General features: G+C 56.1%; 1 protein-coding gene and 2 long non-coding RNA genes across 6 annotated transcripts; all 3 read left to right on the top strand.

The window, feature by feature from the left end:
- The first annotated feature begins 1,277 nt into the window (after positions 1–1,277).
- Positions 1,278–58,142, top strand: NUDCD3 (NudC domain containing 3). 4 transcript variants are annotated; one of them, XR_014300918.1, is made up of 7 exons: positions 1,325–1,625; positions 5,964–6,256; positions 36,595–36,727; positions 48,938–49,081; positions 54,328–54,516; positions 56,613–57,753; positions 58,027–58,142. XR_014300918.1 is itself a non-coding variant. In XM_082692090.1 (6 exons), exons 1-6 carry the CDS (start codon positions 1,434–1,436, stop codon positions 56,721–56,723), a joined length of 1,062 nt encoding a protein of 353 aa, XP_082548216.1. In that variant the 5' UTR covers positions 1,278–1,433; the 3' UTR covers positions 56,724–58,142. The 4 variants fall into 4 exon arrangements, 3 of the variants coding, with proteins under 3 accessions (XP_082548216.1, XP_082548218.1, XP_082548217.1); XM_082692090.1 differs by having other exon boundaries at positions 1,278–1,625; positions 56,613–58,142; XM_082692091.1 differs by having other exon boundaries at positions 1,322–1,625; positions 54,328–54,523; positions 56,613–58,142.
- LOC309844815 lies at positions 24,053–25,889 on the top strand. Its single transcript, XR_014300919.1, has 4 exons — positions 24,053–24,156; positions 24,846–24,959; positions 25,075–25,406; positions 25,697–25,889. It is a non-coding gene; the product is annotated as an uncharacterized lncRNA (long non-coding RNA).
- LOC309844816 lies at positions 42,839–48,422 on the top strand. Its single transcript, XR_014300920.1, has 3 exons — positions 42,839–46,039; positions 46,156–46,223; positions 48,284–48,422. It is a non-coding gene; the product is annotated as an uncharacterized lncRNA (long non-coding RNA).
- Positions 58,143–59,275: the final 1,133 nt, after the last annotated feature.

Here is a 59,275-nt window from a genome sequence, read left to right as displayed (position 1 = left end):
TTCGATGAAGCCTGAGATTAAAGGGATTTGTGAAAATGTAAAACCATGCTACACTTCTCAGTAATCCTAATTGTTTGAAGAATATTATTTCTTCATAAAAATGTTAGCATGTCATGTGCTTTTTGTGGTTATTTAAAAACGAATAAATATTGGGGCGCCTGGGTGGCTCAGTGGGTTAAGCCGCTGCCTTCGGCTCAGGTCATGATCTCAGGGTCCTGGGATCGAGTCCCGCATCGGGCTCTCTGCTCAGCAGGGAGCCTGCTTCCTTCTCTCTCTCTCTCTGCCTGCCTCTCACTGTACTTGTAATTTCTCTGTCAAATAAATAAATAAAATCTTTAAAAAAAATAAAAACGAATAAATATTTAAAATTTGTCAGTTTTAATATCTGAGATGGTACCTATCTATAAGAATGAGACACAAACAAGGTCTTTGGGGTCTTCAATAAATGTTAAGAGTGTAAATGACTGGAGAAGTTTCAGAATCACTGCCCGAGGACAATTCTCCTGGTTCTGGCTGCATTTGCAATTAATTAGAGCCCGCAGGCTATGAAGATGCATGTTCATTTGGAGATTTTAGTCCAGCGGAGATGCAAAGCGTTTCTGCCCGCTGGAGTAGCTAAGCCACGGTCGCGTCCTCCGGCGGGCCACGGCCAGCTCTGCGCCCAAGCTGACGATCTCGCTGTTTCTCAAAACGCTCATAAACGCCCAGCTCCTGCGCACGCTCCTGGAACCAGTCCTACCCTGCGCTGTTTCCCGCAGGGTTCGGCTGTCGGAGGGCATTCCCGGCAGGTGCTCGTCCCGCGTCTGACCGGCGTCGCGGTCGGAGCTCGCCGAGGCCGCTCTCAGGCGGACCCTGAGGACTCGCCGTCCGGCGCAGACGACGCGCCGTACGGGCATCGCACGACGAGAGCACTGCAGTGTGCGTCCCGCTCCGAGCTCCCTCCACGGCGCACTCGCGCACGCTCGTCTCCGCGCGCTCACTCCCGAGGCCGCTAACGCCACGCGCCCCCGGCGGGGACTCGGGCAACCCGGGACCAGCTCTCTCCCGAGACAGTGGCGGTGCCCCGCCCACCACGTGACAACACCGGGCTCACGTGACGCGGCCCGAGCCACACCCCTTCCGCCCGTTTTCAGCATGGCCGCTAGGCGCTCTCGGTCCCGCCGTCCCGGGCGTTCTCGCGCCTAGGAGCCACTTCGGGGCTCGCGTGTGGTTCTCCGCGAGGCTGCCCCGGAAGGCCGGCCGGGCTGCGGGGGCGGGGCTCGCGGCGGGGACGCCCGGTGCGCCGCGGCCCGGCCCGACCAGCGGGGGCCGGGCGGGCGCGGACCGGAAGTGGCGCGGGCGGCGGAGCCGTTACCGCAGAGTGCCGGAAGTGGCTGTGGGCCGGCGTCCGGGCCGCGCCCGCAGTGAGCAGCGTCTCCGCGGCCGGCGACGCCATGGAGCCCGGGGCGGCCGAGCTGTACGACCAGGCCCTGCTGGGCATCCTGCAGCACGTGGGCAATGTCCAGGACTTCCTGCGCGTGCTCTTCGGCTTCCTCTACCGCAAGACCGACTTCTACCGGTTGCTGCGCCACCCGTCCGACCGCATGGGCTTCCCGCCCGGCGCGGCGCAGGCCCTGGTGCTGCAGGTAGCGCGCGGCGGGCGGCCTGGCGGGGGGAGGCCCCCGCTCCCGGCCTCGGTTCCTCTCGGGTGCTTCCCCGGCCCCGCCCCCAGCGGCAGCGCCCGCGAGCTTGCCGGGACGCCGCTGGGCACGGGAGCCGAGCGGCCGGCGCTCGCGGGTCGGGTGTGGGCGGGAGCCGTCGCGGGGCTGGGAGGCCGGGCGTCCCGGTGCGGCGCGGGCCGGGGTCTCGTCCGGCTGCGGCGCGGGCCCGGGTCTCCTCCGCGCTGGGCGCGGGGGCCGGGGCGGGGCTGGCGCCCGACCAGGTGTTACCGATCGAGCGTGCGTCGTCCGCGGAGCACCTGGCCGGGCGGGGCCGGGCTCTGACTGGGACGCGCTCGCCGCCGTCCGGGCGCTGACAGAGCCGTGCGGCGCGGCGCGGGGCCAGACCCCTTGTCGGGCACGGGGCAGGCGGCTGTTCGGAAGTCAGAGGACTGTCTTGCGTGGCAGGCGGGGTGCAGGTGCCGGCGGGCCCGGAGAGGGGGGAGCTGCTGCCGCGCCTCCCATATCTCCCGCGGCACTTTGCGGTTTGCGGGGCGCTGGCAGATGGTGTCTCCTGGAGTCCCGCAAGCCGCGCGGCCGGCTGTCCTGCTCCGCGGTGCCCGTGTGGAGAAGCAGAAGCTGGGTGTCGCGGGGCCCGCCAGAAAGGCAGAAAGGCCCCTCCGTCCTGGGGCCAGCGCCAGCCGAGTGGCGGGAAGGCTGCGGGATGGCTTCTCAAAGGCTACGAGGGAGGTGCGGGTGGAAGAGCCGCGGTCAGGCGAGGGTGGCTGCCCAGGGGTCTGTTCAGCAGGCGTAGGTGATCTCACCGCACTCCTGGAGCTGGCCCCCGGGCTCTGCGGTCGGCGGTCGCCTTCGGGCTCTTTCCGCTGCAGAGTGGGAGAGCCTCCGGGGCTTGCAGGAAGGGGGTTTGCTGAGTACCTGGGGGGCAGCCCTTGCCGTCTTAGCTGTTCCTCTGTTTAATCCCAGGGAGCCGGAAGGTTGGTCTTTGCCCTTGTTTGACGGGTGATGTGGTCGCAGTGTAGGATAGACCAGTTTGGGCGCCGCAGACAGGGAGGGGTGGGTGGGAGACCGCCAGTGGTTTCAAACCTGGGTCACGGGAATAAGGATAGTGCCGTCCCTGAACTGGCCCTGCGTTGAGGGCGAGAAGCTTAGTTTTAGGCAAGCCCGAATTGCAGACGAGTCCCCGCTCTGGCGCTGTTGGAAGCGCGGGACAGGTTGTTGCAGAGATGAGGAGCCAGAGCGCTGTGAGGGGAGGAAGAGCTGACAGTGGAGGGCAGCACCTTGCAGGACGACCCCAGTGGAGGGACGGGAGAGGGGGGGTGCTGCACGTGCGGTTGGGGGTGAAGGGAGTGGGCAGAGTGGAAGGTTTCATAGAAACCCAGGGGCCGCTTCCCAGCGTTTCTGCAGTTGGCTCCCAGCAGTCGGCGGTGCGGGAGGACCTTTGAGAAAGCAGGTGTTCCCGGGGTCTTTTGTCGGGCCGCTGAGGGCGGGTCCTGAGCTGCTGTTCTCTGCCAGGGACCCTGTGCTCGTCCTGGGTCCAGTCTCAGAAGCCGGTCAGGCCTGTTGCCCGAGCATCAGGAAGGCCGGCTCCTCCTGGGCCTCGCTGAACCTGCCAGGAGAGTCTCCTCCGTGTCAGCAGAGGGGCTGGCAGGAGATCACGACGTCTCCGCCCTCCCCACATGCTGCGGTTGCAGAGCGAGGGCTGGGTGGGCGGAGCAGTGGCATGTGTGGAGGGGGCAGTGTTGGCAGAGGCTGTGGACTCTGCGAGGAACGTTGGGCCCTGCATCTGGGAGCTCCTGGGGCTGAGAGGACAGAGTCCTTGCTGTCGATTTTTTATGTGGAGTCAGGATGAAGGGCTGGGACGTCAGGAGGATGAGTGGCTCTGAGGACACAGTAAGGTGTCCTCAACACCAGCGTGAGAGGTGCGGCCAGGGGCTCGGGTTCCCGGAGGGAGTAGAAATGGGAATAGAAAAGAGTTCCGACTTAGCGCGGCCTGTGTCTTCCTCTGTGTGCGTGGCCGCTTCCAAGCGGAGCGCCGCTTGGACGACCGCTCGCTTGCCTCTTCGCGGGCAGGACCGCAGGCGAGTCCCTTAGCTTCTCTGGGCGTAGTTCTTCCTCATCTTTGAAGTGCCAGTGCTGCCTTCCTCCCAGCATCTCCTGAAGGTTGTGAGAGTGTGAAAGCACGTGGTGTAGTTCAGTAGTTAGCGACCTTCCTGTTTGTTGTCCTGCTCCGTGCAGGGAACTGGATGGTTTGATAGACACGTGTATTCTGGCTGCTTGGAACAGGGCTGCTCCCGACCTGCCAGCACTTTCTGAAAGCAGCTTTACGTTCAGGGCCCAGCGGAGGGGCAGGTCCAGGGTTCCTGAGCGCCTTCTGTCTTGCCGGCCCTTCCTGCTGGCAGCATCTCCACAGAGGGGCCCTTTGCTGTGTCCACGAACCCGTCCACATTCCACCCCAGACACCCGCACCTTAGTTGGTATTAGGGTTCAGTGTTAGTGGTGCTCATTTTCCGGGGTTTGGACAAACACCTAAAGACAGGTGTCTACCACGAGGAGTCTGTTCGCTGCTGGAGAAATCTCCCGTGCTCCCCTGCTCATTCCACACTCCCGCTCCGCCCCGGCAACCACCGATCTTCAGCGTGTCTGTAGTTTTGCCTTTTTCAGAATATCCTGGAATTGGAATCATGCAGAACATGTATAGGCTTTTCTGTGGGCTTCTTTGACTTTGTGGCATGATTTCAGTTTCCTTTAGGTCTTTTCATGGCGTGATCGCTCGTTTCTTTTCGGTGCCGAGTGATAAGGATGCTGTGGTCTGGATGGATGGTTCACCCGCTGGCAGACAGCTCGGTTGCTTCCGTGGCATTTCCGAGCAGTGCTGCTGCGGTACCCGGGGGCAGGTTTCTGTACGGATGCGTCTTCAATTCCTCTGGGTGGATAGCAGGGAGCAGCCTTGCTGAATGGACTGTGACAGCCCCCGTCCCCCCACGCAGCCCTCAGGGAGGCTCTCCCAGTCTTCCCTCTCCAGCTCCTGCAGGCGGCCCTACTTCTCAGCGCCGCAGCCTTCCCCCCGGTGGTCTGCTGGCCAGCGTGAGCTTTCCTTTGGGGTCTGCCACAGAGCCCTTCCTCACAAGGAACTTCCTTAGATTTCCGGGACTGGAGCGAGTGTCTGCGTGCTCTTCCTCCTCACGGCCCCTCCCGTTGGTGCTTCTGTGAGAGGGTCTGTGCCCGTGAAAAGTGCACACAGGACGCGTGTTTCCCATTTCCTTGTGGGTGGAGAGTCCCAGGGTGTGTATGGGTGTCACTGTGTCCCGGGGAGGGCTGGTCCTCACACCGCAATGTCGAGTTCTTAGAGGGTGGGATTTTTTTGTGTTCCTCACTCATCGTAGGGATATGCAGAGGTTTGTGGAATTGATTGCCACGTTCTCTTTCTTTCTTTTTTTTTTTTTTAAAGATTTATTTATCTATTTATTTGACAGAGATCACGAGTAGGCAGAGAGGCAGGCAGAGAGAGAGGAGGAAGCAGGCTCCCCGCTGAGCAGAGAGCCCGATGCGGGGCTCGATCCCAGGACCCTGGGATCATGACCTGAGCCGAAGGCAGAGGCTTTAACCCACTGAGCCACCCAGGCGCCCCTTTTTCTTTTTTAAAGATTACATATTTATTTGTTAGACACAGTGAGCACCAGCAGGGGGAGGGGTAAAAGCAGAGGGAGAAGCAGGCTCTGAGCAGGGAGCCCAACGCAGGGCTTGAGCCCAGGACCCCGGGATCCTGACCTGAGCCGAAGGTAGAGGCTTTGCCGGCTGAGCCCCCAGGCGCCCCCACTGCCAGGTTTTCTGAGAGCCACACCTGTGCCGTGTAGGAAGGCAGCGGCAGCTTGGTTATGCTGCTTACACTTTGTGTTCAACTCAATTCCCATCTTCTCTTCTCGAGTTTGAATTGCTGGCACCTTTGCAGCTCTTGGTACCAGGACAGTGTGTTCTTTCCCTGGCAGACGAGTCTTGCTGGGCACTATGACAGAAAGGAGAGGGAGGCCACGTGGTGACGCCTCCTTTAGACCCCAGTGTCCGGCTCGTGGGCGTGTGGATACCGTGGCTACAGGGTTTCGCTTCTGTTGCTCTCAGAACGCCTGTCAGAGATTGCTTTGTGGTGGCTCCTGGTCAAGTTGAAGCGTCTGTGTTTTGCTCGTGGGAACGCGTCACAGTTTCCTGTTCAGTCGCTCTGCTCTGAGCCAGAGTTTGGGACCTTCCTGTGGCGCGCGTGGTTTCATCCTGGGCAAGCAGACTCACTGTTGGGTTGCTGTTTGGTTTTAGGTGTTCACAGCCTTCGAGCACATGGCCCGGCAGGACGACGAGAAGAGGAGGAAGGAGCTGGAGGAGAAGGCCAGGAGGAAGGAGGCAGAGGAGGCCGTGGCCACGGCTGCTGAGCAGGAGCCAGTCCCGGCCCCGGGACAGGAGGTGGAGGTCGGCCCCGGGGCAGACTCAGGCGGGCTTCCGGGACCACGGGGTGCCGGACTGGAGGTAGCCCCCGGCTCGGAGGAGGCAGAGCCACCAGGAGCTCAGGCGGGGGCCGCCGAACTTCCAGAGGAACCCCCGGCCCTTCCCAAGTAAGAGTTTCTCCTTCACAGTTGCTCTCGTGCTCGGTATCTGCTGGCTTCGGGAGTCCGCGGTACCCCGCCCACTCTGTCTCTGCATTTATGGCACAAACTGTGCTTTGGATACACGGGGCGGGAGGTCACTTGGCTGTGGTCTTTTTTTCCTCCCTTGACGGCAAAGTAATGAACTGCCTGTCGTATGGCCAGTTCAGAGCCAGAGTGAGCTAGAGCGCGGGTGCCCGGATGCTCTCCCTGTGACCTGCCCTCCGTGTGTGGCTGGGACTCGGGGGCTTGGCTCCATTCTTATCATGGGCGCGCTGCTGGGGTGCAGGCCCCAGACCTTCAGGTGGGATGGGGGACCGTGGCCCCAGAGTCCCCTTGGAGACTGCTACTTTGTAAACGGACTTCTTGGCACGCAGTGGTTCAGTTTTCACCTCTGCAAAGCGAAGGTGAGCTTGCTGGCCCCTGCCTCAGGCTGTTGCGGTGATCCGTGTGCCTGGGGTCGGTGTGTGCGCCCGGGCTCAGTCTGTGTGCCCTGGGGTCGGTCTGTGAGCCTGAGGCCCTGCGGCTGGGGCTTGGCTGCTGCCGGCTGGCCTTGCATCCAGCCCTGCGGAGCTCCTGCCTCCCGGTGCTATGCCCCGTCCTTCGCTGCCCCACGTGGGTGCGAAGATCTGCTTGTGTGCGAGCTGTGGTGGTATATGAAAGGCAGCCCGATGTTGTCAGCCTGCTCCATTCTGGCACAGTCTGGCACATCTTCCCGATCCTGCTGTGGTCCCTCCTCTGGCTTGGCTTCCCTGCGGTTATCTGTGTGCTCTCTGACCTGTTTTAGTGTCTCTGTGGTTCCTAGACAGTGAGGCAAAGCCGACAAGCTGTGGGGTCATAAAACACGGGAGTGGGGGGATACACTTTGTGATGCTGATGTGGGGCAGGAGTGCAGAGGCGGAAAGGCCAGGCTGAACAGTGTGGCCCAGGGACCACTGGGGAAGAGCAGGGCTTGGATATGGAGCTCGGGTGGAGAAGGGGCAAAATAGGGTCTGGGGCCTGGTTGTGGGTGGGGACTTGATCAGAGAGCAGAGCTCGGATAGTTTCTTGGAGCCCAAAGAGCTTTCTTTCTTTCTTTTTTCTTTTTTTAAAGATTTTATTTATTTATTTGACAGAGAGAAATCACAAGTAGATGGAGAGGCAGGCAGAGAGAGAGAGAGGGAAGCAGGCTCCCCGCTGAGCAGAGAGCCCAATGCGGGACTCCATCCCAGGACCCTGAGATCATGACATGAGCCGAAGGCAGCGGCTTAACCCACTGAGCCACCCAGGCGCCCCCCAAAGAGCTTTCTGCAGCATTTCCTGTAGTGTGGTGCAGGTCTGCTGCTGGGCAGTATTTCAGCTTTCTGAAAGATTTTCAGTTTTCTGAAAATCTTTATTGGAGGTTCATTTCTGAACATGTGTTTGCTGTCTGTAAGGTTCCTGATAGATGCTGCTTTTTTTTCAGCACTTTAAAGAATGTAATGCCCTATTCTGTTGTCTTCTGATAAGAAGTGAGTGTTCTTTTGTTCCCCTCTGTAAGTCCCCGCATGCTTGTGAGATATTTATGATAAGTCTCAGCAATCTGGTGACCACCTGCTTCACGGTGGGGTCTCTGAGTTTGTGCCACTGGGGTTTCTGCACTTTGTTCCGCCTCTGTGTTGTGAACCCCCTTCTAAGATGCTCTTTGTGCGTCCTTGGGAGCCTTTTATTGCCCTGTCGTCAACTTTATTGTCTTTTCTTCTTTAGTGTCTGATCCTTAGTTAAATTCATCACTGATTTTATTTATTTATTTATTTTTTAAAAAAGATTTTATTTATTTATTTGACAGACAGAGATTACAAGTAGGCAGAGAGGCAGGCAGAGAGAGGAGGAAGCAGGCTCCCTGCTAAGCAGAGAGCCCGACGTGGGGCTCGATCCCAGGACCCTGGGATCATGACCCGAGCTGAAGGCAGAGGCTTTAACCCACTGAGCCACCCAGGCGCCCCTATTTCTTTTAAGGTATTTTTCGGCTTTGCATTTCCTGTTGATTCTCTTTTACGGCTTTGATTTCTAGTACCCTTATTGTTTCTCTTAAAGTTGTTTAATATGTTTATAATAGCTTTTTATCGTCTTCATCTGCTAATTCCATCATTTCTGTAATTTTTTGTTTTATTGGCGTTTTCTCCTGATTTTGGGTCATATTTTCCTTCTCCTTTACATATCTGGTAATTGTTTTTTAAAGATTTTATTAATCTGAGAGACCCAGAGTGCATGTGCAAGTGAGGGGGAGAGCAAGAGAGAGGAGCTCAGGCAGACTCTGTGCTGAGCGTGGATCCCTTGATCTTGGGCTTGATCTCAGGACCCTGAAATCACAACCTGAGCTGAAATCAAGAGTCAGACACTTAACCAACTGAGCTACCCAGGCGCCCCATATCTGGTGATTTTTTATGGGATGCCTGCCGTTGTGAGTGTTATGTTGCTCCATCTCTGGATTTTATTTTTTCCTTTAAAGAGTGTCGAGTTTTGATCTTGAAGGTGTTATTCGCAGATCAGTATGACCTTTCAGAAACTTGTTTCTGAGCTTCTTGGGGGAGTATGTCCGGAGCACCTTTGATTCTATGGCTAGTTCTCCTTGTTTTAGAACATGGCCCTCTTGGGCTCTCCAGAATGTTCTGTTGTTGCTGCTTGAAACAGGAACACCTCCCACCGCTTTGTTAGTTTTGGGGTCATGCGGGCTAGTTCCCAGGAATGTCTGTCCTCCCTGTTACATCGCACGTGGGGGTGGTTGACGGCAAAGACTCAGAGATACTGCAGTTTTCTGAGCTCTCTCTGTGTGTAGCTGCCCTCTTCCAGGGCTCTTTGCATAAAATATTTGGGTATCAGAATGAAGACTGAGCATATACTTACTCACTTTAGTTTTATTTATTCTGGTATTACTCGTTTCAGCAAAATTTTGGAAGAGTGCCACATTTGCATTTGGGGAACGGTTATGGACATTTATAAACTATTTTAAAAGCTGACTAATGTGGGGATGTGACGGTCCATTTTCTGTGGCAGCCTGGCAGGGCCCCATCCCTGGGTATCATGGAGACGCTGACTTGTGTGTTGCTGTGAGGGTGTTTGCTGGAGGTGCTCGGCGTCTGTGACCCGGTGGCTTCAGGTAAGGGACATCGTCCTAGGTGACTGAATGGGTCTTACCCATCAGTTGAAGGGCACTGACAGCAGAGCCGGGGCTTCCCTGAAGCAGAAGAAATTGATGCCATGGAGGCGGTTTCACCCCCTTCCTGGAGAGCTCCGCTGTGGCTTGCCTGTGGATTTGGGCGCAGCCCAGCTGGCCGCCAAGGCTGCCTGAGTCGGTCTCTGGCATAACTTTCTGAACGTGTGTGCTGGGGTCCTGCTGGTCTGTCTCTGGTGAACCCTGATGTTTGTAGATACTCTTGTCCTGGAATGTTGTATGACAGCAGTGGTTTTCAAAGTGGTAATAAATTTGAAAACGTTTGAGGCTGTAGACATGCAGAGGAGCAGGCTGGCAGGAGACCAGTGACGAGCAGTGGCTGTCAGGACTGGTGGATTCAGGTCTCATTGTTCTCTGTTCCCTAATTTTCCTGCAGTGAACATACATTTTGTTTTATTAAATTCTTTTTTTGCATTTTGTTTTATTTTATTATTATTTTTTAAAAGATTTTATTTATTTGACAGACAGAGATCACAAGTAGGCAGAGAGGCAGGCAGAGAGAGGGGGAGGCAGGCTCCCTGCTGAGCAGAGTGCCCTATGCGGGGCTTGATTCCAGGATCCCAGGTTCTATTATTATTATTTTTATTATCTTACTTTTTATATTATTTTATTACTTTTATATAATAATAATTTTTATATTATTTTATTATTTTATTTTAAGATTTTATCTATTTTTATTATTATTTTATTATTTATCTATTTATTTTAAAGATTTTATTTATTTATTTGACAGATCACAAGTAGGTAGAGAGGCAGAGAGAGAGAGAGAGAGAGAGAGAGGAGGAAGCAGGCTTCCTGCAGAGCAGAGAGCCCGATGCGGGGCTCGATCCCAGGACCCTGGGATCATGACCTGAGCTGAAGGCAGAGGCTTTAACCCACTGAGCCACCCAGGCGCCCCAATTTTTATATTATTTTATTATATTATTTTATTTTTAAGATTTTATCTATTTGTTGCAGGGAGTGGGGAGAGCAAGCATGAGGCAGGGGGGAGCGGCAGGCAGAGATGCAGAGAAGCAGGCTCACCACTGAGCAGGGAGCCCGATATGGGACTCAATTCCAAGACCCTGGGATTATGACCTGAGCCAAAGACAGATGCTTAACTGAGCTGCCAGGTGACTTTTTTTTTTTTTCTTTTTTTTTTAAAGATTTTATTTATTTATTTGACAGATCACAAGTAGGCAGAGAGGCAGGCAGAGAGAGAGGGAAGTGGACTCCCTGCCGAGCAGAGAGCCTGACTCGGGGCTCGATCCCAGGACCCTGAGATCATGACCTGAGCCCAAGGCCAAGGCTTTACCCACTGAACCACCCAGGTGCCCCGTTTTTCTATTCTTGAACCCACAAGTTGTGTCCTGGGCCAGAATGAGAGCGAGTTGCTGGAGTTTTGTGCTGGTGTGGGTCCAGCGTGGCGGTGGGGCATGTTCTGGGAGAGCCGGTGCCGCAGGGCTGGCCCTTCCCTGTGCGGGAGTCTTCTTGGCCTTGGGGTACTCACTGGCTTCCCATGAACAAAGCAGGAAGTTGTGGCTCCCCCTGTCTTATTGCAGCGGGAGGGCAGTGTTGTGGACGGTCGGAAGGGCAGTGTGGAAGCCAGCCTTTTCCTCGTTCTCCCTTTAGTGGCACCCCTCCTGCCTCCCGTCGGTGCCAAAGACCTCGTGTCCCGTAACTGTAGCGCTCCGCGCCTCCCTTGATGGGGTGACACAAGGTGGCGGCTCTGGCCGTGGGCACGCAGAAGCACGCCTGTTCTGGGCCCCCCGTCTGGCAGCCACTTACCCGCGGTCTGGGCTGGTTGGGTGATTTCTGCTGCTCCTATTTGCCACCCCCTGCCAGTGGTCCTGCCCTGTTGGCCGGTAGGGTCACATGTGTGCTCCTTGAATCGAACAGGAGCCTGGGCACTGGGGAACGAAGGAAGACAGCGCAGGCGCGGGCTCCTGTGTCCTCCGCATGCACACATGTCCTCGGCTGTCTGTCATGTGCGGCGCGGGCTGAGACACACTTACTAGAACGTGGCGGCTCGTCTCCAGACAGACGAGGCTCTGCCTGGGTCCTGGCTGCCTCTGTGGAGTCACCTGTCCCCAATCCAGGCCTTGCCAGCCACAGATCTGTTTTCTGCCCCAGAGATGGTGCAGGGTATACTTTCTTTTGTATACAGTTACATACTGATATTTATAGTAAAGCCACATGAATGGTATTTTGGGGGTCACTGAGGGGATGTTTGAGGGAAACTTGAATTGGGTCTAGTTTTCCCATTGCTGTGAATTTCATTCTTTGTCCTGCTCTGCTGTCATTGTCAGTAGGGATTTTCCAGGGAAAATCGGGAACGGGGCCTGCCCTGCTGCTTCAAGTGCTTGGTTTTGTTCCTTAGAGAGGAGATTGAGTTCCAGTTCACAGAGTTCCTGTGCACGCAGGGTGGTGTTTGAGAACGTGTCTGTGTCTGCACGGAGTCGTCCACAGCACACATCCCTCTGTCCCAGTGTTCACAGCGGGCTTGACTCCCAGGGTGCTGGGAAGCTTTAGAAACTGCAGCCCAGCATCACTGTACTGAAGGAGAGGGGGACAGGCTTTGGGCCCCTCTCAGAGCTTGGTGGGGCTCCGGTTTTGCGTTTTGTGCTTGCGGTCTTGTTCTGCATGGTGGTTGTGGCGGGGGTGGGCAGGTGGTGGCAGCGCCAAGGGTCCTCCCTGGCCTGGCATCCCTCTGCCGCCGGCCTGCCGTGGTTCCTGCAGCCCCCTCTAGAGGCCCGCAGGTGTCGCTGCCGCTGCCGCACTGATCCCTGCATTTGCTGGTGCTGGCATACCGGCCAGAATCCACAAACGCTGGCTTTTGCCTTCATAAGTCACAAACAGAATTCTTTAAAAGAGAAGAAAGGGAAAGGAGAGATAAGCAGAGAGTAAATAATGACGTGGAAATGGTGTCTGCCCGGGAGCTGTGCCTGGATGGAGGACGGGTGCTCCGTTCTGCCGAGGTTGTGCAGCCATGTGCGTGGGGAGCACCGAGGCCGCCTGTTCCCTGCGTGGGAAGGGGTGGCAGGGAAACCCCGGCGTGCTGACCCGCCTCCCGGAGGCCTGGGAGAGCACGCAGTGCTGGGCAGCTGCTTGGTGCTCTCTCTGGCTTCAGTGGCATGGCCTTCGTGTGCAGCTGCTGGAGGGGTTGGGTCGGGGTGCTGCCTGGGCAGGGGATGGCCTAGCTTGGAGGAAAGGTTTCAGCCTTCCTGCTCATACCCTCGGCAGAGGCTTTGTCCTTGTCCTGCTTCTCCTCTGGGTTCGGCTGCCCCCAGAGCCAGGTGCCGCTCTGTTCCTTGCTGCGCCCATCTGTGCCCACCCCTCAGCAGAGCCTTGCAGCACCTCTGTCCCTCCCTTCTGCATGTCACTGTGCCTTCTCAGAGCCCATGTCTCATCTCACTGTCTGCTTACACTGCTAGTTCCCCCGTGTTTCAGTGCTAGGGCTGAGAGCTGTGCTGCCCTGGGTGAGGGGAGTCCCCGATGCGTGCTCAGTACCTCTCCCTTGGGTCTGAGCCCTACGTGGCCTTGGGGAGGCTGCCATGGGAGCAGAAGGTGCAGCTCCCTGCTGGGGCGTCTGCTCCCTGAGAGCTGGGGTCCTTGGGTTTGTTGCTCAGCGGCTCCTTTGCTTGTTGGTCCTGGCCTTTTCAGGTGCCTGTGGCAAGGGGGGGGCCCCTTCGCGGAAACATGTGAACATACTTGAATGGCATCCCTGATGCCCGCTATGTCCTCTGAAGAGAGAGGATTGACTGGAGGGCTGTGCAGGGAGCACTCCTCTAGGTCCCGGCTGCTGTTAGCAATGTTACTTCTCTTAAAAACAAGCTGTGCATTTTTCTTTCTAGTTACGCACAACATAGATTATTTGGAACATGAAGATGTGTCTAAAGAATAAGAACATTCTGCCGTTTCCGGTGTTCTGGGAGATTTTCTGGATTTTCTACCTTCTCTGTATGTGAACACGTGTGTGCTGGTGTACACACATGTGCACGCAGAAGTTTTTCCAGTCGTGTTACGCTGTGGCTTCTGTTTCGCCGAGTCTCTCCTGCCTCCCTGTTGCTGACTTTGAACCCACGTCGCCCACTGCAGAGGGCTGTGTGCCTTGAGCTCTTGTGCTCACACAGGGGTGTTGGCTGTCATCCCGTGTGCAGAGAGCCGTGGACAGAAGCTGTGCCTAGGGGGGTGTCTGCCGGCCTTCCCTGTGGATTCATTTGTGCCTGCTCAGGGCTGTGCCTGGGTGAGTGGCCTCGGGGTCCATGTCTTGTGACCTCCGGGGCAGCAGCTGCAGCCTGGCTCTCTGACCCCTCTCTCTGAAACTGCCCCTCCTCTATGAACCTGGGACGCTGAGCCCTCCGCAGGATGTATCTAGATCCTGAGGCAGGAGATCTGATTTTGGTTGTTTGTTACGAGTACTTATTTCTTTCTAGAAGCTGCGTTTCATCTTTGTTTTGCAAAGATGATAGCTGATAGCTGACAGGCTTCGTTCTTAGAAGAGTTTGGCCTGCACATCTTACGACAGTGACTTCTCTTGACTGTTTTCAGTACTGGAAGTGTCTGGGCACAACGACCGGGTGCCCTAACGTTCAGGGTGGAGGGCTGTGGGGAGCGCATGTGTGCGTCAGCGGGGAGGCATGTGGGGAACCTGGGGAGCTCGTCCGCCTGAAGTGTGTGTGGAGACGGAGGACCCGGTGTGCTTGCTTTTTACAGGTGAAGAGGTCTGCTTAAAATCATGCGGTTAGAAGATAGGGTTGGGGGACTCAAGTAAGAGTCAGTGCACGCAGAGGCCTGAACTCGGATATGTTTGCTTCATTGTGTTAAGAAAAAGGCGACTATTAACGGAATAATCTGACAGATCCTTTTCAGAAGTAAAACAACCGGTTTCTAGTTAAATGTTTTTCTAGAACATTAAAGAATGTAATTTTGTATGCTAGCTTTTTTTTTTTCATTGGAAAGAGCATATATGCCCCTTGCTGAAAATGCGTTAGGTAGAATTTAAATACAAAGGAGAGCAGACAGCAGGGAACCTGCCCATGTGTGCTCTAGGACCCCGTGTGTGCACGTGTGGGGTGCTCAGGTCAGCCTTAGCGCCTGACCCCTCCTGCGCCGTGAAGCATCTGCCTCATTGTTTCATCTGTACGTACTCCGAAACCCTTGAAGCTTCCAGGTTTTTCTATAGCTTACTTAATGATAAAGTTCTGTTGGAATCTACAAATAAGGCTTCAGCCACATGCCGTTTATTTCTCTTTTCTTTTCCTACACTTTATTTGTTAAAAAAAGAGCCCGGGTGTCTGGCCGTGGAGCACGTGACTCACCATCTTGGGGTCTTGAGTTCAGGCCCCACATTGGGCATATAGCTCGCCTGAACGCACATCAGACTGTGGTGCGTGCAGTTTCCCGCTGTCTGACCGTCGCACAGTGAAGGAAATCGGCAGTTACGTTTACGGTGCATGTGTTGGGCGAGTTACATACAGTAGGAGTGTGTAGTGGAAGTGCGCTCTCCCTAAGGGGACCGTTGTGTGTGCTTTCTTTTGTAAATGTTTCTGTTTTATACAGTTCCTGTGTGTCGTGTTTGTAGGTATATACGTCTGCCTGTCTTCTGGCCCCCGTCTATACGCTGTGTGTGGACTTCCTCCTACCCCCCGAGAGTGCTGGGGTCTCCCCGCTCTCCTGGCGCAGGTGCCCCGGATCAGGTCCCTGTGCTGCAGTGAAGGACCCAGGGAACGTTTGAGATGAGCCATGGAACCTGGGTTGGCCTTGAAATTGCTGGGGCTTCAGAATGCTGATTACTGGGCCAGCCCGCAGCGATCTGATTGAAATTCCTTGGGTGGACCCTGTGTTGCGATTTCCAGAAGCTTTGCAGGCTCCTCTGACTTGTAGCCGAGATTCCTCCTCCTGGCGCCTCCAGCACCCCCACTGTGTGGTGTAGTGCCGTAGTGCCGTGGCTTAGAGTCCCTGCGGGGAGGGTAGCTAGGTTGTTTCGGGTGTCGCGAAAGGTTGTTTCTGCTGTCGCGAAGGGTGCTGCACTGAGTGTGCTGTATGCGTGCCTGGGACAGTGTATGAGTGTCTTTCTGGTTCTGTACAAATTTTAGGATTGTTTGTTCTAGCTCTGTGAAAAATGCTGTTGGTATTTTGATAGGGATTCCATTAAATCTGTAGACTGTTTTGGATAGTGTAGAGATTTTAACATTTGTTCTTCCAGCCTGTGAGCATGGAGTGTCCTCCCATTTCTGGTCCTCTTCAAGTTCTTTCATGAGTGTTGTACAGTTTTCAGAGCGCAGGTCTTTCACCTTTTTGGTTAAACTTATTCATGGGTATTTTATTTTTGCTGCGGTTGTAGATGGGATTGTTCTTAATTTCTCTTTCTGCTGCTTCATTGTTAGTGTATAGAAATGTAATGGATTCCTGTATGTGGATTTTGTGTTGTGCCACTGTTCTGAATTGTCATTTCTAGTAGCTTTTTGGTGGCGTCTTTAGCGTTTTCAATATCTAGTGTCATGTCGTGTGCCTAAAGTAGAGGTTTTATTTCTTCCTTACCAGTGTGAATGCCTTTTTTTCCTTTTCTTGTCTGATCGCTGTGGCTACAGTTTCCAGTACTACGTTGAATAAAAGTGTTGGGAGTGGACGTCCCTGTCTTGTTCCTGATGTTAGGGAGAGAGCTCTCCGTTTTTCCCCATCGAGTAGGGCATTGTAGGTTTTTCATGTAAGGCCTTTGTTCTGTTGAGGTGTGTTTGCTCCAGACTCACTTTGTTGAGGGTCCTTACTGTGAACTGATGTTGTACTTTGTTAGTTGCTTTTTCTGCATCCGCTGAAATAATCATCCGGTCTTTATCCTTTCTGTCACGGATGTGATGAGTCACACTGATTGAGTGGCATACATTGAATCATCCTTGCATCCTGGGAATAAGTCCCTCTTGATCATGGTGAATGATGCTTCTAATGTGTTGCTGGATTTGGTTTGCTAATGTTTTATTGAGAAATTTTCTGCCCTTGCTCATCGGTGTTACTGGCTGGTCCTCTTTTTTAGTGGAGTCTTTGTCTGGATTTGGTATCAGGGCAATGCTGTTGACCCTGTTTACTTGTGACCTTCCATCCCAGCACCTGGAATGTGCCTGGCACGTAGTTGGCCCTCGGTACCAGATGAGTGCATGAGTGGTTCAAGTTTAAAGTCAGGTCAAAAAACAACCCTTTGAGCTTGAGCGCACCTAGTGAAAGTCGTCACCTAGTAGCTTTCTGTGTCTCTTGAGTTTTCGAGTACCACCCTTCACACCGGCATCTGTTCCGCTTGTCCCTCATGCCTTTTAAGGCAACTTGGTGTTCTTCAGACTCCCTAGCCGGGTCCTGAGGCTGCTGTGGCCTTTCCCTGAGAGGTCAGGTGCTCAGCCTCCCTGGCGACATGAGCCCCCATGGGAGGGAGCCAGGACGGTATGCTGGGGGCCTACTCCACACAGGCCTCAGGCTTGTGAGCCAGACCCCAGGCTACACGCCTCACGCCTGGAAGTGGAACCTGGGACACCCTTGGTGTAGTACGACAGGCGGAGTTTAGGCACCTGCCCGTTGGAGGGTCAGGGCCTCAAGCAGGGCCCGGGCGTATGGGCAGCCTCGTCTGGAAGCTTCCGTGAGGCCCCTGGGGGTCACGTGACCGTGTGCATCGGGCGTGTCCGGTCCTCTGCCAGCAGAGGAGCCAGCCCTGGAGCCGGGTTTGACTGCCGAGCAGGGCCAGCGCATGCTCCGTCCGCGCCTCTCAGCTTCTGCCTGTCCGCACGCTCTTAAAAACTTGGCGTTTGCACCTAACTCGGGTCTGCGAAGAAAAACGTTGCCAAGGTCGTACTGGCGTCAGTGTCTTCCGTAACCGTGGGTGGCTGAGAGCTCCCCTGAACTTTGTTCCATGTTGCCGTTTTTCCAGTAGTGTCTCTTATCCCAGCCCAGGAGGTGGCCCATGGTCATCACTGCGTTTGGGGCCCAGTTCCTCCATCTTGTCTCTCAGGACCTGGACACTTTCCGGGAGGGCTGGCGTCTCTTTCTCCTGGCAGGGTGTCCCTCAGTGTGGCTTTGTCTTGCTCCCTGCGACCAGCTGAGGTGGTGGCAGTGGCCGCCGTGCTTCTCTGCTGAGGCATTCCTCTGCCCCCTGTGTCACTCCAGAGGTGTGTTGTCAGAGGTGTGTTGTGACGCAGTGTGCGTCTTGTTTCCCCAGGTAGTTTTCCCTACAAACAGCTGTCAACCGTTGTCGCCTGACGCTGTGATCGCTGAGGTGGCCGCTAGGTTGTGACTCTGCTCCTGTCCTTGCTTCTGCTGTCATCCTAGGAGGGGAGGCTGCTCTCTCTCCTCCCTCGCTCAGTCATGGGTGCGATTATGTGTGTGCATTGTGCTCACTGATGATGTCCCCTCCCTGGTTTTGCTGCTCGCGGTGTCCCTTCCAGGGGATGCGTTCTTTTCACGTGTGGACGTTGTCTCTCAGCCTGGCTCTGTGTCCCTGCACCATGTGATGTGCAGGTCCTCCCGTAGGCCCATCGGCAGCCTGGGCCTTGGACCGGAGAACCAGGGTTTGGGGCTGGGCTCCAGGCCTGGTGTTTGATGTCTTTCCTGGTGTGTTTCTCGTTACCCTCTGAAACCCTCCTGCTCAGCTTTTCCCCTCCTGACTGCAGCCCTCACTTCCCTTCTTTGAAATGTGGGGTACAGATGGGAGTAGAGCCTTTGAAACGTGGGGTACAGATGGGAGTAGAGTACAGATGGGAGAATGCCCTCTGCATTCACGTGCCGGCTCTGAGTCACTCAGCCTCTGGCCTTGGGGCCGCTGTTGCCTGCCTGGGAACAAGGGAGGCTCCAGGCTTCCAGGCCTGGCAGGGCTGTGCGCGGCGGTGCGGGGAACGTGTCGTCTGGAGCTGAGCGTGGGGCCTCTGCTTCCACTTGGTGGGGCCTGGGGCGTGAGTGTGTGGGTCCTTTGTCTCGGGACCAGGGCAGCTGGTGGGCAGGGTTGCCAGCCTGCATGGGCCTCTGACTGGAGGCCGTGGGGATGGAGGGCTGGGCGCTCCTCCATCACCAAGGATGCGAGCCGTGCTGCTTCCTGCGGCCGCACTGCTTCCTGCGGCCGCACTGTCGCCTTGTGGGGTTGGAAGGAGCTTCTCCCCTCTGTGGGGCAGCTGTGGCTTACCGCAGGCCCAGCCTGGGGGGTGGCAGGGGGCCGTTGGCAGGAAGGCGGCCTGCGCCCTTCAGGGGTCCACAGGAGGGGTCCCCGTGCTCTCAGCATCTTCTCTCTGGGGGGGATGGGCGCAGTGGGTTCTGGCCTCTCCCCCCATCCCCCGGGGCTATCCTTCCCCGTGCACGGCATCCCAGTGCAGGCAGGCCTCCAAGAGCCTTCTGTTCCGCTGCTGCTTGAGCTCCACAGTAAGTGGGTGGTAGGACGAGCTGTGACCTAAAAACACTCGAGCGCGTTCCAGGAGTCCCTGGGGAAGCGGAGTACAGTAGGAGGGATGTCATTTCAGATGTTCGTGTCCGCCCAGGAGAACACTCTTCCAGGTCCTTGTTTCCTCTTGCTGCGGAAGGCGGTGCTGCTGACGCCATGACCTGCTGCCTGCGCCCCAGCTGCGCCCCCAGGGGACGGGGTGTACGGGGTGGGCATGGGGGCGACTGACTCCCTGACTTGCTCCGGGGCTGCCTGCCTATCCTGCCCCCTCTCTTGGGTCCCGCGTAAGAGAAGAGAGAGAACCCTGCTGTACCCCCAGGAAAATAAGCCCCAGAATCCTCAGAGCGGAAGCAGCAGACCCCACCTCACAGGAAGGCAGGGCGCAGCCCCCCACAAGGGCCCACACACGCCCCTTTGCAGCTGGGGAGAGCTAGCTGTAGCTTGCCACGCATTTCAGGTTGAGGCTGCATCTGCTTGATGATGGGGACGCTGAGGGGGCCCCTGGACGATGCGCTCAGTGGGTCTGGTGGCCTGTCCTGGCTATGTCCAGCAGTTGCCCCCCGCGGGTCCAGTGGTCACCGCCACTGCCTCTCTGCGCCAGCTCTCGTCCCCGCGCCGTGTCTGCTTGGGCGCCTTGGGTTTCGCCTGTATTTAGATCGGTTTCCATGGTAGCCCTCTTGCCTTGGAGCTTCCTTCCCCCCAAATGTTTTTTTCCTGGCATTTTGGACTGCCGCCTGCAGATATTTGAAGAGATCGTGGCAGTGGAAAAGAGGGTGCGGTGGGTCTTCTGTTTCCTTGACCGGGACCTCTGCCTCCGTGTCTCCACGGGGAGCCCTTTTGGGAGAATTGTGCAGGCAGGAGGATCCTGGCTGCCTCGGGCTCCCAGCCAAGTGAGCGGGCACGGTTGTCGCACACCGGTCCGCACTCAGGACCTCCCCCACATGCTGCCCGCACCCCCTGCCGCCCACGGTCGGTTTCGCACGGTGGTTCCGTGCCCACGCATCCACACCAGCCTCGCCAGTGCTGCGGATTCTCTGGGCCAGCTGCCTGGGGTGCCTTGCTCAGCTCTGCCCACGGCTTGGTGTCTGCTCTGCTGGCTTTGTTCTGGAATCAGAGCTCAGTGTGGATGAAGCACTTGACCGTGAGGTCTGCAAAAGGGGCACTTGTTCATTGAGGAAAACTAGGAAGTACATGTTCAACCAAGATGAAAGGAGTAGGAGTGTCTCCCGAGGGCCACCCCGTGGCTTAGTCCGGCTCTTGGTTTTTGGCCTAGGTCATGATCTCAGGGCTGTGGGATTGAGCCCCACGTCAGGCACCTTGCTCATCAGGCTCGAGACTCTCTTTCCCTTTGCCTTTCCCCCATGCTTTCATGAGTTCTCACTAAAATAAACAAGTATGTGTCCTGACACTGAGGGAATGACCGTTGTGTGTCCTGTGGTCACCAAGTCCTGCCCTGCTGGGCCCCCAATGAGTCTGGGCCCCTCTTGTCCTGCAGACGCCTAGAGCCCACCTTCCTGCATAGATAGTGTGAGTCAGCTACCGTGGCGGATGCGTGCCCTGCTGGCAGGTGTGGGCCCGCCTGTTCCCAGCAAATGGGCGCGGAGCAGGGGGAGCAGCCTGAGGGCTGAGGGCGGCTGTGAGTCCTTCCCAACGCCGGTGGGCGTGCAGGCAGGGTGGTGAGGGCCGGGCGCACATGTCTGGGCAGGCCCGCGGTGCGGTTGGCCAGGACCCTCCCCTCCAAGGGGCCGCTGCCCCGCTGCGGTCCAGCCCTGCGTGAGGTGAGCCCTATTTCCCACGGGAACTAGATTGTGTGGCCTCGCTTTTGCCAGTTAGCCTGCTGTCGTCCTGCGGGACGGTTTTCTGGAGGAGCCTGAAAGGTCGTAAAGACCCAGATTGTCCCCATTTCATCTGGAGAGTGTGTTTTCTTGCAGTGTCTCCTTACGCTTTGGAGCAGTGGCAAGACCCTTGTGAGGAGCTGCAGAGCCACCAGAAATGACTCCCCGAGTTCAGCTTTGGAGCGGCGCTGTTCCCTTTCAGCGAGCACGGCCGGCCCGTGCGCAGACAGCGGCTGTGGCGTTGGAATCTGTATCTGTCCCCGGCGTGTCTTGGGGACGTGAGCGCACCTGCTTGGCATCCCGCGGCCTCAGCCTCTCCAGAAAGCTGGCTTTCCTCGGGCTCTGCTGAGCCGCGGCTGTGCATTCCAGGGTCCCATCGCCCAGCGAAGTCTGTCACCTTTCCATGGCTGTGCACTCCAGCCCTGGGGTGCGGCCTGGGCTCCAAGCCGGCTGCCGCACTGTGGGAGCGGAGCCCTGGTGTCTGCCTCCCAGCTGTGCTCTGGACTGTGTGCTGCCCATTCGGGTGTGCGTGCATGCATGCATGCACGCCCGTGTGTGCAGAGGGGATATGCGCACAGAGCTGGGCTTTGAGTCTTCGCCCCCCCACCCCGTGCCTGCTCGTTCGCCTGAGCGTGCAAATAGGCTGCCCCGTGCGTACGTGTGCACACATGAGAATACACGTGTGAGCCCCACAGCCCTGCCTTGTGTGTGGGGGTCGTTCTGCCTTCTCTTCAGGCCCCGCGCGGCCTGTGAGTGCTGGGCTCCAGCCCGTGTTTGTTGTGTGCCTGCCGGCTGAGGCTGTGGCCCTGTTGAGCGTTTCACGTTGTCCTCAGGTGTCTTCTGACTCAGAGCTGTGCGGGAAGGGGGTGCTGGAAGATGGGCCCCTGCAGCCAAGATGACATGCTGCCCACGTCTGCTGTGGGTGTAGCTTCAGGTACAGCCTGGCGTGTTCTGCGAACTGCACATTGCCCTAAGTCGCCACCCAGAACGAGCTCTTCTCAGATGGGAAAGAACTGGAAGCTTCTCCAGGACCCCCCTCCATTTCCCCCCTTCCCTGTTAGGTAGGGCACCCCAGCCTGTGTGGACGGCTCTGTACAACATGTGACAGCCTGTCCCTACAGCTGGGCTGGGGACGCGCTACACTCTGGAGTCGAGCTTGCCCGGAAGAGGGGCGCGCTGACAGCTTAGTGCTTACCTGGATGACGAGTGACATTGTAGTTCCACACCATATCGTTTTCTGAGAACGCTCTCTGTGTTTTCTGCCCGTTTTCTGTGAGACCGTGAGACCTTGTTGTTTTGTCCTTCGGTTTTTCAGAGCTCCCTATGTATACTGGGAAAATTAGGTCTTTATTTGTAATATACTTTTTCCAATTTATTTGTCTATTTTTGTTTTTGACGTTGCTTACAATTTTTTTTCCAAGCAAAGGTGTTTAATATTTAAAATGTTTGTTATAAAATACATTAGTCTTTTATTTTTATTTATATTATATTTCACGTTTATATTTTTATTTTTTGCATTGGGATTTTGAGTTAGAAAGCCCTCCCTACAATGAGGTTATGAAGGATTTCGCCGTTTCCTCGTTTGTACACTTTGTAATTCCATGGGTGCGATCTGTGGCGTCCTCGCCATGTTCGCGCCTTAGTCCATCTGCTACATCTGTGTGCATGAGCCACGGTCCCCCTGGTCCCCCTGGCGTTTGTTACAAAACGCAGGGGCTGGGTTCAGGAAGAGAGTCGAGTTGTTGGCATCAGCAAGCTGTCTCAGGACAGGCCCAGCTCGTGTGCCCCTCTGTTGGGGCTGGGGCAGCGGGCAGACCCGCATGCATGTGGACCAGCGCACTGCTCGGGTTCACGGGAGCGTCATGCTCCTCCATCGGACCATCTTAGTCTGGAGCTCTGTGAAGCCGTGCGAGGACGGGGCTGGGCCTTCACGAGCTCACCGCGTCCCCCAGAGCCAGGCAGAGCCCTGCGGACGCCCCTGCTGGCAGGTGGCAGTGTCCTGCCTCGTGTCTGGTTTCACTCTTCAGACCCTTACGTTTATCTGCAGAGATGTCTCCAGGAGAGACGTCTCTCTGCCGGAGAGCAGCTTGGTGTCCATTTATATAAAATGTGAAAACTAGGTTTCCTTATAAGCTGTTCTCTAAACCCTGCCCGACCGGCGCTCGCTCCCTCTTTATAAGTGTTTTGCGGCCCTGCCCAGCACTACCTTGAGGTAGAGGCTCCTGGCGTGGTCACCTGAGCAGTGCTGCAGGGGCTGCGAGTTTCAGGAAGGTGGGGAACTTGCCATAGAGCTCAGAATCAAACACGCTTACAGAGTTGTGTGCTTGGGAAATGCACGTTGTAAGGAGACCAGGTGAAAAATGGAGTTTCTGTCTACACTAGAGCTGGGCTCCAGGCTTCCACCTGCTGGCGCCTGGTGGGGTGTGTGGAGGGTGTGGGGCCTGGAACCACCAGCCCCCACCAAGCCTCCCATGCTGGGCAGCACCCCTGCCTCTGAGAGCAGCCCCTCAGCTGGAACTTTCCTTTTTGCAAGGGTGGGGTGACCTGCTTCAGGGTTTCTTTAACCCATGGAGTGTTAAGGTTGTATCTGGATGAACTTTGGCTGGGGATTTTCCTGGAGACACAGCTGTCTGGTGATGGTGTGGGAGCAGTGTGTGTGCTGCTCTGCGGGTGACCTTGCTGCGGGTGTACTGAGGACGCTTGGGAGGGTCATTTCTGTCCTCATGTTAACATTTTTATATGAGATTTCACAGCAGTTTATGGAATATGTTTTTTTTTTTAAGATTTTATTTATTTATTTGACACACAAATCACAAGTAGGCAGAGAGGCAGGCAGAGAGAGAGGAGGAAGCAGGTTCCCCGCTGAGCAGAGAGCCTGATGCGGGGCTCGATCCCAGGACCCTGGAATCATGACCTGAGCGCAAGGCTGACGCTTAATCTGCTGAGCCACCCAGGCGCCCCTGGAATATGTTGTTTGCAAGCAAAATATGTCCAGGTCTTTGGTGAAGTTGCTGGACATGTCCTCTAGGACACGGGCACTGTACAGTTCGTGTCTCCTCCTCCCCGTGTGTGCACATAGGTCTGTGCAAGACTACTGGCTCTGGGCCATGGAAGAACTCTCTCTTTGTACCTGCACTGCCCGTGTTCGTGCTTCGCCGTGCTGAGGCATCTGCCTGGGAGACCGCCTGCTCAGCCAGCAGGTCTAGAGCACTGTGCCATTTGCTGTAGGAGCCCCGGCATCACGTGCTCATCCCAGGTGTGGGCACTTTCCTCGAAGGCCCCAGGGGCTGCCGTGTCCCGTCTGTCTTGGCTTGGCTCCCAGGCTTCTCTCCGTCTCTCTTATAGGCACTGAGGGCTCCACGAGTGATGTTTGAGGGGCCGGCCGTGTGTGAACACGGATGGACAGCTGCATCCCAGCACCCAGGACACCCAGCATGCTTCTCTTCTGCAGAAGGTGTGCTGGGCAGGCCACGGGACCGGTGTGGGGGCTGGTAGGCAGGAGGGCCCTCCCTGGGGGGCTGGAGTCTGGAAGGAGCGTTGGTGGGGGGCACCTAGGGAATGTGCTGCTGGGAAAGAGTTAGGGCACAGTTCAAGCAGCTTTGAAGAGACAGAGTTCTTCCAGCAGAGGAAAGCTGAAAGCCCTCCATGCAGGGCTTGTGGGAAGGCTGGTGGCCACCGTTGGGTGGTGGAGTTCGTTCCCAGGGAGTGTACTGTGCCTTGTGTGAATGCAGTGCAAAGTGCAAATTGGAGTTTCCTCTGCAGCCAGCACTTAAACTCTAGATCTTTCTTTTCCCCACAGAGTTGAAGCACTGGGTCCTTCTGTCCTTTATGTCCATGCGGCCCTCCTGCTCTCCTCTCCTCGTTTGAGGAGGCTGATTCTCTAACGTCCTTCGGGGAGAGGACAAGGGTCACTAGGCGTCAGGGCTAAAAGCTGTTTTTGTGTGTGTTTTGGTTTTTTTTCCTCGGGTCATCTAGCTTTGGTGTTGGTGACATTACGTGTACCGCTGGGTGTCGGAAAGGGCTTGTGGCTGAGGGTGGTGTGCTCCGCCGACAGCCTGTGGGCCGGGGGCCACGTCCTGACCGCCTGTCCTGGAGAGTGGGTTTTGGTGGTACTGAGACCTGCATGATATTACTTTCGCTTAGGTTGTGCCACTGTGGTGAGAAGAGACACGAAGTTTCCACACTGTGATTTACTCACGGCGTTTGCCTCTGTTCGTTGCTCCAGCGCCTGGATTCTGGCCACTGCCCTTCTCTTGGGTTTGTAAATAAGATTTGTGTTCCTTCTTGTGCACTGCTTTCCTCTTTCTGGTTGATCCCGCCAGGGATTTGATCATGTGTCTTGTCTCTGGTGATTTCCCCTGTTGGATTTTAGGAAAGTTCTGTCTCCCTTCATGCCACAGTGTGGATGCACCATCGTCTGTGAAAGGGACCAAGACTGCCCTTTGATGTTTGATTCCTTTAAAATGAACATCACTTGATATGGGTAGCTTCTGCCTTACACCCTTGTGATCTTCAGCTGATGTCACGGTGAAACTGCATGTAACTGGAGGGTTATTGCTGGTTTCCTCTCATGAACTGTGCTGCGGGAAGCTGGCATGTCGCGTTATCGCAGCTTCCACTCCTCTCCTGCTGTATTCACGCATGGAAAGTCATCCTGGAGAGTTGGACACGATTCCGTGTGTCCCGAGATCAGTGGACAAGCAGGTATTGATTATGTGTGTTGCGTTTAGGAATGGCATCTTTCCCGCTGTGTGCTACAGCTCGTAGAAGGGAAGCGGTTACTTAATTATAAGAGTAATAAAAGCAAGGGCGAGAAAATTTGGGAAACAAAATTGTTCAGGTTTCATCATGATTAGTATCTTGTCGAAATTTCCAGTTAAAAACTACATTTACAATTTGTTAGATCGTTTTAACATTAGAAAATCTTTGGCCACTGTAACAGGTGAGTCACAAATACGTATGTGTAAAAATAAATTCTTTCTCCAATTCCATAGCTGACGGTGGTTAATACGGGGAACCTGCTCACGCACCTTTCTCACGCTCGCATGCGCGCAGATGGCTGAAATCGGACCCCAGAGCCCGCGCCGCAGGGCCCTTCAGCAGGTGCGGTGACGTTCTGAGCGTCGTTACAGGATGCACAGCCGTCGCTGCCGTCAGTTCTATGCATCGTTAGTACCCCCAAAAGAGCTTCCCTCCCCATTTCTCCCCTAACTTCCCAGCTCTAGGGAACCTCCAGTCTACTTTGTGTGTCTATAGTTTTGCCATTTTCGACAAAATAGTGGCATTTTGTGTACTTGGAGTCACGCCAGCTGTGGGCAGGGGTCTGGCTGCTTTGGCTCCGCACAGCCTCTGCCAGTTCGCCTGTATTAGTGGGAGGTGTCAGCACCTCGTTCCTCGTGCTGAGTCCTACTCCGCTGTGTGGACGCACCAACTGGCTGATGAAGGCCTGCTTCACGGACATCCGGCTTGTCTGTACGAGGAACAGTGCTATAAGTATTTGTGTCTGTGTGGACACACGGCTCTGTTTCCTCGGGCGCAGCCCTGGCAGTGCCTGGCGGAATCCGACACTAGCTCTGTGTTTAGCCTTTTGAGACACCATGAGACTTCTCCAGAGCAGCTGCCCCTGTGCACTAGTGCCTGGTGGGGTGCCGGTTTCTCTACAGCCTTATCAACACTTGTTACTGTCTGTCTTTTTGGTCATAACCATCCTCCTGGTTTAGATGGGCATTACGCAATGACTGAAAATGTCGCATATTTTTTTCATGTACTTATTGACCATTTGTACATCTTCGTTGGAGAAATGCCTGTTTGGACCTGTCACTCACTTTTTAATTGGGTTGTCATTTTATCCGTAAATAGAAGAGTTCTTTATATATTCTGGATGTGAGACCCTTTTCAGATAAATGATTTGCCAGTATTTTCTCCCATTCTGTGGGTTCCCTTTTTTCTTTCTTGACATTGACAAGATGCACAAAAATCTTTAATTTTGATGAGGTCTGATTTATCTTGGTTTTTTTTGGTTGCATGTGCTTGTGGTAGCCCAAGATCACCATGATTTACTCTTGCATTTTTTCCTAGAGTTTTATGTAACCTGCTGAGTTCTTTTCTGTGTGTGTGAGGTCATGTTCCATATGGATATCCGGTTGTCCCAGCATCGGTTGTTGGAAAGACTGTCATTTCCTTGTCCAGTGGACCTGGTTTCCTTGTTGAGAAGCCATTGGCCATGAACCTCCAAGTTTCTTTTTGGACCCTCAGTTTTATTCTGTTGAATCCTGTGCCTGTTCTCTGCTAATGCCGTGCTGTCGCGACTACTGTGGGGGTCAGGATGCTGTGAAATTGGGATGTGTGAGTCTTCTAATTGGCCTTCCTTTTTCAAGATTGTTTGGGCTTTTTTTTTTTTTTTTTTTTTTTTGTCTTAAGAGAGCATGAACACGGTAGCAGGGGCGGAGGCAGAGGCAGACTCTCCAGCAGACTCCCCATGGAGCACAGAGCCCGCTGCGGGGCTCCATCCCAGCACCTGAGATGATGGCCTGAGCAGAAATGAAAGAGTTGGGACGTGTACCTGACTGCGCCACCCAGGATCCCCTGTTTTGGCTGTTCTGTCCTTGCATTTCCACGTAGGTTTCGGAGTCAGCTTGTCTGTTCCTGCCCAGAAGCCAGTTGCAGTCCTGACACACGCTGTGCTGGCCGTGGACTCGTCTGTGGCGCATTGCTGCCTTACTATTGCTTGTCTTCCTGTCCGTGACCTTGAGGTGCCTGTTTTATTTGCTCTTCTTTAGTTCTTTCTGCCATGTTGTATTGTTTTTGGAGACTCAGTTTTGTGGGGTTATTTTTGGCCATTAAATTTGTTCCTCAGTATTTTATTTTATTTATTTATTTTTTAATAGTAAGTTTTATTTATGTTGGTAACCTGTGCACCCAGCATGGGGCTTGAACCCAGGGCCTCAAGAGCAAGCCTGCACGCTGCATGGGCTGAGCCACAGGTGCCCTGGATGCCGCCGCAGGCGGAATGGTTGGTGTGATCTTCTCAGGTCGTTTGTAGCGACGGCAGAGAGACACGGTTGAGTACTACATTGGTTTTGTAAGCTGCAGCTTTGCTTAACTCCCTCATTAACTTCAGTTAAACATTTAATAGATTGTTGAGGATTGTGTGTGTACACCAGGTCGTACCATCCGTAGACAGAGTTTTGCTTCTTCCCTCTGGCGAGTGTCTTTTACTCGTTTATTCTCCTGCTTGGTTGCCCGGCCTGGATCCTCTCACTGAGCAGAGGTGCAGAGAGTAGGCTCCTTGTCTGGCCCCTAGTCCCAGGCCAGGGCTCAGACCCACCCCTAAGCGCGCAGGCAGGTGGGGTGGCAGCTAGGGTGTCCCGTCCCTGTCAGGAACGTCCTCTGGCACCTTGCAGAGGAAGTGACCCTGAGAGGAGCCCCTCTGAGATCCCGGTTTTGGGGGATCGTGGGATGAGGACTTGCGCAGTCTGCTCGTGACCTGATGGGCCTCTGGTGCTGCCTGGAGGAAAGCCCGGGACCCAGGATGCCTGTGTGCAGTGGCCCTGGCTCTGGGAGGGCATGCCGGTGTGGCTGCCGCTTGGACGCCTGTCCTGCACGTCCATGGACGTTGCTGCGGTTCTTTCTGGTTCTCGCCTCCCCTCTCTCCGGCTCCCGCTTCCAGCGTCCCAGCCACCTCCTTCTGTGCTCCCTCTCTGGTTCTGTTCCGTTTCCGGGGAGGTGCACACGTCTTTCTTCAGCTGCATCTGCTGGTCCTCGTGTTGAGTTGGCTTTGTCTTTGCTGTCATTACTCATTTCCACAAGCTCGTTGTTTTTGAGAGGGATTGTTGCCGCGGATCTTCAAGTATCACGCTGTTCTTGTTTCTGAGCTTGGTGTCATCTTGCTGTGAGAGCGTGGACACCTGCAGATGCGTCTCTACCTCCAGTGCCCTTGCTAGTATGGAGTGGGACGGGCCCCTCCTTCCTGGACACAGGCTCGCTCCCTCCCCACACTTAGCCCGCCTTTCTTCTCTTGAGGGGGTTCGTGTCCCGATTCAGCAGCCTTTGGGGGTTCTGTGGTATAAATTGGTTGCTTTTTAAGTCTGTTTTTCAATTTAGAAAAGAGTTTTTGAAACTTATCTTTGTTTTAACTTTGTGGTAACAGAATTTGAACTAAGAATTCTTGACTTAATTTTTTTTAAATTTTAAAGCCTGAATTAAACCTTTTTCCTACTCTTGAGTGGATCTTGTTTCTATATTTGTTTTTAATGCTTATGTGTTGAGAACACGTGTTGTTTGCAGAACAAGATCAAATCCAGGCAAATTTAAAAGCAGTAGAACTTATTTCAGGATAATTGATTCTTTTTCATCTTTGTGGGATTGTGTATGAAAGAGGTTTCTCTACCACTAAATACAGTGGTTGTTACCTTGTGCTGATTCTGGAGAAAAGTTCATTTAATAGAAAGAAACCTTGTAGTTCCTCATGTGCTTCCAGAATGGTGATGGCAGGTGTGTGTGTGCAGTGAGGGAGGTGTGTGCCTGGGTCCAGGTGGAGAGCCAGTCCAGTCCTGCGCTGCTCGCGCTGATCATTCCAGATTATGGGGCTCGTGCAGACAAGGACCAGGTGACAAAGCTGCTTGGAGAGCATGGAGGCTTCCTGGGGACACCGATCGGCACGGACACCCTCTTATGCCAAGTGCTTGGGTCCCCAGGCCTCCCGCCCCCCGCCTGCTGTGCTGAGATCCAGTCTGTCCAGAGCCCTCCACCAGGGCCGCTGTTGGTAGGATGCATCTGTCTTCGGGGTATTTGGCTGCTGAGCCTGCAAGGCTGGGGGGGAGCTGGCCCCAGGGTGCAAAAGCTGTAGTTTTGACGCGCGTGGTAAGGGCCAGGCGGGAAGCACGGGGACGTGCATCGTGCGACATGGGGGACAGACCCGCCAAGGAGGATAGCTCTTCACGTATGTCGGGCAGGAGAGCTTGGTGTCAGGTGTGTGGTGATGGCTGGAGGCAGGGCTGCTGCAGACCTGACCCGCGGGGAGTTGTGCCCTGTGTGTGGGAGGTGCGACGGACAGAAGTCCAGTGGGGCGACACGACGTGCCGGGGCCTGTGCCGAGGTCTTTCTCGCCTGCGTGGCTCAGACTTGCTGGTGGCAGCCTTTCCGCGACCCCTGGAGCCCTGTGACCCTGCCTCGTCCCCCGGCTCTCACGTCTTCCCTCCCGCCAAGGCCTGGACCTCGGAAGACCCACTGCCCTTTCCAGCCTCTGCAGAGTCCTTTGCCCAGCGTCTTCGCTTTACCTGTTGTGGAAGTGACGCCTGCCCTGGTTCTGCCAGTGTGGCACTTTGCGGTTCTCAAAGCTCGGCCCACCTGCGGCAGGCTGGGGGGTCGGTGCCTTGCCGTGTCCGTCCGCGTGCGTGCATGTGTGTGTACCTCGTGTGCTGGCATGTGGTGTCCCCAGAAACCGCCGCGTGCTCCGCTGGCCTGACACGTCTGGCAGCAGCTCGCCTCAGGGACAGCCTCCCAGAGGCCTTCCAGATGGCAGTGTGGGCTGGGGGCCTGCCTGGGGCTGGGTGCCGCGGGGCTCCCGGTGCGAGGAGCGGTTTGGAGGCTACGAACCGCGGTCAGCTTACATCTGAGGGAGACTGGATGGCTCTGGGGATGCCGCTGTCGGAAGGCAGGGGAGGCCAGGGATGGAGCTGAGGTGCCCTGCTCAGCTCAGGCGTCCTGGGGGTTTTGGGGCAGTGCCGGCTCTCATGCTGGGGCTCTCTGGTTTGCGTGTCACCCTGACCGGGCCTCCTGCCGCTGGGGCTTCTCTGCATGTGCTGTGTGCATTTGGCTCCAGGGCTGTGCTGTGGGCTGCGTCCCTCCGGCAGGGGATGTGGGATCCGGTGGTGTCCCCCGTGTGTGACTGCTTCTCGGATGGGCATTGTGTTCCGTCGAGCATTGCAATGGGAAGGCTGGTTGGGCTTGTCTGAGCTTCTAACGGGTAAGAGTTGAGCGTTCTGCACCTGACGCGCTCCTGGCGTGTGTTACCTTCTTTTGTTGGGAGGTAGGAGTTTTACACGCATGTGCTCGTAAAATGTTTGGAACGCTCTTTCCCTCGTTCAGGTAATTAACGTGATTTTAGAAAAAGTCTCACCTAACAAGCTTCCCCTTCTGGTGAATGAGCACAGCGTGCAGTAAATACCGACGAGGTTTGTTTGGCGACAGCTGCGCACATGGTCCCAGGTGCTCCCGTGACTTGCAGTGAAACCTATCAGATCGGTCATGGTCATATTATGGCGAACGTCACCTACCTTGCCTCATTTCTCTTAGGTAGAGAATCATCTGGGATTTTTAAATTGTGCTGCAAAATTAAAATGTTAAAAGCAGATTATCGAAATATACTTGTTACTAGAATTTTGTATGAAGTCCTGACAGTGGTGGGCAGAGTCCCTGCCAGTCCTTCTGGACGTCTTGGCCTTACACTCTGTCTTCACATGGGCTTTTGGTACACCTGGTCAGGGCCGAAGTGTGAACACACATGAGCAAGGATAGACACAGGCTGGTGACTGGAGGACCATAGGGATCAGAGCCCAGGAGGGGGCCCTGGTAGGCCATGGGAGGGCCCCCAGCAAGGGAGGGCCCAGGAGCCGTTTATTCCAGAGATGGGGCTTGTGTTAAATGGACATCATGAGGAACGTGTGAGGAGTGCTTACCCACCAGGAGAAGATGTTTGTGAGCTGTGAAGCCGACAGAGTTCCCCTCCCATGATTATAGAGTCCTGGTGCAAACCAGGGACAGTGCCAACAGAAGCCGTGCAGGTGTGTCACAGAGGTGAGAGGACATGGCCAGGAAGCCTGGGCACACACAGGAACGTGAGTGCAGGTTGCACTGAGACACTCTGTCCTGTGCACTCGGTGGGCAGAGGCATCAGGGGTCGGTGGGACTCCACGCAGGCACACTGCAGGGGCTGGCTCATGTGGCGGCCTTGGAAATCCACAGGTGAGGTCTTTTGGCGGGATGCTTCCCCCACCGCCCAGGTCTGTGGGTCCCCCACTGGGTGCACAGCCAGGACAGACCCTCCCCCCCGCCCCCGACTTTCACAATTCCGTGAAAGGAGAGAGCCACACCGTCCGCGCCCACGAAGCTTCCTTCTGCTTCCTCACCTGGCATTTTTCATACCTCGTCCATCGTTATCTGCCCCGACTTTGTTTTGGTTTTGGTTTTGATAGGACAAATCCAGAAATCTTGAAACTTCACCCATCCAGACTTCAGTAAAGTAGGACTGAAGCTTAATGTACTTGCTGTAACCTTCTGTTGGTCGCCCACTGCCAGACTGTGTCCAGTGTTCCGCTGCTGCACGGTGCCTCATCAGTGGCTCTTCTCAGATGCGCCTTCAGGCAGCCCCAGCATGCTGTTCGCTTGCTGCGTCTTCTGAGCCTCTGGGTTTAGAATACTTCCCCTCCCTCTTTAATGTCTTGCTGTTTGCTTGTAAAGAAACTTGGAGCTTGGAGCGCCGGGGTGGCTCAGTCGTTAAGCGTCTGCCTTTAGCACAGGTCATGATCTCAGGGTCCTGGGATCGAGACCCACATTGGGTTCCCTGCTCGGCGGGAAGCCTGTTTCTCGCTTTCCCACGCCCCCTGCTTGTGTTCCCTCTCTTGCTGTGTCTGTCAGATAAATAAATAAAATCTTAAAAAAAAAATAAAGAAACTTGGAACTTTTCTTAGATTTCCTACGTTCTGGACTGGGCCGCCAGTGCATTCACGGTTCTGATGACCTTGTTCTCTGCTCCTGCCCTCGTACCCTGCCAGGGGTATTGGGTTTAGGCCGGGCGCTGGGGACTGTCACAAAGGTGGGGACATCGCAGGAAGCACCTGGGGTCTGGCATTGTGGACATGGGTGTTCTGGACCCTTCTTTGGGCAGACCCCCACCCCCCTCATCAGCTCTTCAGCTGATGGCCCCCCGAGCACTGCTGCCCAGAGTCAGGTTTCCAGTGCAGGCGATGAAATGATGACTTTCTCATGCTGGTCTGCCTTCTTCATTTGCTGCCTGGAGTCCTTATAGAGGGACGAGGCTTTCTGAAATTCTGGCTCCTGTAGAACGGTTTTATTAATTTTCAGATGGTGCTGTACTCTGGATGTCAAGGGGGCTGATGGGCTTTTGTTTCATGAGCTTATGGAGCTTTGGAGACATCACGTTTCAGTCTTCTGTGGACCTTGTGTTTTGGCAGGGGAGCAGAGAACCTTCAGCAGGCTCTATGTCCAGCACGGAGCCCGCTGTGGGGCTCGGCTCGCAGCACTCAGGCGCGCTGACATTGTTCTCTTTGGATTTTCAAATGGTCCCATCTTTGCCAGCAGGAGCCCCTTGGGGGCTCATGTGTCCCTTTCTCGGGGCCTCCTCGTCTTGCATGGTGTCCTTGCTCAGGCTCTGGTCCCCGTAGGACACGGGTCGCTCCAGCTGGGAAGACTGGTGCTGGATGCTGACCTGGTGACGCCAAGTGGAGAGAACAGAACTGAGGCTGGATTGTTGAGAGGGAAAGGGTAAAGCATGAACATCTTAGGATGTGCAGTGTGTCTCCCCAAGTGCCCTAGAGGGCCAGGAAGCCTCCCTTTCTTGTGAAAGTGGCTGGCCAGACTGTCCAGGCTCCTGTCCTGTCCAGGCAGGAGTGTGCTGAGAGGATGGCGACAGTGTGACGCCCTGGTGACCCTTGCAAGAAGGGACAGTGGATGTCAGGGAGGCTCCTGGACTTCATGAAGCTGGGCCTGGAGTAGGGCACCCCACGCTGTGGGCTCTCTTGCCCCAGGAGCTGGGAAGAGGTGGTGGCTGGAGAGTTACCTGTGAGGGTGGGGGGAGGAGGGCGTGCAGCTGCTGCTGGGAAGGGAGGCTGTGAGCATGGTGGGCCTCCCTGGAGCCCCCAGGTGGGTCGCTGCACACACTGCAGTCTGACCTTTCCTTTCCAAGCTGCACGGTGAGCCTGGAGGTCCAGTCTTGGTGCCACTTGCAGGAGGGCACGGCCGGCAAAGGGTCCTGCAGCAGGGCCTTGGCCTGCAAGGGTGGGCTCACCTCTTCCAGCTTGCGGAACGCAGACACCCAGAGAAGAATCCCTGTGTTCTCAGGTGCTGTGGCTCCTGTCTGGGCGCTGGATGTGGTGGGAGAGATGGAGCTGTGGGGGAAGAGAGAGATCTTACTGCTTAAACATGCACACGCTCCCCATGCCCCCCACACGTGTGTGCACATGCACATGCTCAGGTCCCAGTCCCTCCCACTAGGTGCACTCCAGGGAGCCACCTGCACTCCCACAAGCTGGGGAGGGGCATGAGGATGGCCCCCGGGCATCCCATTATACAGCAGTCCCCATTCTCTGTGCGCACTCGAGCCTCTGCTCAGACGCCTTCATGCTGGGCCTGTGGCCCCTTTCCCCACCATGTCTCCTCCTGGCCACTGCTGTTCCTGCCTGCGGGAGGAAGGAGGCCCCTGGGTGCCTGCCACGCACCGGAGCCCACGTGGAGGGAGGGGCTGAGCAGAGCTCCCACGTGTGCAGGCCAGGGAGCCTGGCCTCACGTTTCCTTTAACACCCGGTCAGAAGCCTGTCATGGGGCTGATGGGCTCCTCGGATGTGGGCGCTGCGGGGAGGCCTGTCTGCACCCTGGCTGCTGACTCACTCTTCCCCTCCCCTCTCCCCACCCCCAGTGTACTCAGAGGCAGCTGCAGGGGTGTGGCTGCAGGCCCAGCAGGGATGACAAGGCGAGAGGGGCCCAGAGCACCTGCACATGACAGGAGGCTTATTTTTACTCATCGTTGGCTGGAAATAATCAACTTTATTTAAAGAGAATGTGGATTCCAAGTGTTAAAAAAAGCACCCAGCCGTGTGCCTGGCTCCATGGGGAGGAGGCTGCAGGTCCGCTCGGGGTAAGCTGGCCAGGGGTCCGCCTAGCTGCCCGGCCTGCGGTGCTGCGTGGCCAGAGCCCCTGTGTGGGAGCCCGCCTCTGGGTCCACGCTTTCGGCACAGCCCCACGGGCAGGGGGCCGCTTGAGCAGGTGTGGCCCTGTGATGTCTCTGGCAGCGTCTGCTGTGCCTTACAGTTGAGGGGTCGTGGGGACCCCAGCCGGTGCGGGCTCTGTGCTGGATGTGGGATGGAGCTTGCTCTCCACTGAGAGGTCCCAGGGCTTCTGTCTGGATTTCTGCCAAGTGCAAAGCCATGTTAGCCTTTATTTTGTGTGTGTCTTCAGTATGTGTTTTAGTAGCGTTGCTGATTTCATTATTAGTACATGCAATTGAAAAGGCTGTGTGGGGAGGATGTCTCCTGGCGCCATCCTGGCCGGGTGTGCTGGAGCTGTTCTCTGCACACTCGAGCACGTCCGTCTGATGAAAGCTTCTGAGCCGCAGCGGACGCTAGAGCGGGTTGGGGTGCAGGTGCTGTCTCGTTGGCCCCGTCCCAGCTGCAGGGACGCCAGCAGGCTGGTGCGAGAGCTGCCTGGTAGTGGGCTGCAGGGCAGGCGGCTGCCTGCCCTCTAAGAGAGCTGTTTTTCTCTTGATTAGACATCTGTGTTGCCAGGAGCTTGAGTGAGGCCTAAAGGTACAGAGAAGAAAGGCAGAGTGCTCATGGCCTCCATGCCCAGCGTGCGTGGCCGTGACCTGTGGTGCTTCTTCCACCTTGCTCTCTACGGCTCCTTTCCGAGCTTCCTTCCAGGCTCTGAGGAGGGTCGTCCTGGCGTCTTTCAGCCCTGTGGCCTGCGGCCGCACAGCCGCATTCCTGCCGACGTCCCTCTGTGCGCATCTTCGTGTCCTGGTGAGGTACAGGTCGGCTCAGGGCCCCACTGACCTCATTGTCACTTGGAAGTGAGGCGCATCCTGAGGTGCTGGAACTTAGGACAGCGTTGGATTTGAGGGGGTCACATTTCAGCTCCTAATGGGAGCCAGCTAGCAGCCCCACGGGCTGGGCCGTGTTGGATGCCCAGGCTCGTGTGTAAGGCATGTGAGGCATACCCACAGGAGGTAAACACGTTCTTGTCCTACAGCTTCGGCCTGAAAAAGTGCATCCCTGTGAACCGCCACCTGGCCGAGGTGAGGGCCTGGGTGCGTGCGCTCCGAGCCTTTTCCACGTGTGCGCACGTGCACCCCCGAGACCCTCGCGATGCCGTGTCTCTTCACGGGGCTGCTGGCCGGGCTTCCTTCCAGAGGGCTGGGGATGGTGGCTGAGCTGCACTGGTCGTCGGGATGGTTGCCTCTGTGACTGGGCTTCTGTCTTTCGTTGAGGCGTTAAACTCGCCGTCGTGGGCCCATGAGTCCACACGTACTGTGAACATGCTGTTTTTGCTGTGCTTAGTGCCGTTTGGTTTCATGGCAGGCTGTACTGTATTTTGTTGCACCTTGGCCAGGCCCATGTGCGCGTACACTGGGCCGGCCCGGCAGATCCAGGGGTGCGGCGGGTGGGTTTCTGGGCAGTCCGTGGCTCCGTATGTTGCCCTCGCTGCGTGCTCTTTCCCAGGAGAAAGCCGGGGCTGTGGTGGGTTAGGGTGGGAGCTGAGCAGCCGCGGGCTGAGGTGGTTGTCTTGTGCTGTGAAGAGAGGCCCTGCTGAGCAGGTGGTGCGAAAGCAGGAGCCCGGACTGGTCACTGCGGCCCTTTGGTGAGCGACGGGCCTGGTCAGGGAGCTTTGGGAAGCCCGGCAGGCACGGCATGCTGTGGGCCATGCTGTCCCCAGCCCTAGGGTGCTGCCCTCAGGGGCTTCTCTGCGGTGTCTCTTGTTCCCCGCGGTTTTCTGGGAAGCCCGAGTAGGAGGGTCAGGAACTGTGCCTCTCGGGCTTAGCGTCTCGGGAGCTGGAGACGGTGTGCGGTCGGTGCCTGCGGCGCTCCCGCGGGCGGCATGCAGCTGGGGCCGCTGGCATGGGGCGGAGGCCGGGCGCATCTCACCTGTCACTCTTCCGCAGGAGGCAGGAGCAGTTCCAGAGAAACCCTGACAGCTACAACGGAGCCGTGCGCGAGAACTACACCTGGTCGCAGGACTACACCGATCTGGAGCTCAAGGTGCCCGTGCCCAAGCACGTGGTGAAGGGCAGGCAGGTAACCACGGGGCTCCTCTGGCTTCTCCGCGCGGCCTCTTTCTTTGGGCAGAGGCATCGGGGGTGGCCACCCTGTCTTCCAGACGCGCCCACCAGCCCTGCCATGCTGCGTGGGTATACCTGGTAGCGGGCAGTTCGGGGCCACTGCTGTACTGTGGGTCATTCATTGCACGGTGTCTTTGCGGGAAGCGCTACAGAGGACGCAGGGTGGTCGTTAGGCCCGTCTCACGGGGAGAAGGTGATGTCCCAAGCAGGGACCCCTGGGCTCTGCAGTGGCATGTGGCCGCCCAGTCCTGGCTCTGCGGGGATAACCCATGGACCGGTGGTGCTCACAGCTCAAGGTGGTCTCCCCACCTCCGCAAGCGTGAGTAGAAATGTGATCTTTCAGCAGGAGACGCGTTTACTCGTTTTAAGTAGATGGGCTTCACTTTAAAGGGAACAGCCCCACGTGGTCTGTGGAGCAGGGTGAGCAGAGAGCGTTCTCACGCCCGTCGGCTGGGGTGCATCCTTGCTGCAGGCATCACACGAGCCTGCGGCCTGTGAGGGGAGCGGCGCCTGCCATGTTCCGTAGGCGGGACAGTGAGGCCGAGGGCCCGCTCAGCCTCCTGAGTTGACACTGGGAGCTTACCGTTGTCTGCCACTCTGGCTGGGCCCGGACACGGAGCGCGCTGGAGCGTGTCTGGGTGGCCATGGCCTGTGTGAGGCCGTGGTTGGCGAGGGGGTGTCAGCTTCCGAAGCTCATGCTGCTTTCCTACGTGTCCGAGCAGCCCCGTTGGCTTCTTTCCAAGGGAAGGTCCCAGAGCACGTGAAGCAGAGCTCCTGCGTGAGTTGCGTGTATGTTTTCTGGAAACAACTGCCACGTGAAGTGGCACTGGCCTCTGCTGGTCTGGATATGTGTGAACCAGGCTGGGCGGTGCGCGGCCCTCCAGTTCCCCATCTCCGCGTCCCGACCCCGGACTGCCAGGCTCTACCTGGAACGGGCCCGCCTTGCGTGCGGGAGTCTGCCTCCCGCCAGTGTCTGGTGAAGGCAGCCGGTTCTGCTACATGAGCTTTGTGGCTCTGTGTAGATGTGGCTGGCGGTCATGGCACTGTCTCTCATTTCCCCCTTCAGCCCTCTTTCCACCCTGTCCGAGGAGCTCTCACCAGGGTCAGTGACCCCGATCAGGTGGACTTTGGGATCCAAAGCAAAACCTGGCGACTCTGCGTCACCTGCACAGGATCTGGCTCTGCTGACCCTGTCCCCTCTGGTGCTGGTAGGTCACGCCAGCTGGTGCAGGTGGCCTTCCTGGGGGAGCACTTTGCCTGGCATTTTCTGAGGGTTTATGGGGGCAGGTGTTGATTCAGGGCTCATTTTTTGGTGGGGTTGCTTAGTGCACAGGTGAAGGAACTATGAAATGTGCTACTGACTTCGCTGACTTCCTGTCTCCTGACCGATCCATGAGCCTCTGGAGCTTCTCCAAAAGAACTTTTGTCAGACCTGGCCCAAAACTAGTGATTTTCTGTTGGCTCTGGAGACTCAGAGGACCTGACCTCTCCCACTGTCTTTTTTGCCCAGGAGGTGAACTTGCTGGTGATGGCAGTGTGTCTTCCTGACTCTGCTCTGCCACGAGTCGTGTATCGCAGGGTTCCTGCTGCCCTTTACCACGTCGCCCAAGGGACAGGCCATTGTAGCCGGGGGTCACATCCACCCTTCCTGCCATGCCGGTAGCCTGAGCTCTGGGATGATGCACCCTCACTCTCACCAAGGGCAGCCCTGGGCTTTGCTTGTTCCTGCAGGAGACATTGACAGGGCCCGTGGTGGCCCCCAGGACTCGGACGAGATGGCCACTCTGCAGCTGACGGCCGTGGGGCTCAGGTGGTGATTGTTGGCAGCTGGGTGGTCTACACTGGCTCAGGGCACCTGGTCTACACTGGGTGGTCTACACTGCCAGTGGCACCTGGGGTGCGCCCTGGAGGCCATGGTGGACAGTGACCCAGCGAAGGTGTCGTGGGCCGGCCGCGCTCCTGGTGCTGATGGTGGCACACGGAGGGGCCGCATCCGTGCGATGCCTGCTGCCAGCCTGTCTGGTGGCCCCAAGTCTGACGTGCGGGAAACCGCCTCCTTCAGGGCCGTCCTGTCAGGTCAGCGTTGCGTCTGGTCTTCTTAGCCGGGATGCGGCTGACGCGCTGGGGTCAGACATGCCGCTCAGCAATTCGATCCCGGTCTGCGGCCAGTCTGGCGGACGCCTGTCGCCTTGCACGGGCGCGGGGTCTCTCCTGTGACCAGGACGCTCGGGATCTCGTCTCTGAGTTACTCCCATGTGGCAGCCTGCTCCTAAAACTCTGTGGTCTCTCATTGTTTCAGTGATCTGAGCTTTTTTTTTTTTTTTTAAAGATTTTATTTATTTATTTGACAGAGATCACAAGTGGGCAGAGAGGCAGGCAGAGAGAGACAGGGAGAGAGGAGGAAGCAGGCTCCCTGCAGAGCAGAGTCCGATGTGGGGCTCGATCCCAGCACCCTGGAATCATGACCTGAGCTGAAGGCAGAGGCTTCACCCACTGAGCCACCCAGGTGCCCCTGATCTGGGCGCTTTTGCCTTGACTCACTTTAAACTTGGGAATACGTTTGTGTGTCTTGGCTTTTGCTGGTCTCAGGGTTTTTCCCTCTGAGTCGCGGCATTCTTCCAGACTGGCTGCCTTCCCGATCTCCCCTGAGGTGCCTGTCACAGCTACCTGGGAGCAGTGTTTATTTTTGGGTTTTGTCTGTGGCACCTGTCAGATGTCATTGTGACAGCAGCTGTCATCGTGGCCTTTTGGGGACGAAGTCACACTGGTGGGTGGGGGCGGCAGGGGGCAGACCATGTGCTCAGGAAGGGCCCCTGCGCCCGTCCCCGCAGCTGCAGAGCATCGCCTCTCCGGGCTGGGTTCTGGGGCAGTGGCGGACAGGAGAGAGCATGTGCGGGAGGCGTCCCGCAGCCTGTCGGCTGGCGACCCGGGAAAGAGCTCACAGTGAAACTGGTCTCGTGTGGGAGAGAGATGCGGTCAACTCTGCTGAGGAAAATGACATCCCTGTCCTCAGTGCAGAGCGGGGAGAAGGAGCTGCGTGGTCACCACAGGAGTCACTGTGTCGCCCGTGTCAGCTGGGGCCGGGTGGGACCCTGGTCTGGCACCAAGTGCTAGCATTGCAGTGCCAGGATGCCGGAGCCCAGAGACTGGGGTTCTAAACCTGTCTGGCTGGTGCCAAGACCGCAGACCGTCTGATAGAACAGTGGCAGAGTGGGGACCGGGACCCTGCCTGTCTACCTGCGGCCTTTCGGGGGACAGTGTCATGGCATTGCTACAGAGTCCTGGCTGAGTAGCCGAATGACAGGCAGATCCTGTCCTCCTCAGCGCGCTGCTTCCTGCTGCGGTGGGGCTGGTCTTCGCCAGCGGGCGACGTCCTGCCGGCCGGGGGGCTCACAGCTGTGCCTCACGCCGTCTGTGTCTTCGCAGGAACCTTCCAGAACAGCGCTCAGGCTTCTGGCATGTCTTGGACGGCACTGCTTTTCCCCTGAGCTCGGGGCAGCAGGTGGGGTTTGTCTGGAAGCTCCAAACCCCAGTTCCCATCCTGGAGGGTGTCTGGAGAGCCGGCCTTGGGCGCGGAGGCTCCGGGCTCCCGTCTGCTATGTGTGGCACCTGGCGCCCAGGACGTTCATCTCTGCAGAGCGCCGGCACGGGTGGCCGAGCGTGTCTCCCCCATGCCCACCCTCTTATCCTCTCCCAGTGCCTGCCCAGACCCCAGCATCACGTGTGAGCTGCCGGGATGTTCTGGCAAATGACATGCATGCGACCAAGTAGGAGCGTCTGTTGTCACACACTCCCTGCCCCCAACACGATCACATGTTTCTGCCTCCCGTTCCCAGTGCGGGCCATGCTGGGCGGCTCCGGGCTCTGGCACCGGCTGCCACATCCCCATGCTTGAAGCAGGCCTGCTCAGGCTGCCAGAACCCCGCGGGTGCCCTGAGCCCACAGCCCCTTGCACCCAGGCTCCCATCTGCCTCTGTCCCTTCTGGCAGCAAGCTGGGCACAGACCGAGTCCCCTGGTGATTGGCACTGAGGCTGTTTCCTCCATCCGCCGTTACGAATGCCCTGTAATTTTATTTGGGGGGCTCCTGTGTGTATCAGTTTGTTAAGTGTCTGACTCTTGGTTTCAGCTCAGCTCGTGATCTCAGAGTCGTGGGGTCGAGCCCTGGTCGGGCTCTGCACCCAGCGGGGTCTGCCTGAGATTCTTCCTCCCTCTTTCTCTGCCCCCTTCCCCCCAACTCACACATGCACACTTTCTTGCATGCTTTCTCTAAAACAAATCTTTATTTGTATTTCTATTTTTTTTTAAGATTTTATTTATTTATTTGAGAGAGAGAGCGCAAGTGGAGTGAGGGAAAGAGTAGGAGAAGCAGACTCCGTGCTGAGCAGGGAGCCTGATGCAGGATTCGATCCCGGGATTCTAGGATCATGACCTGAGCTGAAGGCAGACGCTTCTCTGACTGAGCCACCCATCACCCCATAAATAAATCTTCTTTTAAAAAAATAGGTCTGTTCAAGTCCTTTGACTTTTTTTTTTTTTTTAAAGATTTTACTTATTTATTTGACAGACAGATCACAAGTAGGCAGAGAGGCAGGCAGAGAGAGAGGAGGAAGCAGGCTCCCTGCTGAGCAGAAAGCCCGATGTGGGGCTCGATCCCAGGACCCCGGGATCATGACCTGGGCCGAAGGCAGAGGCTTTAACCCACTGAGCCACCCAGGTGCCCCAAGTCCTTTGACTTTTTAAGAAATTGGATTGTCTTTTTGTTGAATTTTAAGAGTTCTTTTTAAGTATAAATACTGTACTGTTGTTAGATAATTTACAAGTATTTTCTCCATCTCCATGAGTTATGTTTTTACTTCTTTTTAAAGGATTTTATTTATTTATTTACTTATTTACTCACTTACTTAGAGAGAGGGAGAGCATGCCCAAGTGGGGGGCAGAGGGAGAAGCAGGCTCCCCGCTGAGCAGGGAGCCCAACATGGGGCTCGATCCCAGGACCCCAGGATCACTGACCTGAGCCAAAGGTGGACGCTTCACTGACTGGGCCCCCCAGGTGCCCCTCTTTTTATTTTCTTAAGAGATGGTGGGTTTTTTTTTTGTTGTTGTTGTTGTTTTTTAAAGATTTTATTTATTTATTTGACAGACAGAGATCACAAGTAGGAGAGATGCAGGCAGAGAGAGAGAGAAGAGGAAGCAGGCTCCCTGCCAAAGCAGAGAGCCCGATGCGGGACTCGTTCCCAGGACCCTGGGATCATGACGTGAGCTGAAAGCGGAGGCTTTAACCCACTGAGCCACCCAGGCGTCCCAGAGATGGTGTTTTTTGAAGCACAAGAGAATCTTTAGTTTTGATACGGTCTATAATGTATTTATTCATTTATTTTTGGTTGCTCGTGCTTATCTAAGAAACCATTAGCTAAGAAACATGGATGTTTACATTTTTGTTTTCTTCTAAGAGTTTTATAGTTTTAGCTCTTACATACAGATTTTTGATTAATTTTGAGTTCAGTTTTAGACAGGGTTTGACGGAATTGTCTAACCTCATTCTTTGCATGTCAGTATCCATTTGTCACTGATGCATGTATTAGAAAGGATAGTCTTGCCCTCACTGAGTTGTCTTGCCACCCTTGTTTAGAATCAACTGACTGCGAATCTGTAGGGTTATTACTGAATTTTAAATTCTATTCCGTTGATCTGTACGTCTGCCTTTATGCCAGTGCCACACTGTTTTGATGATTGTTTCTTTGTAGTAAGTTTTGAAATTTTTGTTCTTTTTTCCCCCTCGTTTCTTTTATGTTAAATAACAGTTTTCTAGTGTAGTATTTTATTTATTTTTATTATTACTTTTTAAGATTTTTAAGATTTTTTTCTTTTTTTTAGAGTGAGAGAGAGAGCATGCCAGGAAGGGGCAGAGGGAGAGAGAGCATCTCCAGCAGATTCCCTGCGAGTGTGGAGCCCAAGTGGGGCTCAATCCCAGGACACTGAGGTCATGCTTTGAACTGAAATCAAGAGTTAGGCACTTTTTTTTTTTAGGAGATTTTATTTATTTGACAGATCACAAGTAGGCAGAGAGGCAGGCGGAGAGAGAGGGAAGCAGGCTCCCCGCTGAACAGGGAGCCTGATGCAGGACCCCGGGGCCATGACCTGAGCCTAAGGCAGAGGCTCTAACCCACTGAGCTACCCAGGTCCCAACCGGTTGAGGCACCCAGGCACCCTGGATAGTATTTTAATTCTCTCATCTTTTTTTTTTTTTTAAACTATATTTTTTGGTTATTGTCTTAATATTTTCTCTGGGATTACAATCTGTTTCATGTTTCAGATCAATACGATTTAATTTTAATGTGTACCCAGAATTGGCTTTTATATGATAACTTCTGTTCTCTGTTCCTGGGGTACAGTTGTTTTAAATTAAATAGGAGAGAATGAGTTAACACAAGGTATACTTACCTTGTCTTTTATATTTATCTTCACCAGCACACTCTAGTTCTTCATGTGGATTCAAGTTACTATCTAGTGTCCTTTCATTTCAGTCTGAAGAACTTTCTCTAGTTTCTTGCAGGGGTTATGTAAGAAAAGATAGGCTTGTTAGGGATGAATTCTCTCAGGGTTTTGTTGTTGTTGTTGTTTGTTTTTTAAATCTGCAGTACTCAATTTTTCCTTCATCTTTGAAGGATAGTGTTGCCTGATACAGAATTCTTTGCTGACGTGCCTTCCTGTCATCCTTTGACTGCTCCGCCTGCTGCTTTCTAGCCTGCATGGCTCACTCCTTCCTTTTTTTTTTTTTTTCATTCTTTTTTTTTTCTCTCTCTTTCTTTCAAGATTTTATTTATGTATTTGAGAGAGAAAAAGGGAGAACATGAGAGGGGAGCAGGGGTGCACAGAGGGAGAGGGAGCAGTCTCCCCGATGAGTAGGGAGCCCCACATGGGGTCATGACCTGAGCCAAAGGCAGATGCTTCACCAGCTGAGCCACCCAGGCGCCCTGGCTCGTGTGCTTTCTCAGGCCAGATCCGCTGTTACTCTGTTGAGGAGCCCTCCTGTGTGAGAAGTTGCTTTTCATCCTACTTCAAAGATTCTTTCCTTGTCTTTAGCTTTTTTGACAGTTTGATTTTGATCATCTAGGTCTTGATCTCTTTGAATTTATCCTGCTTGGCATTCATTGAGCTTCATGAATGTGTGTTTTCAGTCATTTTTTTCATATATTCTTTCTACCCTTTCACTTTCCTTTCTGTGGCTCTGTTGTGTGCATTGTGCCTAGTGTGTCCCTTAGGTCTCTGAGGCTCTGTTCATTTTTTCTGTTCCTCAGATGGAGTAATCTCATTTGTCTGAACTTCTGATTTCCCGATTTCTTTCTTCTGACTGCTGTGATTTACTTTTGAGATCCTCATGTAGAACTTCTGCTTCAGTTTTTTTTCCCAGTTGCTTTTAAATTCCAGAATTTATATTTGGTTTTTCTAAAAAAAAGTAGTATCTCTTGCTTTGTTGATATTCTTCATGAGATGCTATTCTCTTACTTTCTTTTAGTTATTTACACATGGTTTTCTTTAGTTTCTTGAGTATATTTACAATAGCTGATTTATAGACTTTCTACTAAGTCCAGAGCTAGACTTCCTTGGGGACAGATTTTATTGTTTGCTTTTGTTTCATGTGTATGGGCTATCTTTTCTTATTTTAGTGACTCTTGTCATTTTTTGTTGAAAATTAGCATTTTAAATAACAACGTGGCAACTCTGGAACTCAGATTCTCCCTTTTCCTCATGGTTTGTTGCTGTTGGTACTTGATGTGATTGTTCTTGGTTTCTTTGATGACTGTTCTGAACTAGTTTTCCAAAGTCTGTATTCTTTATTGTGTGTGGTCAGTAAAGTCTCTACTTGGTGAACTTAGTGATCAGCAAATGATTGGACAGACTTTGTTTAAACATCTAGAACCAGTGAATTTCTCTCTTAAGGGACTCCACGTACATATGAGGGCTTGCCTTTAACACTTAGCCTGGCAGTTGAAAATTTTGCCTTAGCCTCCACTTGCGTATGCTGAGTCTCAAAGTTGGCCAGTGGTGAGAGGTTAGGACCTCACCAAAGGGCTTTTTCTAAGCCTACACATGGTCTGCACATTCATGTGTCCCAAGTTTTCAAAATCTTCATGGACCTGATATTCCACAACTTTTCCTTTTATTTGCCTCAGCTGTTATTCACTATTTCAGTCAGCTGTGAAGTTAAAATACTTACCTCTAATTGTTTTCAACAAATGCTTCATGGGGAAAAAGGCTTTTCTGAGTCCATTTAAAAATAGCCTAGCAAGTGGGGTCTTCTAGGGAACCATCCCACAGCTCAAGTCATCAGTTCTTTGGGAATGAAGCTTTGAAGGAGCTCTAGGTTCTTTTTGCTCTCTCTTATGGCTGCCAGGCTGTACTGGGAATGTGGATTACCAAGGGGCTAGAGAGTGAGAATGGATCTAGGGGTAAGTTAAAATGTCATAAAGCTTGTTTTTCATGAATAAATGCTCTCTAGGTTCCTGCAAACCTTTGGTTAGTTTCCAAAGTTCAGAAAAAGTACATATTGACAGTTTTTGCCAATGTTCTTGTTGCTTTTTTGAAAGAGAGCTTTTTTGAAGGTGTTACTCTACTATTTTCATTTTTGGATCAGGAATTTCTTGGGTAGCTTTTTGTTTTCCTGGTGTTTCTTGCTTTCTTTTTTAACTTGTAAAAAATAGTATCCTTTCGTCTTAATGTCCAAATCATCCAGACTCCCTAGTATAGTGTATTTGTCTAGAATTGCTTGTCCTGAAGTCCTGTCACCTCTGATTCCAGTCTGGACCAGTTGTGTTTCAGTTCTGCTATATGGCTCCCATCCTGGAGCTTCCATTCACTGTACTTCTAGATTAAATTCAGTGTTTTGGATCCCTTTTGGATCTTCCTTTCACACCCAGTTTTATTAAGATATAATTGACCTATAACACTGTATTAGCTTTGGGGTATAACATAAGTCTTTGATATCTGTATTGCAGAATGGTCCCCACGGTAGGATTTGTTACACTTGTGACTGTACAGAGTTTTGTGTGTATGCGATGAGAGTGTCAGAGTTCTTCTTTATTAGCAGCTTCTGCATGCATGGTACCATGTTGTGAGCTGCTGTCACCATGCTGTGCAGGAGGTCTAGGCCCCCACTGACCTTCTTAATGGGCGTTTGTGCCTTTGGCCTTTTTCTCCCCAGGTCTTCCTCTGGTTTGGTTTTTTCCCTCATTTTGTTGGGCTTTTGCCTCAAGGAACTTTTTCAAGGTACGTTATAAGTAAGGGATTCTTGAATGTCTTAAATTGTTATTTTAAACTTCCCCATATTTCATGGTTTGGGTGTGAATGCAAATCTAACTTCAAAAAAATTCTCCCCTTAGCAGATTGAAGGCATTGCCTGCCTGTCGTTCTGTGTCTGGTGTTTCTAGAGATCTCTTCTGTTCAGGTTCTTGTGAGTAAACTTTTATCCCTGGTCTTTGGAATTTTTAGGGCCGTAGTTCGGATTCTTGGTGTTCTGAGCGCATCGTGTTTTGGTCCTTCTGCACAGCTCTTGGTGCGCTTTTGTCCGAAGGCACGTTTTCCTCCACTTGGGAGCATTGTCTTGCTGGATGGTTTCCTGCCACCCTCCCCGCCCTCTCTGCCCGGATTGGTCCTTGTCTCTATCTTCATGTTTTTTGACTTTGTTTTCCAGTCTTTTTTATTTTTTGAGATTCTGTTTTAGCCTCTGTGTATTTAATTCTAAGTGGTGTGTGTATGTGATTGTTCTAGTTTCATATTTCATTTTAGTTCCATAGTCACACCTCTCACACCTCCCTGCTCCCTGAGGATATATACTGGAAATAGTTTAGAATTTCCTTTTTTCCTCTTCATCCTGTAGTCTATTTTTTTTTTTTTTAAGTCTTTGTTTTTTAATGTTGCTGGTTTAAGGGTGCCTTTCTTTCTTTCTTTTTTTTTTTTTTTAATAAAGAGAGAGCACAAGTAGGCAGAGAGGCAGGTAGAGAGGCAGGTTGAGAGAGGGGGGAAGCAGGCTCCCTGCTAAGCAGAGAGCCCAATGTGGGGCTTGATCCCAGGGCCCTGAGATCATGACCTGAGCTGAAGGCAGAGGCTTAACCCACCGAGCCACCCAGGTGCCCCAAGAATGCCTTTCTTAATTCCCTGGTAGTTTTTTTTTTTTTTTTTTAATTAAAAAATATATCTTCTCCATTCTTTCGAGTAGTGGATGGTATTGATGGTTTCTCCATTATGTATCTGAGGTCTGCTACTCTACGGCTGCTGAGAGCTGAGGGGTCGACTGGCTAGCCTTACTTACAGCACATGGGGCCGACCGCCCGCACAGTCCCCTCAGACTGCTGGTCGGTGTCTCTGGAGCACAGCCCCCATTGGTCTGTACCACAGTGGGGTCCTGTCCCTTCTAACGGGGCTGCGATAGCTGTCCCAGGGCTGAACCTGAGAGGCTCTGCTCCCGTCCTCCCTACCTACTGACTGCCAGCCAGAAGCCCCTTGCAGCTGAGGCTCTCAGATGCAGACCTGCAGACCCTTCGCCCGGTCCTGCTCTTTTCCTTGTCTTCTCATTTCCTCTTCCTCCTTCCTCCCTTGCATTGTCTGGGGGCGGTTTTCTCTTTGTGCCTTGTTCCTTTCGTTTCTGTGGGTCACAGAGGCTGGGACACACACGATCACCCTTCTCAGCGTGACATCTTGAACTGGAAGCGTCTCCTGTCTGGGTTCCCTTTGGTGCTCTGGCTCATCCCCTGTTGTGCAAGCCTTGCAGTGTGAGAAGCTTGCCCAAATTTGGAAATTACCGTGTTATGTAAAGTTGGCTGGGAGGATTTTATTAAAGTGAGCTTGCTCCTGGGGCGCTTCCACCGCACATCGAAGTTCATGGTCAGGGACACCGTCTGGGAGTGTGCCAGGCTGCTGTTGAGTTGGCCATGGGATGCCGAGTAAGCCAGTTGGGCCCATGTCTTTGCAGAGCCAGCCAAGTGAACGGGACACCTGCAGAGGTGGGGTGAGGGGGCAGCTGTGCCCACAGGACACCCCTGCCCCGGGTTTGGGCGCAGTGTGGGCCGTGGGTCACTCCACTCCATAGGAGCTCTTTCGTCCCTGCCCGCTCAGTCCAGGAGGAGCTCCTGCTGTCTTGCCAGAGAGCCGCCTGAGGGTGCCGATTCCAGAGCCTCAGCCCTCCGTGGCCCGTCTTCCACGGGAGGGCATTTGCAATGCAGTTAGGCTGCGGGAGCTAAGCTCCAGTCCTCCAGAACTTGGAGAGTTTCTGTTCAGTGCCGTACGAGCTTTCAGTGAGCACTTACCAAGCCATGTGGGAGGGTCATCTCCAAACAAAAGCAGATGGAGGCCCCCTGCCATGGGCCCGAGTTCTCCCTTCCAGTGTCTGTTCGGGTAATGCACGCATTTTGCAGACGCTGTCATGAAAAGATTCTGCAGTACAGACGCACATTTTAGAGTTTACAAAGAATTGAAATGGTGTAGCGACGAGTTCTGCGTTCTTTCCTCTTCCAGTTACTGACCTGACGGACCTCCAGGTGTTCACGAGCTTTGGACGCTGCCAGCCAGGGTCCCAGCAGGGCCCAGTGTGGTTGTGGAGACAGATGACGGGGAAGAGGGGAGAGACTCTAACTGGGGACACTTGTCCTAGACAGTCTCTCAAGTGTCCCCAGTGAGAGGATGGTGAACTGAGAGGCTGGGTTTTTCAAGAACAGGGGTGGAGGGCACAGTGGCTCACGGCTGGAGACCGGGCAGGCATGTGGGGGTTCGGCTCTCCTGGGCATCCTCCGGGGCTGTCCTGCTGACAAGGCCTGACAGCAAGATGGGGGTAGGAGGCACCCCCACACCTGCACCAGCCATGCTTGCTTTCCACCATGGGCATTGGTCTCCCCTTTGGAGAAGGGATTTCCTTGGAAAACCAGCAGTTTTCCATGCATCGTCATTGCGCATATTGAAACAGAACTTCCAGTAACATTCTCTTGAAGGAGTTGGTGGTGTGCGGGCTGCTCCCGTGCTGCTGGGTGGGTGGGACGCTCTTTGTCCAGAATGCTCGTGGGCCCCCAGGACGGCCTTGCCTCCTGCTCCTCTGTGGTCTGCAGCCAGGTTCTGCTTGGGAATGTGCCGGGCGCCACTGTCCCAGCAGAGTGACTCCCTTCTGCTCGGTTCTAGGTCTCGGTGGCCCTGAGCAGCAGCTCTATCCGGGTGGCTGTGCTGGAGGAGGATGGGGAGCACGTCCTCATGGAAGGGAAGTTCACGCACAAGGTCAACACTGAGAGCTCCCTGTGGAGCTTGGAGCCTGGCAAGTGCGTCCTGGTGAGTGTGGGTGTCAGTGCTGGAGCTCAGGGAGGGGGTAGGGGCCGCACCACTGCGAGGCCTGGATTCTTGCTGTCCGGGGCACAGCTCGGGGGCGCCCTTGCTGGCCTTGGCCCTGTGGGGCCCCAGCAGGTGGTTCTCTGGAGTGGAGCCGATGTGAAGGTGAAGTGCCTGGTCCTCCATCCTTGCCCCCCATGGTGGCCACACGTGGTGACCACAGCGGAGCTCCTGCGGGGTCACCCCCAGAGCGTGGCTGTGCCTGCGTGGGATGCCCCCTCAGTCCCAGAGGCTTCCGCTCGCCTGCGACCTGGTTACATCTGAGGCAGAACCAAATGAGTGAAAAATTGGAAGGCAGATCGAATTTCACGGACGTCCTCCCGGAGAGTGCGGAGCCGGCAGGTTCACACAGGTCATTTGACGGGGGTGCTCAGCGGCCTGCATCCTTGGGGCTGGAGAAGCCAAGCAGAGAGCTCTAGTGCTCCCGTTCCAGGCGTCTTTGGTGGTCTCGTGCCCCTCCTTAGAGCCTCACATGCAGTCTGCTGAGAGGGTTTAGTTCGTCAGGGACAGACCAGGTCAGGTCCATGACAGAACCTCAGGGTTTCATACAGACCCACTCCTCACATGCGCTGGAAGCAGGGAAGGGAAGTTTCAGTTTCACGTTCACGGGCCAGGCACCCGTGGGGAAGGGTCTGCCGTGCAGGGGTGCTGGGGAGTACTCATGGGGCCCTCTGAGTGATGAGGACACCAGGTCATGGGCACAGGCCAAGTCCACCTGCTCTTGTTCTCAACCTTGATTTGCGCCCAGCCCTGCCCTCTGGGCCCCTGCTCCTCTCTGGGGGAGTGGGACAGTTGTCCTGGGGCTCTGCTCCTCTCGTCATCACGCCACGCCTCCGTGTCCCCTGGTACACCTGAACTGTTCCCATGTTCCGGCCCTGTATCTCCACTCCCCCATGTATCTCTGGGCTCTCCCGGCTGCACAGTGCGTGCACAGGCCTGGCGTGCCTTGTGCTTCACGGGGCAGTGGGAGGTAAAGTCAGGGTCTCCTCAGCACCGCACCCCAGCCTCCCAGCAGCCGAAGGCTCAACCCATCCTAGTGGAGCTACGAGAGCTGAGATCCAGGGTGCTGCTGCCCGCGGACAGGGCGGAGTGGCTCCCGGGCAGCGCCCCTGAGGGAGGCCCAGGGCACCTGGTCGCTGTGCGCCCACGAGGAGCACGTCCAGGAAGCCAGCAGCACGCGGTCTGCCGTGACACCACTGCCAGGATGTGTGAAGCAGCAGCCCTGCACATGTGGGCTGGCTGCACGCTCGCTGGTGCTTGAGGCTCCTGGCCGCTGCCCTGGTGGCCGTCAGGGTCGCCGCCCGCGTACTGTCTGTTACCGCTGTGGGATCCCTGAGCTCATCTGGTCCAGCCTTCGGCTGGTAGAGATGACTTGTGACTTCGTCACGGCCATGTTGCCATTTTCTGCGTTCTGTGTGCAAGCGCCTGGACACAGCTATGGCTCGTGGCAGACGGTGAGCTTCTTGTCACCCCGCTGCCACTTCGAGCGCATTTGGGGCCTGTTTAACTTCCCAGAAGCTCGTCTCCCAGACGGGGACACGGATGCACCACAGGGTTGTGACTCGCCCAAGGTGGAGCCCGACCCCTGCCCCAGAGCCCACCTGCTTCCTCCCCCTCTCTGCCTCCGGCTGTGGCTGCAGGGTGCCCTGGAGGGGGTTAGGGGGAGCCCCTGTGTGGCCGAGGGAGGCCTTCCTCCCGTCTGCCTGCATGGTGTCCTGCTGCCACTGGCCTTCCTAGTTTGCAAGTTCAGCCAGGTGGAGCTGGCCGCGGGCAGAGGCCACTTGGCCCTGCTCATGAATGTGACTTCTGGGAATGTTCCCCGCTGACTGTGTGGGAGCCCTCGGGTGCACGGGCGCTGGACGGGTTCCTTCCTGCAGGCCCTGGAGCAGCCTGACTGTCAGCAGCTGGCACTGCGTGTGCAAGGGCCTCACCACTTGCCCGTGCTCCCCCCGAGTTTGCCTGTCATCACAGCCCTGGCAGAGCGGGTATGCTCTGCCCGTGGGAGGTGGGGCTTCTCCCTGCCTCCCCTCCCGACCATGGGCCATATTCTGGGCTTTGTGGCTCATTTGTTTGGGGTCGCATATCTGAGATGATACCACAGCTGAGCAAGCACGTTGCTCTGACGCGTGAAGACCCTCACTGCTTTTGCTGCCGGGAGCATGTGCCACGTCCCTGGGGCCTTGGGGGCCGGCGGTGGAGCTGCCACACCTGCCGCAAATCTCAGCTCCGCTTGGCACTGCCTGGCTTTGGTAGTCCCGTCAGCCGCATGGGAGCTCTGTTCCTGACCGTTAGGATGAGGTTGAGAGCCTTGGTTGGTCCGTCCGCTGACATCTGTAGGTTGCTGACGGTTCAGGGCCAGGCCCTGTGATGGGCACCAGATCTGCTGAGGAACATGTCAAGGGCCAAGGGCTGTAGCGGGCCGCAGCGAGCTCCAGTGTCCTTGCCAGAGCCTGGAATCTGCGAATGGGACCTTACGAGAGAACAGGAGGGAGGCTGGGGACAGAGGAGGGCGTGCAGGAGGACTGGCATGAAGACAGGCAGACGCTGGGGAGATGTAGCCGCCCCCTGTCCCTGGAGACCTCGGGAGGGAGCCCACCTCTGCAACACCTCATTGTTGGACTTCTGCCCTCTGGACTCAGAGAATACAGGGTCCCAAGGGGCAAAACTGCCTTGAGGGCCACATGGACCACGAAGGGTGACCCAGAGTCTGTGGCCCCCGTGCCTCTGACCTCCCAGTGGGCGAGGCCCTCGTCCCCGAGTGGATGCGCATCAGACACGCCTGGCAGGCTTCCCAGCAGGCAGGGGTGGCAGCTAAAACCGGATGACAGCTCTTGCCTCCCTCCCTCCCACACTCAGGAATGTTAAACGAGGCTCCTTGCCTCTCAGGCAGGCTCCTTTCTCGGCTCGGAGACATGGAGTCAGTGCCTCCCCCGTGCCATGCTGTCCCAGAGGCGCCCCAGCGCCCTGTCCTTGTTTCCCCCCAGGTGGTGCCGGTGGCCCCCTCTGCTAGGGCGGGTCCCTGCCCGGCTTAGCGCTCGCCGAGCGTGTGTCTTCCGTGGACCCCGAGTGTGTGCGTGCAGGCTGTGCCCCCACATTCTCAGATGACTTAGGTCGACCCCTCAAGATCGGTTCTCGGCAGCGGAGCTATAGGCTCACCGTAGTCTTTGGCCATGTGCCAGCAGACGTGCTCCTGCACCCGTGTGTGGGGCCACCAGTTCCTGCGCAACTCTAACTTACCATGGCTGGGCTGCCCACACACCTTCCTCTGTCCCGCTCGGTCTCCTGGTGAGAAGTGCTGTCCTGTTGCTTGTCTCCTCGGCGGCCAGCAAGGTCACAGAGCGTGGATCATTCATTCCGGCTATGGGCTTGGGGACCCCTGCATTTTGGCAAGCGCTGGAAGCCTGGAAACCCGTCCACCTAAAGGCCTTTGGTGCTCGGGATGGTCAACACCGTGGCGCTTCCCGATCAGCTGTTTAGGAAAACACTGGGAAACGGGCACGCGGAAGGATGGCGGCATCTTCGGGCACGGAACCATGAACCAGCACCACAGCAGCGCGCCCCTTCCTGCCTGCGACTGTGGCCGCTGGGTGGCGCGGACAGACCGTGGGGATAGCCCACTGAGTGCAAGCAGCCGGGGGCAGGGCACCTGGTGTGCGCGGTGGGGGAGGGGAGCATGATGACACGGTGGTGCAGGGCTCCTTTCAGGGTGAGGATGGTGTTCTGAAGCAGACAGCGGCGGTGTTTGCTGCGCACCTAGCGCTCAGCGCACTGAATTGCTTGTGTTGGAACCATCCGCTGGTTTTTAAAGGTCATGCTGGGCTTCTCTTGGGTTCTGTTGGGTTTACGAAGGGCCCGTGCAGGTAGCAGGGCCCAGGAGCTCCTTGTTTGCAGAGTCGGACTGTCCTGCAACATGGTTCTCCATCCATGTAGAAGGGCCGGCAGCGGGGCTCCTGGCAGTGCGAGGCTGACCCCTGCCGTGGCCTTGGGAGGTGGGGCTGATGGCCACAGAGCAGCTCTGCCCTTAGCCCTGCACGGTCAGGCGTGTGAGGTGCTAACTCTGGGATGTGTGCAGTGCCCTCTACAGAGGTGATGACAGGGGGCCTTCAGGTGGGAAGAGCCTGAGGGTCTCTGTCCCCCAGAGGGAGAGCGGCCTGGAAGCGCCTCGGAGTGCCGTCCAGGAACAGCAGGAACAATGAGGCCTCTCCCCCCGAAGGTTCTCGTGCATTGGAACCCAGATCTGTATTCGGTGGAGGGGGGCTGCATTCTCGACTCTGGGGTCTCAGAGGTCTGGGTCAGGTTACTGAGGAGCAGAGTCCGGGAGAAGCGGCTAAACGGAGCATCTGCGAATCCAGTCTACCCCAGACGCCGGCCGTGGTGTTGGCAGGGAGCAGTCCCTCGTCTCCGAGCCCATGGCCTCATCCTCCCGTCTTCACGCCCCACACCCGCTGGGGTACTCAGCACGGGAGAGGCTTATTCCATCCTCGGACATTGACACCCTGCTGTTACCCGGACACCCTCTCGTTGTGTGGCCTGCCCTGCCTCTGTGCCTGCACCCCGAGTCCTTCTGCAGGACTGGGATGGAGCCCTGCTTTGGTGGCCAGGGCCGACGTTCGGGGGGGGGGCTGGGCTCAGGCACATGGTGTTCTCACAGCCATCCCTGATAGGGGCCAGTTCCGGGCCTGTGGTGTCACAGTTGTTCTTTGGCCAAGAACCCTCCTCTCCTTGGGGTGCTGCTCTGAGTGACAGCTAACCCGGCGCAGGCCAGTCTTACCTGCCCTACCTCCCAGCCTTCAGGGTGTGATTGGGGGTTTCGTGCTTTTGGAGACTACGTGGACAGTGGGCCGCCCGCCAGCCCATTCTTGGCCCCTGAGGAGCTCCGCTACCAGCCCACAGGGAAGCATGCTGTCTGGGTCCTGTCTGTGCGCTACCCTGCTTTGGGGTTGTGCTGGAAGCAGGAGAGGTCCTTGGGGGTGTTGTGGGTGAGCCAGAAGGACAAGGGAAAAGGATGTGGATGGAAGCCCCTGTCCCTGGCGGTGTAGGGAGGCCGGGGTAGGGGCCAGGCTGGGGTCCCGGCCGCAGAGCAGGTGTGGGGCGCTCACACCCACGGGTCCTCCGCCTCTGGGAGAATCCGGGGTGGCGGGCAACGAGAGCCTCCCCCACACGGAGCGCTGTGTGCCCGCATGTCCCAGGTGAGCTTGAGCAAGGTGGGCGAGTACTGGTGGAGCGCTGTCCTGGAGGGCGAGGAGCACATCGACATCGACAAGATCAACAAGGAGCGCTCCATGGCCACGGTGGACGAGGAGGAGCACGCCGTACTGGACAGGCTCACCTTCGACTACCACCAAAAGCTGCAGGGCAAGCCGCAGAGCCATGAGCTGGTGAGGGGTGTGTGGGTGGGGGCGCTGGGGGCCGCTGGGTGGTGGGCGGGGGGCGGGGGGGTATGCCGCGGGGTCCTTGCCGGGGCTGTGGGGCGGGGCGCCGTTTCCACTGTGCTCCAGAGCCTGAGGGGGCAAGGCTGGGACGTGCAGCTGGGCCACACAGATGTGGGACCGCGCACGCGAGGCCGGCTGTCTGGGGTCGGGGTGTGGAGGTGCCCAGATAGCCCCTCCCTAAGCCCCAGGAGGACCCTCTGCAGAGTTGTGGGGAGCCAGGCCCAGCCTTGCTGCAGGGCCCACGGGATGAAAGAAAGCATCCTTCCGAGTCCCCTTGCAACGTCAGAGGAGGGGCAGGAGGGGTCCGCGTGGGCAGAGGTCGTCCATACCACGCATAGGCAGAGGTCCACAGCGCATAGCATGTGCCGGGGGCGGGAATGCAGGTGGGCTGGGCGCGCTTGTTCTTCCTTGTGTGGCCGCTGAGGCGAGGAAGGGTCGCTTCCCTCCGGCTTGTGTGCGCTTCTCAGCGTGATGGGCAGTGGCGAGGGCCCGTGTTGCGGGGGCGGAGTTCCTCGTTCGTTCTACCTGTGTGGACACAGCCCCCATGCCACTCAGGATTGAGGCGTCCTTACTGTTTCTCCCGGTGTTGCTCCTGCCGCCCTTTCCTCAGGGCCCCCATGCAGACAGCCTCGTTCCCGTGGCAGTCACTCAGGGAGTGCAATTGCACGCCGGTCGGGCAGGGCTGGCTGGGTCATGGACTCCCGCGCCCCTGAGAGGAGCGGGTGCTGGTGCCAGCTTGTGTCCAAGGTGGCCGGGTGGCTCGGGCACCAGGGCTGCGGCCCCAATCCCGCAGTCCTCCTCAGGACTGCTGCCTCAGTCCTCCTGCCCCGAGTCTCCGAACCTTCCCCTGGTCAGGCTCCCTGACCACCTGGGCCTATAGGGCTGGAGGGGCTGAGATGGCCTGTGTCTCCCACTGTCGCAGCCAAGCTCGCAGGTGGGGGCCTTGCCCTCGTGGGCATTGGTAACTGCCTTGGGCCGTTATGGGACTGCTGCCTGTGGCCACCAGAAGAAAGCTGTGTGAGTTCGGGGCCATGGAGGGGCCCCGAGCACCGCCGCCTGCAAGTGGCCGGGCTCCCAGGCCCACATACACCTGCGTGGGGAGCAGGAGGCTCTCACCGACGGGCCCAGGGACAGACACCTGATAGGGACGTATCTGAAGAAGAGCTTTAGCGGTGCTGCCATCTCACAGGTCTCTGTGCCTCGAGTCGGAAGGGGGGCCCCACGAGGACTTGACGTGTGCCAGGGGCAGCATGTGGCCCTGGGGCACGTGCATGTCGGGCACTCCAAGCCCACATGGGGGAGCCGGGGGCTGCTGTGCCCCTCGGCCAGGTGACCCACTCTCGAATGGCTGGCACCAGCACTGCTGTCCAGGACTCCTCTGGGCTTAGCAGCGATTTCGGGAGGGTGTGTACACACGTGGACCGTCCTCGCACGTGGCTGTGAGGGATGCATCATGTGGGGAGCGGGTTCGGACCACGAGCATGAAGGCAGGAGCACTGTGCCAGGAGCTGGTGGTAAGGGAGCCAGATCTGGGGAAGCATATGGCCATGGACGTTTGAACTAGAGGGAAGCAGGTCCCCGGGAGAAGTAGGAAATTTGGGGACAGGGGGTCAGCAGGACTGGCTGGTGGCTCCCGAGGAGACAGGGCCTGGGGGTGCAGTGGGGGGGTAGCGGGAGTTGGACGACCCTGGGTGGCCCCAGTACACAGTCCTCACCAGCGGTCAGGGCTCACCTGGGGCTCCTGTCCAGAGAGTGGCTGGTGGGGAAGGGGCTTGGAAGGGGCAGCAGGAGCTGGAGAGGAGGGGTGGTTGGGCCTGTGAGGGGCTGAGGTGCTTTCTAGGCCCTCGGTGTGGTTATGCACCCCAGGTTGGCAGAGATCCGTTAACCTTGGGACTTGCCGGCCATGCTCGTGGCTGCACCACTGAGCTTAATGCCGAGGGAGAGGGGGCACGGGCAGGAGGGACGGCAGATCCTTGTGTAGAGGATGGGAACGAGTCCTGTTCTGGGCCGTGCGTTAACCTCTGTCTGTTTTCTGTTTGTAGAAAGTCCATGAGATGCTGAAGAAGGGCTGGGATGCTGAGGGCTCCCCCTTCCGAGGCCAGCGATTCGACCCGGCCATGTTCAACATCTCCCCGGGGGCCGTGCAGTTCTAGTGCCCAGAGGAAAGGGAGCGCTCCCCGGGCTCCCTCCTGCCAGGGACTTGCTGGCGGGTTTGCCCTCGCCGTCGTTCCTTTCCAGGGTGGACCCGCGGTGCCGGGCGCTGCATCTCTGGACTGTTGGGAGCAGCACGGGGTGAGCGGGACGCCGGCCACCCGCTCTCCTCTGGCTGCTGTGCGCACGCTCTGCTTGCTTTCCTCGTGCTGGGGGCTGGGCGTGGGTGCCAGGCCAGCTGCTGACCTGCGGGGGGTGGGGGGGCGCCCTGGCCGTGACCTCTTCCTGCACCTGTGCGCGTGTGGTGTCGCTTGGCGTTTGTATGCGTCCGCTGCCTGCTCAGCCCCGTTGCAGAGCAGCAGAAGGTGGGTCCTGGTCGCTGCTTCTGAACTTGGGGACACAGCCCCGAGTGGCCACAGGCACAGCAGGAACTGTTCTCCATGTCTTCTCGTGGGACCCGGTTCTTGTCAGAGAGCCAACTGGGTGTCCTCGGGAGAGCAGAGTGCGGCGCCCCTTCTCCTGTGTCTGCTGTGCCCCTGCTCCACCAGCCGGGACCGCGGCGTGTTGGGCTATCGGCCAGCGCGTCTCCCGGGGCCTCCCCTCGTGGCTCTGTCCTTCCGGCTGACAGGGACTCCTTTCTGGGTGATGGTCCTTTTGGGAACAGCCCCCATCACCCGAGTAGGTGGGAACTGGCTCGTCAGTCCTGTGGGGGCAGGTATGTGGCTCCCGGAGGCCAGAAATGGGTGGAGATACCTGAATGCCTCCTTCCCAATATCCCTGGGAAGTCTCGGGTGGCTCTGGTGCCGTTAAGGGAAGTGCAGATACCAGGTCGCTAGGGGGGGAGCATTTTCGGGGATGCGGAGCCCTGTCTCCTGTAGTTGGCTCTGCGGCCAGTCATGGAGCTGCTGAGACTCGTCCTCGGGGCCTCTGGAATGTGCACGCCTGTCCCACGTCACCGGCGCCTTGTGTTAGAACTGTTCTGGGTGGTCTTGGGCCCTGGACCACGCCGTGAGGGTCTTCTGGCATGACGAGGTGCGGCATGTGCCCGCACCCCAGCTACTTGGGAGATTGGGGAGCCGTGGACTCTGTGGTCCCTTGTCTTCCCCTGTCTGACATTATAGTCAGTGTTGGTTTCTGCCCATCCTGCCTGTTGTGACAGTGGCTCCCCGGCGTCTGGGAGTGGTGGGCCGGGCCGAGGTGCTGGTCCATGTGGCGGAGGGTGGGCTGTCCTCACGGGTGTCCTCTGACCCTTGCTGCCGGCCTGGGCCCTGGAGCCGGTGCAGCCTGCGTGTTTTCTCTCTCCAGACACGGCCACCGCCAATCGGCCACTGAGCTCCGTCAGCCGAGGTCCGCGGAGAGCAGGGTGCCTGTCTGCGAAGTCCCTCTCCAGTGTCGGTTTGCAATAAATCTGTGTTTAAGCACCGTGGTGTCTGTGTGTGTCATTTGCTGCCGAGACTTCTGTGTGTGTGTGCATGTGGATGTTTCCGGAACTCCAGCTGTGAGGTCCCCGGCTCCATACAAACCAGACCCCAGAGTGGGGCATTTCTGTGTCTTTTGAACATCACTTGTCTCTGACGTGTGATTTTCAGGAGATCAGAGGTTTTGCTCTAGAAAAAAGGATTGCGGCTGCAGAGCTCACAGGGGTTTCCAGCTGGTCCTGAAAACCCAAGGTGAGCACAGGGTCCCGAAGCCTCCACCAGAGGACCCCTCCTCCTGCGCCCTGTGGAACAGCGCTGGCCCCACTGTGCTGGGCACTCTCATCCTGCCTGCACCCTGGCGGGCTCCGTGGGATCGTGTCACCCCTGTCCCTGGGGACTGTGCTCAGTGGGCAGGACCTGGTGGTGCTTCTTGAATGAATGGAGGGAGGATGCATGGTTCATTAGCACACAGATGTCCAGGACTAGGCATAACCCATCGGGGACGAGTGGCCCCATCTTTGAACAGTTTGCTCCCAAGTGTGTAGGAGGGTGAACAGTACGTGTTCCCTGTGGAAATACGTCTGGGAAGTGACAACCGCTGTGCCAAGGTGCCCACATGTGTGCCTGGGACTGACTGTCTAGGGACAGACCCAAGGCCACCAACCTGGGTCTGCTGCACGGGCAGGCTGGCGCTTACATGGATGTGGCTGGGCGCTCGTCCCAGCTTCTGGAACCATCTGCCCCCACCCCACTGTCTGCTCAAGCCTGGTGGTCTTCTTGCTTGCTCCAACTCTTTGCACCTGGCCTGCCGTCAGATGTCAGCTTGCTGCGGGGCCTCAGAGCTGCCCAGGCCTCAGCCACCGAGTGCCAAGCTGGGTGCCGCCTCATGTCCTCTCCCGCTGCGGACGGCAACAGCCCTTGCCCCCAGCATGCTTGGAGGGGTTGGGCTGGGCTGCTGCTGCCTGCCTGGACGGTGTTGGGGGGCAGGACCAGTTCATGGACATTAGCCGATGTGGGACAGAGTCATGCTCCAGCTGCGGACAGGAGCCCCGGCAGCCTGGTGTGCTTGTCCAGGGTAGGTGCTGTCCTGCTGGCCCGAGACTGCTTTCCCTGGAGGAGGAAACCAAGCCAGGCCT

The sequence above is a fragment of the Mustela nivalis genome (genome assembly GCF_964662115.1).
Source record: "Mustela nivalis genome assembly, chromosome: 12".
Lineage (NCBI taxonomy): Eukaryota > Metazoa > Chordata > Mammalia > Carnivora > Mustelidae > Mustela > Mustela nivalis.
The sequence above is the reverse complement of the archived record's forward strand: the minus strand, read 5'-3'. Positions and strand labels throughout refer to the sequence as shown.

Bases quoted from the DNA above. Each gene is read 5' to 3' on its own strand.
- NUDCD3 (XM_082692090.1), top strand. From the start codon at position 1,434: ATGGAGCCCGGGGCGGCCGAGCTGTACGACCAGGCCCTGCTGGGCATC. The intron at 36,728-48,937 runs GTAACCACGGGG...GCTCGGTTCTAG, and splicing joins ACGTGGTGAAGGGCAGGCAG to GTCTCGGTGGCCCTGAGCAG. The intron at 54,517-56,612 runs GTGAGGGGTGTG...TTCTGTTTGTAG, and splicing joins AGCCGCAGAGCCATGAGCTG to AAAGTCCATGAGATGCTGAA.